General features: G+C 35.0%; 2 protein-coding genes and 5 non-coding genes across 8 annotated transcripts in view; 4 read left to right on the forward strand and 3 right to left on the reverse strand.

Moving 5' to 3' along the window:
* The first annotated feature begins 13,607 nt into the window (after window positions 1-13,607).
* tyr (tyrosinase) lies at window positions 13,608-39,075 on the forward strand. The gene is made up of 5 exons (XM_061925871.1): window positions 13,608-14,553; window positions 28,245-28,461; window positions 36,478-36,625; window positions 38,166-38,347; window positions 38,425-39,075. Exons 1-5 carry the CDS (start codon window positions 13,726-13,728, stop codon window positions 38,670-38,672), a joined length of 1,623 nt encoding a protein of 540 aa, XP_061781855.1. The 5' UTR covers window positions 13,608-13,725; the 3' UTR covers window positions 38,673-39,075.
* Window positions 39,076-49,154: 10,079 nt separating this feature from the next.
* Window positions 49,155-49,226, forward strand: trnad-guc (transfer RNA aspartic acid (anticodon GUC)). Its single transcript has one exon. It is a non-coding gene; the product is annotated as a tRNA-Asp (tRNA).
* A 6,627-nt stretch (window positions 49,227-55,853) lies between these two features.
* On the forward strand, window positions 55,854-55,924 carry trnag-gcc (transfer RNA glycine (anticodon GCC)). Its single transcript has one exon. It is a non-coding gene; the product is annotated as a tRNA-Gly (tRNA).
* A 489-nt stretch (window positions 55,925-56,413) lies between these two features.
* Window positions 56,414-56,485, forward strand: trnad-guc (transfer RNA aspartic acid (anticodon GUC)). The gene has a single exon. It is a non-coding gene; the product is annotated as a tRNA-Asp (tRNA).
* A 4,053-nt stretch (window positions 56,486-60,538) lies between these two features.
* On the reverse strand, window positions 60,539-60,609 carry trnag-gcc (transfer RNA glycine (anticodon GCC)). The gene has a single exon. It is a non-coding gene; the product is annotated as a tRNA-Gly (tRNA).
* Window positions 60,610-60,658: 49 nt separating this feature from the next.
* nox4 (NADPH oxidase 4) overlaps window positions 60,659-72,089 on the reverse strand; it is a 71,665-nt gene continuing 60,234 nt past the window's right edge. The window contains exons 14-18 of one of the 2 annotated variants that reach the window (XM_061925869.1): window positions 68,453-68,572; window positions 68,275-68,383; window positions 63,913-63,981; window positions 61,391-61,491; window positions 60,659-61,036 (exon numbers count right to left, since the gene is read on the reverse strand). In XM_061925869.1, coding sequence (XP_061781853.1) covers window positions 60,916-61,036; window positions 61,391-61,491; window positions 63,913-63,981; window positions 68,275-68,383; window positions 68,453-68,572 — 520 coding nt within the window. In that variant the 3' untranslated portion in view covers window positions 60,659-60,915. The remainder of the gene's footprint in view (window positions 61,037-61,390; window positions 61,492-63,912; window positions 63,982-68,274; window positions 68,384-68,452; window positions 68,573-72,089) is intronic. The other variant, XM_061925870.1, reaches the window with a different exon arrangement.
* Window positions 61,632-61,703, reverse strand: trnad-guc (transfer RNA aspartic acid (anticodon GUC)). The gene has a single exon. It is a non-coding gene; the product is annotated as a tRNA-Asp (tRNA).

A 72,089-nucleotide genomic window follows, 5' to 3' on the forward strand; every position in this document is an offset into this window, starting at 1 on the left:
CTCTTTAGGACCAGCCTTTCTAGATATATAAAGAAGTGTATTTACAACATTAATAATATATACATACTATGCAAATATAAAAGAGCTTGTTGTGAAAAATTAGTTGTAATTTCACAAGAAAAAGGTCACAATTTCACAAGAAAAACTTAGAATTTGGCAGTGTTATAATAAAAGTCATCATTTTACTCAATGCAAGTCAAAATGTTACAAGAAAAACTGAACATTTGTGCAATGTTATGATAAAAGTTGGAATTTTACTCATTAACAGTCGCCATTTTACAAGAAAAGCTTTAGCGCCTTGCATGGCAGCTCCCTCCATCAGTGTGTGAATGTGTGTGTGAATGGGTAAATGTGGAAGTAGTGTCAAAGCGCTTTGAGTACCTGGAAGGTAGAAAAGCGCTATACAAGTACAACCCATTTATCATTATTTATTAACATATTGGAATTTTATGAAAAGAGTCGTAATTTTACTCGACAAAGAAAACTTTACAATTTTGGCAATGTTATAATAATAATCGGAATTTTACTTGGCAAAATTATGACAAAAGTCATAATTTTACTCAAAAAATGACACTATTTTACAAGAACAACAAAAAATTGGCAATATTTAGATAAAAGTCAGAATTTTGTATGACAAATGTCACCATTTTGCATTAAAAAGTAATCATTTTACATTAAAAAAAAAAAAGTAATCATTTTACATTAAAAAGTAATAATTTTACGGGAAAATATTGCAATGTTACAGAAACAGAAAGAATATGAGAAATTGTTCCCAATTTTACAAGAAAATAGTCGACACATTGTGAGAAAAAGACTGCTTTTAGTTCTTTTCTTTTAATTTTTGTTTTGTAATTGGTTTTTAATCGTCATTATTTACGTCAAGTTATTACAGCATGTCTCTATATACATATTTATTTTATTTGTTTTTTTAATTTTGGCCAAAGGGGGCTCATTTCAATTTCTTACAGACAAGGGATGGATGAAGGGCACTTGTTATTTCATATGTTGACCAGAGGTTTTCCGCATCGGGACCATGATTTATGTACTAACTTCTTCACCGGTCCTCATATGGAAGATACTTTTCCCTGTTGATGTCTCAAGAAGGGTAGTATACAGGAACACACACACACACACACACACACACACACACACACACACACATTTTTTTTGTATTTGTTACCTTCTTGAGACCTGCGAAAAATGCCTCCCTCTTTAGGACCAGCCTTTCTAGATATATAAAGAAGTGTATTTACAACATTAATAATATATACATACTATGCAAATATAAAAGAGCTTGTTGTGAAAAATTAGTTGTAATTTCACAAGAAAAAGGTCACAATTTCACAAGAAAAACTTAGAATTTGGCAGTGTTATAATAAAAGTCGTCATTTTACTCAACGCAAGTCAAAATGTTACAAGAAAAACTGAACATTTGTGCAATATTATGATAAAGGTTGGAATTTTACTCATTAACAGTCGCCATTTCACAAGAAAAGCTTAACATATTGGAATTTTATGAAGAGTCGTAATTTTACTCGACAAAGAAAACTTTACAATTTTGGCAATGTTATAATAATCATCGGAATTTTACTTGGCAAAATTATGACAAAAGTCATAATTTTACTCAAAAAATTACCCTATTTTACAGGAACAACAAAAAATTGGCAATATTTAGATAAAAGTCAGAATTTTGTATGACAAATGTCACCATTTTGCGTTAAAAAGTAATCATTTTACATTAAAAAAAATGTAATAATTTTACATTAAAAAGTAATCATTTTACGGGAAAATATTGCAATGTTACAGAAACAGAAAGAATATGAGAAATTGTTCCCAATTTTACAATAAAAAAGTCGACACATTGTGAGAAAAAGACTACTTTTAGTTCTTTTTTTTTTGTTTTGTTTGTAATTGGTTTTTAATCTTCATTATTTACTTCAAGTTATTACAGTATGTCTCTTACAGTATGTTTTTTTTGTGCTGGTTGATTTTTCCGCCTGCACCATGACTAGGGAAGGTTGTTCGGATTGGGTTATATAAGTAATCGCTGTGCTTCCGGTCAAATTGCTTATTGTACTTGTTCCGTCTCGCGGGCCAATTTGGACAGCCCTGACGTAGACAATAACAGCATGAGGAAGCTCAAATGAAGAATGAAACAAAAGTAAAAAGTTATGGACGTCACCTTCCCTTTCATCTGAGAAGTGTGTGGATGAAACCGTGTGCATCATAATTCTGGCAGTATTGTAATAAAAGTCGTCATTTTACTCAACGCAAGTCAACATTTTACAAGAAAAAATTAACATTTGTGAAATATTATGATAAAAGTTTGAATTTTACTCAATAACAGTCGCAATTTTACAAGAAAATCTTAAAATGTTGGCAATTTTATGAAAAGAGTCGTAATTTTACTCGACAAAAGTCACAATTTTATAAGAAAACTTTACAATTTTGGCAATATTATAATAATAATCAGAATTTTACTTGGCAAAATTATGACAAAAATCATAATTTTGCTCCAAAAATGTCAAACATTGGCAATATTGTGATAAAAGTCAGAATTTTACATGACAAATGTCACCATTTTGCATTAAAAAGTAATCATTTTACATTAAAAAAAAGTAATAATTTTATGGGAAAATTTTGCAATGTTACAGAAACAGAAAGAATGTGAGGAATTGTTCCCAATTTTATAAGAAAACTTAAAAATGTTGGCAATATTATAATAATAATCGGAATTTTACTTGGCAAAATTATGACAAAAATCATAATTTTGCTCCAAAAATGTCAAACATTGGCAATATTGTGATAAAAGTCAGAATTTTATATGACAAATGTCACCATTTTGCATTAAAAGGTAATCATTTTACATTAAAAAAAAGTAATAATTTTACGGGAAAATTTTGCAATGTTACAGAAACAGCAATAATGTGAGGAATTGTTCCCAATTTTATAAGAAAACTTAAAAATGTTGGCAATATTATAATAGTAATCGGAATTTCACTTGGCAAAATTATGACAAAAATCATAATTTTGCTCCAAAAATGTCAAACATTGGCAATATTGTGATAAAAGTCAGAATTTTATATGACAAATGTCACCATTTTGCATTAAAAAGTAATCATTTTACATTAAAAAAGTAATAATTTTACGGGAACATTTTGCAATGTTACAGAAACATAAATAATATGAGGAATTGTTCCCAATTTTATAAGAAAACTTAAAAATGTTGGCAATATTATAATAATAATCGGAATTGTACTTGGCAAAATTATGACAAAAATCATAATTTTGCTCCAAAAATGTCAAACATTGGCAATATTGTGATAAAAGTCAGAATTTTATATGACAAATGTCACCATTTTGCATTAAAAAGTAATAATTTCACATAAAAAAAGTAATAATTTTATGGGAAAATTTTGCAATGTTACAGAAACAGAAAGAATATGAGAAATTGTTCCCAATTTTATAAGAAAACTTAAAAATGTTGGCAATATTATAATAATAATCGGAATTGTACTTGGCAAAATTATGACAAAAATCATAATTTTGCTCCAAAAATGTCAAACATTGGCAATATTGTGATAAAAGTCAGAATTTTATATGACAAATGTCACAATTTTGCATTAAAAAGTAATCATTTTACATAAAAAAGTAATAATTTTACAGGAAAATTTTGCAATATTACAGAAACCGAAAGAATATGAGAAATTGTTCCCAATTTTACAAGAAAACTTAAAAATGTTGGCAATATTATAATAATAATCGGAATTTCACTTGGCAAAATTATGACAAAAATCATAATTTTGCTCCAAAAATGTCAAACATTGGCAAAATTGTGATAAAAGTCAGAATTTTATATGACAAATGTCACCATTTTGCATTAAAAAATAATAATTTCACATAAAAAAGTAATAATTTTATGGGAACATTTTGCAATGTTACAGAAACAGAAATAATATGAGGAATTGTTCCCAATTTTTTAAGAAAAAAGTTGACTCATTGTGAGAAAAAGACTGCTTTTAATTCTTTTTTTTAATTTTTGTTTGTAATTTGTTTTTAATCGTCATTATTTACGTCAAGTTATTACAGCATGTCTCTATATACATATTTATTTTATTAGTTTTTTAAATTTTGGCCAAAGGGGGCTCATTTCAATTTCTTACAGACAAGGGATGGATGGAGGGCACTTGTTATTTCATATGTTGACCAGAGGTTTTCCGCATTGGGACCATGATTTATGTACTAACTTCTTCACCGGTCCTCATATGGAAGCTACTTTTCCCTGTTGATGTCTCAAGAAGGGTAGAATACAGGAACACACACACACACTCACACACACACACACACACACACACACACTCACGCACACACACACACACACATTTTTTTGTATTTGTTACCTTCTTGAGACCAGAGAAAAATGCCTCCCTCTTTAGGACCAGCCTTTCTACATATATAAAGAAGTGTATTTACAACATTAATAATATATACATACTATGCAAATATAAAAGAGCTTGTTGTGAAAAATTAGTTGTAATTTCACAAGAAAAAGGTCACAATTTCACAAGAAAAACTTAGAATTTGGCAGTGTTATAATAAAAGTCGTCATTTTACTCGACGCAAGTCAAAATGTTACAAGAAAAACTGAACATTTGTGCAATATTATGATAAAAGTTGGAATTTTACTCATTAACAGTCGCCATTTTACAAGAAAAGCTTAACATATTGGAATTTTATGAAAAGAGTCGTAATTTTACTCGACAAAGAAAACTTTACAATTTTGGCAATGTTATAATAATAATCGGAATTTTACTTGGCAAAATTATGACAAAAGTCATAATTTTACTCAAAAAATGACACTATTTTACAAGAACAACAAAAAATTGGCAATATTTAGATAAAAGTCAGAATTTTGTATGACAAATGTCACCATTTTGCATTAAAAAGTAATCATTTTACATTAAAAAAACGTAATCATTTTACATTAAAAAGTAATCATTTTACTGGAAAATATTGCAATGTTACAGAAACAGAAAGAATATGAGAAATTGTTCCCAATTTTACAAGAAAAAAGTCGACACATTGTGAGAAAAAGACTGCTTTTAGTTCTTTTTTTAAAATTTTTGTTTGTAATTGGTTTTTAATCGTCATTATTTACGTCAAGTTATTACAACATGTCTTTATATACATATTTATTAGGGCCCGCATGGCCCATTGCATAAGGACTCCCACAGGGAGTCCTTATGCAATGGGACATAAGGACCTATTGAATTTGTAAGGTTTTATTCTTTATTATTATTATTATTATTATTATTCCACAACTTTGCGCTGTAATTTGACCCCCTTAACATACTTCAAAACTCACCAAATTTTACACACACATCAGTAATATACGGCAAAAAACTTTATCAAAAAACAAAACCTCAAAACTCAAAATTGCGCTCTAGCGCCCCCTAGGGAAAAAAAAAACTAGACTGCCTGCAACTCCCACTAGGAAGGTTGGAGAGACATGAAACAAAAACCTCTATGTAGGTCTGACTTAGACCTAGTTTTATTTGTTTTATTAATTTTGGCCTAAGGGGGCTCATTTCAATTTCTTACAGACAAGGGACAAGCGGTAGAAAATGGATGGATGGAGGGCACTTGTTATTTCATATGTTGACCAGAGGTTTTCCGCATTGGGACCATGATTTATGTACTAACTCCTTCACCGGTCCTCATATGGAAGATACTTTTCCCTGTTGATGTCTCAAGAAGGGTAGAATACAGGAACACACACACACACACACACACACACATTTTTTTGTATTTGTTACCTTTTTGAGACCTGAGAAAAATGCCTCCCTCTTTAGGACCAGCCTTTCTAGATATATAAAGAAGTGTATTTACAACATTAATAATATATACATACGATGCAAATATAAAAGAGCTTCTTGTTAAAAATGAGTTGTAATTTCACAAGAAAAAGGTCACAATTTCACAAGAAAAACTTAGAATTTGGCAGTGTTATAATAAAAGTCGTCATTTTACTCAACGCAAGTCAAAATGTTACAAGAAAAACTCAACATTTGTGCAATATTATGATAAAGGTTGGAATTTTACTCATTAACAGTCGCCATTTCACAAGAAAAGCTTAACATATTGGAATTTTATGAAAAGAGTCGTAATTTTACTCGACAAAGAAAACTTTACAATTTTGGCAATGTTATAATAATAATTGGAATTTTACTTGGCAAAATTATGACAAAAGTCATAATTTCACTCAAAAAATGACACTATTTTACAAGAACAACAAAAAATTGGCAATATTTAGATAAAAGTCAGAATTTTGTATGACAAATGTCACCATTTTGCGTTAAAAAGTAATCATTTTACATTAAAAAAAAAAGTAATAATTTTACATTAAAAAGTAATCATTTTACGGGAAAATATTGCAATGTTACAGAAACGGAAAGAATATGAGAAATTGTTCCCAATTTTACAAGAAAAAAGTCGACACTTTGTGAGAAAAAGACTACTTTTAGTTCTTTTTTTTTTGTTTTGTTTGTAATTGGTTTTTAATCTTCATTATTTACTTCAAGTTATTACAGTATGTCTCTTACAGTATGTTTTTTTTGTGCTGGTTGATTTTTCCGCCTGCACCATGACTAGGGAAGGTTGTTTGGATTGGGTTATATAACTAATTGCTGTGCTTTCGGTCAAATTGCTTATTGTACTTGTTCCGTCTCACGGGCCAATTTGGACAGACCTATAACAGCATGAGGAAGCTCGAATGAAAAAAAAGTAAAAAGTTATGGACGTCACCTTCCCTTTCACCTGAGAAGTGTGTGGATGAAACCGTGTGCATCATAATTCTGGCAGTATTGTAATAAAAGTCGTCATTTTACTCAACGCAAGTCAACATTTTACAAGAAAAACTGAACATTTGTGCAATATTATGATAAAAGTTGGAATTTTACTCAATAACAGTCGCAATTTTACAAGAAAAACTTAAAATTTGGGCAATTTTATGAAAAGAGTTGTAATTTTACTCGACAAAAGTCCCAATTTTATAAGAAAACTTAAAAATGTTGGCAATATTATAATAATAATCGGAATTTTACTTGGCAAAATTATGACAAAAATCATAATTTTGCTCCAAAAATGTCAAACATTGGCAATATTGTGATAAAAGTCAGAATTTTATATGACAAATGTCACCATTTTGCATTAAAAGGTAATCATTTTACATTAAAAAAAAGTAATAATTTTACGGGAAAATTTTGCAATGTTACAGAAACAGCAATAATGTGAGGAATTGTTCCCAATTTTATAAGAAAACTTAAAAATGTTGGCAATATTATAATAGTAATCGGAATTTCACTTGGCAAAATTATGACAAAAATCATAATTTTGCTCCAAAAATGTCAAACATTGGCAATATTGTGATAAAAGTCAGAATTTTATATGACAAATATCACAATTTTGCATTAAAAAGTAATCATTTTACATAAAAAAGTAATAATTTTACAGGAAAATTTTGCAATGTTACAGAAACAGAAAGAATGTGAGGAATTGTTCCCAATTTTATAAGAAAACTTAAAAATGTTGGCAATATTATAATAATAATCGGAATTTCATTTGGCAAAATTATGACAAAAATCATAATTTTGCTCCAAAAATGTCAAACATTGGCGAAATTGTGATAAAAGTCAGAATTTTATATGACAAATGTCACCATTTTGCATTAAAAAGTAATCATTTTACATAAAAAAAGTAATCATTTTACGGGAAAATTTTGCAATGTTACAGAAACAGAAATAATATGAGAAATTGTTCCCAATTTTATAAGAAAACTTAAAAATGTTGGCAATATTATAATAATAATCGGAATTTCATTTGGCAAAATTATGACAAAAATCATAATTTTGCTCCAAAAATGTCAAACATTGGCGAAATTGTGATAAAAGTCAGAATTTTATATGACAAATGTCACCATTTTGCATTAAAAGGTAATCATTTTACATAAAAAAAGTAATAATTTTACGGGAAAATTTTGCAATGTTACAGAAACAGAAAGAATATGAGGAATTGTTCCCAATTTTATAAGAAAACTTAAAAATGTTGGCAATATTATAATAATAATCGGAATTTCACTTGGCAAAATTATGACAAAAATCATAATTTTGCTCCAAAAATGTCAAACATTGGCAATATTGTGATAAAAGTCAGAATTTTATATGACAAATGTCACCATTTTGCATTAAAAGGTAATCATTTTACATTAAAAAAAAAGTAATAATTTTACGGGAAAATTTTGCAATGTTACAGAAACAGAAATAATATGAGGAAATGTTCCCAATTTTATAAGAAAACTTAAAAATGTTGGCAATATTATAATAATAATCGGAATTTCACTTGGCAAAATTATGACAAAAATCATAATTTTGCTACAAAAATGTCAAACATTGGCAATATTGTGATAAAAGTCAGAATTTTATATGACAAATGTCACCATTTTGCATTAAATAGTAATCATTTTACATAAAAAAAGTAATAATTTTACGGGAAAATTTTGCAATGTTACAGAAACAGAAATAATATGAGAAATTGTTCCCAATTTTATAAGAAAACTTAAAAATGTTGGCAAAATTATAATAATAATCGGAATTTTACTTGGCAAAATTATGACAAAAATCATAATTTTGCTCCAAAAATGTCAAACATTGGCAATATTGTGATAAAAGTCAGAATTTTATATGACAAATGTCACCATTTTGCATTAAAAAGTAATCATTTTACATTAAAAAAGTAATAATTTTACGGGAACATTTTGCAATGTTACAGAAACAGAAAGAATATGAGAAATTGTTCCCAATTTTATAAGAAAACTTAAAAATGTTGGCAATATTATAATAATAATCGGAATTGTACTTTGCAAAATTATGACAAAAATCATAATTTTGCTCCAAACATGTCAAACATCGGCAATATTGTGATAAAAGTCAGAATTTTATATGACAAATGTCACCATTTTGCATTAAAAAGTAATAATTTCACATAAAAAAAGTAATAATTTTATGGGAAAATTTTGCAATGTTACAGAAACAGAAAGAATATGAGAAATTGTTCCCAATTTTATAAGAAAACTTAAAAATGTTGGCAATATTATAATAATAATCGGAATTGTACTTTTCAAAATTATGACAAAAATCATAATTTTCCTCCAAAAATGTCAAATATTGGCAATATTGTGATAAAAGTCAGAATTTTATATGACAAATGTCACCATTTTGCATTAAATAGTAATCATTTTACATAAAAAAAAGTAATAATTTTACGGGAAAATTTTGCAATGTTACAGAAACAGAAATAATATGAGAAATTGTTCCCAATTTTATAAGAAAACTTAAAAATGTTGGCAATATTATAATAATAATCGGAATTGTACTTGGCAAAATTATGACAAAAATCATAATTTTGCTCCAAAAATGTCAAACATTGGCAATATTGTGATAAAAGTCAGAATTTTATATGACAAATGTCACCATTTTGCATTAAAAAGTAATAATTTTACATAAAAAAAAGTAATAATTTTATGGGAAAATTTTGCAATGTTACAGAAACAGAAATAATATGAGGAATTGTTCCCAATTTTATAAGAAAACTTAAAAATGTTGGCAATATTATAATAATAATCGGAATTTCACTTGGCAAAACTATGACAAAAATCATAATTTTGCTCCAAAAATGTCAAACATTGGCAATATTGTGATAAAAGTCAGAATTTTATATGACAAATGTCACCATTTTGCATTAAAAAGTAATAATTTCACATAAAAAAAGTAATAATTTTATGGGAATATTTTGCAATGTTACAGAAACAGAAAGAATATGAGAAATTGTTCCCAATTTTACAAGAAAAAAGTCGACACATTGTGAGAAAAAGACTGCTTTTAGTTCTTTTTTTTTAATTTTTAGTTTGTAATTGGTTTTTAATCGTCATTATTTACGTCAAGTTATTACAGCATGTCTCTATATACATATTTATTAGGGCCCGCATGTCCCATTGCATAAGGACTCCCAAAGGGAGTCCTTATGCAATGGGACATAAGGACCTATTGAATTTGTAAGGTTTTATTATTATTCTTTATTCTTTATTCTTCCGCCGCCACATTAAACTGTAATTTGACCCACTTAACATGCTTCAAAACTCACCATATTTGACCCACACATCAGGACCTGCGAAAATTGCCTTTTTTTTTTCAAAACCGAACCACAAAACTCAAAATTGCTCTCTAGCGCCCCCTAGGAAAAAAAAACTAGACTGCCTGTAACTCCCACTAGGAAGGTCGGAGAGACATGAAACAAAAACCTCTATGTAGGTCTGACTCAGACCTAGATTTTATAATGTACATTCTCGGGCTAAAATCAACAGAAAGTTGGCAATTCCCCCTTCAAGACAAAAAAGTACTAAAAACAGTCACTTTTGCCTCTTTGAGCTGTAATTTGACCCCCTTAACATGCTTCAAAACTCACCAAACTGAACGCACACATCAGGACTGGCAAAACCTAACCCCAAATCTCAAAATTGCGCTCTACCGCAATTTTTGAATAAAACGCAGAAAAAACTGCTCCTCGGAAGAAAAAAATGACAAAACTGCCTGTAACTCCCACTGGGAAGGTCGGAGAGACATGAAACAAAAACCTCTATGTAGGTCTCACTTAGAACTGCGTTTCATAAATTGACAACCCCCAGCAAAAATCAACAGGAAGTTTGCTATTCCCCCTTCAAAACAACATTTTTGTAATAACCGGTCACCTTTCTTCAAACATTATCTCCTCTGAGCGCGTTTGTTGTTTCAGTTTCAAACTAACACAGGAGAGAGATTGAACCCTTCTGATTAAAAGTTGGCGAAAGAGTTTTGATACCTGCTCCGGTTTTGATTTTATGACCCTTCAAAGAACTGCTGCGCTGCTGTTTTTTTAAGATGGCTGCTTAAAAGCAGGATGCACCAGCGTGCCCACACAATGCAGACAAGGTAGGTACACTAGACAAAAGTATTTGGACACTTATGACTATCACTGGACAAAAGTATTGGGACACTTAAGCTGAAAACTGGACAAAAGTATTGGGACACTTGGGACTACAACTTGACAAAAGTATTGGGACACTTAGACTAAAAGTAGACAACAGTATTGGGAAACTTAGGACTACCACTGGACAAAAGTATTGGGACACTTACACTGGACAAAAGTATTGGGACACTTGGGACTAAAACTTGACAAAAGTATTGGGACACTTAGGACTAGCAGCTGCCAAATACGCGGGCCCGACCAATGCTGCTTGCAGCTTTAATTTTATTTGTTTTATTAATAAAGGGTGCTCAGTTCAATTTCTTACAGACAAGGGACAAGCGATAGAAAATGGATGGATGGAGGGCACTTGTTATTTCATATGTTGACCAGAGGTTTTCCGCATTGGGACCATGATTTATGTACTAACTTCTTCACCGGTCCTCATGTGGAAGATACTTTTCCCTGTTGATGTCTCAAGAAGGGTAGAATACAGGAACACACACACACACACACACACACACACACACACACACACACACACACACACACACACACATTTTTTTTGTATTTGTTACCTTCTTAAGACCAGAGAAAAATGCCTCCCTCTTTAGGACCAGCCTTTCTAGATATATAAAGAAGTGTATTTACAACATTAATAATATATACATACTATGCAAATATAAAAGAGCTTGTTGTGAAAAATTAGTTGTAATTTCACAAGAAAAAGGTCACAATTTCACAAGAAAAACTTAGAATTTGGCAGTGTTATAATAAAAGTCGTCATTTTACTCAACGCAAGTCAAAATGTTACAAGAAAAACTGAACATTTGTGCAATATTATGATAAAGGTTGGAATTTTACTCATTAACAGTCGCCATTTCACAAGAAAAGCTTAACATATTGGAATTTTATGAAAAGAGTCGTAATTTTACTCGACAAAGAAAACTTTACAATTTTGGCAATGCTATAATAATAATCGGAATTTTACTTGGCAAAATTATGACAAAAGTCATAATTTTACTCAAAAAATGACACTATTTTACAAGAACAACAAAAAATTGGCAATATTTAGATAAAAGTCAGAATTTTGTATGACAAATGTCACCATTTTGCATTAAAAAGTAATCATTTTACATTAAAAAAAACGTAATCATTTTACATTAAAAAGTAATCATTTTACAGGAAAATATTGTAATGTTACAGAAACAGAAAGAATATGAGAAATTGTTCCCAATTTTACAAGAAAAAAGTTGACACATTGTGAGAAAAAGACTGCTTTTAGTTATTTTTTTATTTTAATCTTCATTATTTACTTCAAGTTATTACAGTATGTCTCTTACAGTATGTTTTTTTTGTGCTGGTTGATTTTTCCGCCTGCACCATGACTAGGGAAGGTTGTTCGGATTGGGTTATATAAGTAATTGCTGTGCTTCCGGTCAAATTGCTTATTGTACTTGTTCCGTCTCGCGGGCCAATTTGAAGACGCTAGTTGGAATTTCACAAGAAAAAGGTCGCAATTTCATAAGAAAAACTTAGAATTTGGCAGTGTTATAATAAAAGTCGTCATTTTACTCAACGCAAGTCAAAATGTTACAAGAAAAACTGAACATTTGTGTGCAATATTATGATAAAAGTTGGAATTTTACTTATTAACAGTCGCCATTTTACAAGAAAAGCTTAAAATATTGGAATTTTATGAAAAGAGTCGTCATTTTACTCTCACAAAAGTCACAATTGTATAAGAAAATTTTACAATTTTGGCAATGTTATTATAATAATCGGAATTTTACTTGGCAAAATTATGACAAAAGTCATAATTTTACTCAAAAAATGACACTATTTTACAGGAACAACAAAAAATTGGCAATATTTAGATAAAAGTCAGAATTTTGTATGACAAATGTCACCATTTTGCATTAAAAAGTAATCATTTTACATTAAAAAAAAAAAAAGTAATAATTTTACATTAAAAAGTAATAATTTTACAGGAAAATTTTGCAATATTACAGAAACCGAAAGAATATGAGAAATTGTTCCCAATTTTACAAGAAAAAAGTCGACACATTGTGAGAAAAAGACTGCTTTTAGTTCTTTTTTTAAAATGTTTGTTTGTAAACGGTTTTTAATCGTCATTATTTACATCAAGTTATTACAGCATGTCTCTATATACATATTTATTTTATTTGTTTTTTTAATTTTGGCCAAAGGGGGCTCATTTCAATTTCTTACAGACAAGGGATGGATGGAGGGCACTTGTTATTTCATATGTTGACCAGAGGTTTTCCGCATTGGGACCATGATTTATGTACTAACTTCTTCACCGGTCCTCATATGGAAGATACTTTTCCCTGTTGATGTCTCAAGAAGGGTAGAATACAGGAACACACACACACACTCACACACACACACACACACACACACACACACACACACACACACACACACTTTGTGGGAGGACGGCCCCTAAACCCGCTCAGTGAGCGGCGGGCAGCAGGAGAGGTCGGTTGGATGCAAAGAGAGAGAGAGGAGTGGAAGGTTCATCCATCTATCCGTCTTGTTCCGTGCGACGGGTGCAGCAGCCCAAGCAGAGAAGCCCAGTCAAGTCAAGACACGGTGGTAAGAAATAAAGTTCCTGGTAAGATTCCGGGGTCTCCGCAGGTGACCACCATGAGGAGCGCGTTTGTCGCCGGGCTTCTTTGGCAGCTTCTCGCCGCCTCCTTCTGCCAGTTCCCGCGCCCGTGCGCCAACTCCGAGGGCCTGCGGACCAAAGAGTGCTGCCCGGCGTGGGCCGGGGACGGCTCGGCCTGCGGCGCCCTGTCGGGCCGCGGTTTCTGCGCCGACGTGGAGGTGTCGGAGGAGCCGCACGGGCCGCAGTACCCGCACAGCGGGGTGGACGACAGGGAGCGCTGGCCGCTGGCGTTCTACAACCGCACCTGCCGCTGCGCCGGGAACTACGGCGGCGCCGACTGCGGGGAGTGCCGCTTCGGCTACCGGGGGGCCAACTGCGCCGAGTACCGGGAGTCGGTGCGCAGGAACATCATGAGCCTGTCGGCGGGCGAGCAGCAGAAGTTCATCTCCTACCTGAACCTGGCCAAGAACACCATCAACCCGGACTACGTCATCGCCACGGCAACCAGGTGGGAGATGGGCGAGAACGGGGAGACCCCCATGTTCTCCGACATCAACTCCTACGACCTGTTCGTGTGGATGCACTACTACGTGTCGCGCGACGCCCTGCTGGGGGGGGCGGGCAACGTCTGGGCCGACATCGACTTCGCCCACGAGTCCGCCGCCTTCCTGCCGTGGCACCGCGTCTTCCTGCTGCACTGGGAGCATCAGATCAGGAAGATGACGGGGGACTTCAACTTCACCCTCCCCTACTGGGACTGGAGGGACGCCGGCTCGTGCCAGGTGTGCACCGACCGCTTGATGGGGGGGCGGAGCTCCGTCGACCCCAACCTCATCAGCCCCGCCTCCGTCTTCTCGTCGTGGAAGGCAAGAATGTTTCCTTCGCTTTTTATTCAATAATAACTAAAACAATATTTAAATAATTGATTCAACATTTTAATAAATAGTTTTACTTGAAATTAAATATATAATTTTTATTTCATGAAAAGTATATTCTTTTATAACATGGTTTAATTATTTATTTCAATATTTAATTATTATTATTATTATTATTGATTTCATAATTTGATTTGATTTTTATTTCACAATTAGTTCAATATTTAATTACTTATTTATCGCTTAATTACGTTTTCAATGTTTAATTAATCATTTAAGTGTGGATTTTATTTTTTTCATAATTTAATTAATAAATTCATTATCAATTTCATAATTTGATGATTTTTTTTTCACAATTAGGTCAATATTGAATTACTTATTTATCGTTTAATTACTTTTTCAATGTTTAATTAATCATTTAAGTGTGGATTTTATTTTGTTCATAATTTAATTAATACATTCATTATCAATTTCATAATTTGATGATTTTCTTTTCAGAATTAGGTCATTATTTAATTACTTATTTATCGCTTAATTACTTTTTCAATGTTTAATTAATCATTTAAGTGTGGATTTTATTTTTTTCATAATTTAATTAATAAATTCATTATCAATTTCATAATTTGATGGTTTTTTTCACAATTAGGTCAATATTGAATTACTTATTTATCGTTTAATTACTTTTTCGCTGTTTAATTAATCATTTAAGTGTGCATTTTATTTTTTTCATAATTTAATTAATTTAATTTATTATTTATTTAATTATTTAATTATTTCATGATCTAATTAATTATTTACTTGGTCAATATTTTATCAATAATTTAATTATGGATTGTATTATTTCAAGATTTAATTAATTATTTTATGATTTCATTGATAATTTAATCATTTAAGTGTGGATTTTATTTTTTTCATAATTTAATTAATAAATTCATTATCAATTTCATAATTTGATGATTTTTTTCACAATTAGATCAATATTGAATTACTTATTTATCGTTTAATTACTTTTTCGCTGTTTAATTAATCATTTAAGTGTGCATTTTATTTTTTTCATAATTTAATTAATTTAATGTATTATTGATTTCATTGTTTAATTATTTCATGATCTAATTAATTATTTACTTGTTCAATATTTTATCAATAATTTAATTATGGATTGTATTATTTCAAGATTTAATTAATTATTTTATGATTTCATTGATAATTTAATCATTTAAGTGTGGATTTTATTTTTTTCATAATTTAATTAATAAATTCATTATCAATTTCATAATTTGATGATTTTTTTCACAATTAGATCAATATTGAATTACTTATTTATCGTTTAATTACTTTTTCGCTGTTTAATTAATCATTTAAGTGTGCATTTTATTTTTTTCATAATTTAATTAATTTAATTTATTATTGATTTCATTGTTTAATTATTTCATGATCTAATTAATTATTTACTTGTTCAATATTTTATCAATAATTTAATTATGGATTGTATTATTTCAAGATTTAATTAATTATTTTATGATTTCATTGATAATTTAATCATTTAAGTGTGGATTTTATTTTTTTCATAATTTAATTAATAAATTCATTATCAATTTCATAATTTGATGATTTTCTTTTCACAATTAGTTCAATATTTAATTACTTATTTATCGCTTAATTAGTTTTTCAATGTTTAATTAATCATTTAAGTGTGGATTTTATTTTTTTCATAATTTAATTAATAAATTCATTATCAATTTCATAATTTGATGATTTTCTTTTCACAATTAGGTCAATATTGAATTACTTATTTATCGCTTAATTACTTTTTCAATGTTTAATTAATCATTTAAGTGTGGATTTTATTTTTTTCATAATTTAATTAATAAATTCATTATCAATTTCATAATTTGATGATTTTCTTTTCACAATTAGGTCAATATTGAATTACTTATTTATCGCTTAATTACTTTTTCAATGTTTAATTAATCATTTAAGTGTGGATTTTATTTTTTTCATAATTTAATTAATAAATTCATTATCAATTTCATAATTTGATGATTTTCTTTTCACAATTAGGTCAATATTGAATTACTTATTTATCGTTTAATTACTTTTTCGCTGTTTAATTAATCATTTAAGTGTGAATTTTATTTTTTTCATAATTTAATTAATAAATTCATTATCAATTTCATAATTTGATGATTTTCTTTTCATAATTAGGTCAATTTTGAATTACTTATTTATCGCTTAATTACTTTTTCAATGTTTAATTAATCATTTAAGTGTGGATTTTATTTTTTTCATAATTTAATTAATAAATTCATTATCAATTTCATAATTTGATGATTTTCTTTTCAGAATTAGGTCAATATTGAATTACTTATTTATCGCTTAATTAGTTTTTCAATGTTTAATTAATCATTTAAGTGTGGATTTTATTTTTTTCATAATTTAATTAATAAAGTCATTATCAATTTCATAATTTGATGATTTTTATTTCACAATTAGTTCAATATTTAATTACTTATTTATCGCTTAATTACGTTTTCAATGTTTAATTAATCATTTAAGTGTGGATTTTATTTTTTGCATAATTTAATTAATAAATTCATTATCAATTTCATAATTTGATGATTTTTTTTCACAATTAGGTCAATATTGAATTACTTATTTATCGTTTAATTACTTTTTTGCTGTTTAATTAATCATTTAAGTGTGCATTTTATTTTTTTCATAATTTAATTAATTTAATTTATTATTGATTTCATTATTTAATTATTTCATGATCTAATTAATTATTTACTTGTTCAATATTTTATCAATAATTTAATTATGGATTGTATTATTTCAAGATTTAATTAATTATTTTATGATTTCATTGATAATTTAATCATTTAAGTGTGGATTTAATTTTTTTCATAATTTAATTAATAAATTCATTATCAATTTCATAATTTGATGATTTTTTTCACAATTAGGTCAATATTGAATTACTTATTTATCGTTTAATTACTTTTTCGCTGTTTAATTAATCATTTAAGTGTGCATTTTATTTTTTTCATAATTTAATTAATTTAATTTATTATTGATGTCATTGTTTAATTATTTCATGATCTAATTAATTATTTACTTGTTCAATATTTTATCAATAATTTAATTATGGATTGTATTATTTCAAGATTTAATTAATTATTTTATGATTTCATTGATAATTTAATCATTTAAGTGTGGATTTTATTTTTTTCATAATTTAATTAATAAATTCATTATCAATTTCATGATTTGATGATTTTTTTTCACAATTAGGTCAATATTGAATTACTTATTTATCGTTTAATTACTTTTTCGCTGTTTAATTAATCATTTAAGTGTGCATTTTATTTTTTTCATAATTTAATTAATTTAATTTATTATTGATTTCATTATTTAATTATTTCATGATCTAATTAATTATTTACTTGTTCAATCTTTTATCAATAATTTAATTATGGATTGTATTATTTCAAGATTTAATTAATTATTTTATGATTTCATTGATAATTTAATCATTTAAGTGTGGATTTTATTTGTTTCATAATTTAATTAATAAATTCATCATCAATTTCATAATTTGATGATTTTTTTTCACAATTAGGTCAATATTGAATTACTTATTTATCGCTTAATTAATTTTTCAATGTTTAATTAATCATTTAAGTGTGGGTTTTATTTTTTTCATAATTTAATTAATAAATTCATTATCAATTTCATAATTTGATGATTTTCTTTTCACAATTAGGTCAATATTGAATTACTTATTTATCGTTTAATTACTTTTTCGCTGTTTAATTAATCATTTAAGTGTGGATTTTATTTTTTTCATAATTTAATTAATAAATTCATTATCAATTTCATATTTTGATGATTTTTTTTCACAATTAGGTCAATATTTAATTACTTATTTATCGCTTAATTACTTTTCAATGTTTAATTAATCATTTAAGTGTGGATTTTATTTTTTTCATAATTTAATTAATAAATTCATTATCAATTTCATAATTTGATGATTTCTTTTCACAATTAAGGTCAATATTTAATTACTTATTTATTGCTGAATTACTTTTTCAATGTTTAATTAATCATTTAAGTGTGGATTTTTTTTTTTTTTATAATTTAATTAATAAATTCATTATCAATTTCATAATTTGATGATTTTTTTTCACAATTAGGTCAATATTGAATTACTTATTGATCGCTTAATTACTTTTTCAATGTTTAATTAATCATTTAAGTGTGGATTTTTTTTTTTTCATAATTTAATTAATAAATTCATTATCAATTTCATAATTTGATGATTTTTTTTACAATTAGGTCAATATTGAATTACTTATTTATCGTTTAATTACTTTTTCGCTGTTTAATTAATCATTTAAGTGTGCATTTTATTTTTTTCATAATTTAATTAATAAATTCATTATCAATTTCATAATTTGATGATTTTCTTTTCACAATTAGGTCAATATTCAATTACTTATTTATCGCTTAATTACTTTTTCAATGTTTAATTAATCATTTAAGTGTGGATTTTCTTTTTTTCATAATTTAATTAATAAATTCATTATCAATTTCATAATTTGATGATTTTCTTTTCACAATTAGTTCAATATTTAATTACTTATTTATCGCTTAATTACTTTTTCAATGTTTAATTAATCATTTAAGTGTGGATTTTATTTTTTTCATAATTTAATTAATAAATTCATTATCAATTTCATAATTTGATGATTTTTTTCACAATTAGTTCAATATTTAATTACTTATTTATCGCTTAATTACTTTTTCAATGTTTAATTAATCATTTAAGTGTGGATTTTATTTTTTTTCATAATGTAATTAATAAATTCATTATCAATTTCATAATTTGCTGATTTTCTTTTCAGAATTAGGTCAATATTCAATTACTTATTTATCGCTTAATTACTTTTTCAATGTTTAATAAATCATTTAAGTGTGGATTTTATTTTTTTCATAATTTAATTAATAAATTCATTATCAATTTCATAATTTGATGATTTTCTTTTCACAATTAGGTCAATATTGAATTACTTATTTATCGTTTAATTACTTTTTCGCTGTTTAATTAGTCATTTAAGTGTGCATTTTATTTTTTCATAATTTAATTAATTTAATTTATTATTGATTTCATTATTTAATTATTTCATGATCTAATTAATTATTTACTTGTTCAATATTTTATCAATAATTTAATTATGGATTGTATTATTTCAAGATTTAATTAATTATTTTATGATTTCATTGATAATTTAATCATTTAAGTGTGGATTTTATTTTTTTCATAATTTAATTAATAAATTCATTATCAATTTCATAATTTGATGATTTTCTTTTCACAATTAGGTCAATATTGAATTACTTATTTATCGCTTAATTAGTTTTTCAATGTTTAATTAATCATTTAAGTGTGGATTTTATTTTTTTCATAATTTAATTAATAAATTCATTATCAATTTCATAATTTGATGATTTTCTTTTCACAATTAGGTCAATATTGAATTACTTATTTATCGCTTAATTAGTTTTTCAATGTTTAATTAATCATTTAAGTGTGGATTTTATTTTTTTCATAATTCAATTAATAAATTCATTATCAATTTCATAATTTGATGATTTTCTTTTCACAATTAGGTCAATATTGAATTACTTGTTTATCGCTTAATTAGTTTTTCAATGTTTAATTAATCATTTAAGTGTGGATTTTATTTTTTTCATAATTCAATTAATAAATTCATTATCAATTTCATAATTTGATGATTTTCTTTTCACAATTAGGTCAATATTGAATTACTTGTTTATCGCTTAATTACTTTTTCAATGTTTAATTAATCATTTAAGTGTGGATTTTATTTTTTTCATAATTTAATTAATAAATTCATTATCAATTTCATAATTTGATGATTTTCTTTTCACAATTAGGTCAATATTGAATTACTTATTTATCGCTTAATTACTTTTTCAATGTTTAATTAATCGTTTAAGTGTGGATTTTATTTTTTTCATAATTGAATTAATAAATTCATTATCAATTTCATAATTTGATGATTTTCTTTTCACAATTAGGTCAATATTGAATTACTTATTTATCGCTTAATTACTTTTTCAATGTTTAATTAATCATTTAAGTGTGGATTTTATTTTTTTCATAATTTAATTAATAAATTCATTATCAATTTCATAATTTGATGATTTTTTTTCACAATTAGGTCAATATTTAATTACTTATTTATCGCTTAATTAGTTTTTCAATGTTTAATTAATCATTTAAGTGTGGATTTTATTTTTTTCATAATTTAATTAATAAATTCATTATCAATTTCATAATTTGATGATTTTCTTTTCACAATTAGGTCAATATTGAATTACTTATTTATCGCTTGATTACTTTTTCAATGTTTAATTAATCATTTAAGTGTGGATTTTATTTTTTTCATAATTTAATTAATAAATTAATTATCAATTTCATAATTTGATGATTTTTTTTCACAATTAGGTCAATATTGAATTACTTATTTATCGTTTAATTACTTTTTCGCTGTTTAAGTGTGCATTTTATTTTTTTCACAATTTAATTAATTTAATTTATTGTTGATTTCATTATTTAATTATTTCATGATCTAATTAATTATTTACTTGTTCAATATTTTATCAATAATTTAATTATGGATTGTATTATTTCAAGATTTAATTAATTATTTTATGATTTCATTGATAATTTAATCATTTAAGTGTGGATTTTATTTTTTTCATAATTTAATTAATAAATTCATTATCAATTTCATAATTTGATGATTTTTTTTTCACAATTAGGTCAATATTGAATTACTTATTTATCGTTTAATTACTTTTTTGCTGTTTAATTAGTCATTTAAGTGTGCATTTTATTTTTTTCATAATTTAATTTAATTTTTTATTGATTTCATTATTTAATTATTTCATGATCGAATTAATTATTTACTTGTTCAATATTTTGTTAATAATTTAATTATGGATTTTATTATTTCAAGATTTAATTAATTATTTTATGATTTCATTGATAATTTAATTTATTATTATTGATTCCATTATTAATTTTCTCCCCACTGACAATGGACAATCAAACTACCATTTTTCAAGTAAAAAAAAAAATTCCAGGAATTTCCGATTTCCCAAAGCCCTATTTTCATCTCTTCCTGGAAAGTTTTCCCAGTCCATATTTTTGAACCATTTTTTTACTATTCCACTTTCAAAACATTCCTCTTAGTTTGGACAACAAATATTTGTTTTGGTTTCTTTTGTACAAATTCCCAATTTTCCTGAAATTCCAGGAACACCAAAATACCCATTCTCAATTCAAACTGTTACGACATCAACATTTTTCAACCGATTCCAAAAATGGCACGACCAACCCATTCACATATTTTTGAAAAATTTTGCTCGTATTTTTAATATTTTCAAAAAAATCCCAGTTTTCCCGAATTTCCAGGAAATTCCCATTCAAATGAATGGACATATTCATTTTGCGCCATTTTTAAACCCGATTCCAATCTTTCAACCATCCACCCGCACTACTATTTCGATTTATCAAACGCAAAACATCTTTTCCCTTTACCAAAATTTCCGGTTTTCCTGGAATTTCCCGGAATGTTCTCCCCATTGACAACGAATAAGCATTAATAAAATCTACTTCATATCCCACATTTCGGATTTGAAAGTGTTCCACCATCCACACACTCCACTCACCCTGGACAATCAAACTACCATTTTTCAAGTAAAAAAAAAAATTCCAGGAATTTCCGGTTTTCCAAAGCCCTATTTTCATCTCTTCCTGGAAAGTTTTCCCAGTCCATATTTTTGAACCATTTTGTACCATTCCACTTTCAAAACATTCCTCTTAACTTGGACAACAAATATTTTTTTTGGTTTCTTTTGTACAAATTCCCAATTTTCCCAAAATTCCAGGAACACCAAAATACCCATTCTCAATTCAAACTGTTACAACATCAACATTTTTCAACCGATTCCAAAAATGGCACCACCAACCCATTCACATATTTTAGGACAATTTTGCTCGTATTATTAATATTTTCAAAAAATCCTAGCTTTCCCGAAATCCCCAAATTTCCAGGAAATTCCCATTCAAATAAATGGACATATTCATTTTGCGCCATTTTTAAACCCGATTCCAACCTTTCAACCATCCACCCACACTACTCTTTCGATTTATCTAACGCAAAACATCTTTTCCCTTTACCCAAATTTCCGTTTTTTCTGGAATTTCCCGGAATGTTCTCCCCATTGACAACGAATAAGCAATAATAAAATCTACTTCATATCCCACATTTTGGATTTGAAACTGTTCCACCATCCACACACTCCACTCACTCTGGACAATCAAACTACCATTTTTCAAGTAAAAAAAAAAATTCCAGGAATTTCCGGTTTTCCAAAGCCCTATTTTCATCTCTTCCTGGAAAGTTTTCCCAGTCCATATTTTTGAACCATTTTTTACCATTCCACTTTCAAAACATTCCTCTTAGTTTGGACAACAAATATTTGTTTTGGTTTCTTTTGTACAAATTCCCAATTTTTCTGAAATTCCAGGAACACCAAAATACCCATTCTCAATTCAAACTGTTACTACGTCAACATTTTTCAACCGATTCCAAAAATGGCACCACCAACCCATTCACATATTTTAGAAAAATTGTGCTCGTATTATTAATATTTTCAAAAAAATCCCAGTTTTCCTGAATTTCCAGGAAATTCCCATTCAAATGAATGGACATATTCATTTTGCGCCGTTTTTAAACCTGATTCCAACCTTTCAACCATCCACCCACACTACTCTTTCGATTTATCTAACGCAAAACATATTTTCCCTTTACCAAAATTTCCGTTTTTTCTGGAATTTCCCGGAATGTTCTCCCCATTGACAACGTATAAGCATTAATAAAATCTACTTCATATCCCACATTTCGGATTTGAAACTGTTCCACCATCCACACACTCCACTCACCCTGGACAATCAAACTACCATTTTTCAAGTAAAAAAAAAATTCCAGGAATTTCCGGTTTTCCATCTCTTCCTGGAAAGTTTTCCCAGTCCATATTTTTGAACCATTTTTTACCATTCCACTTTCAAAACATTCCCCTTACTTTGGACAAAAAAAAATTTTTTTGTTTTCTTTTGTACAACTTCCCAATTTTCCCGAAATTCCAGGAACACCAAAATACCCATTCTTAATTCAAACTGTTACTACATCAACATTTTTCAACCGATTCCAAAAATGGCACGACCAACCCATTCACTTATTTTAGAAAAATTGTGCTCGTATTATTAATATTTTCAAAAAAATCCCAGTTTTCCCGAATTTCCAGGAAATTCCCATTCAAATGAATGGACATATTCATTTTGCGCCATTTTTAAACCCGATTCCAATCTTTCAACCATCCACCCACACTACTCTTTCGATTTATCAAACGCAAAACATCTTTTCCCTTTACCAAAATTTCCGGTTTTCCTGGAATTTCCCGGAATGTTCTCTCCATTGACAACGAATAAGCATTAATAAAATCTACTTCATATCCCACATTTCGGATTTGAAAGTGTTCCACCATCCACACACTCCACTCACCCTGAACAATCAAACTATCATTTTTCAAGTAAAAAAAAAAAAATTCCAGGAATTTCCGGTTTTCCAAAGCCCTATTTTCATCTCTTCCTGGAAAGTTTTCCCAGTCCATATTTTTGAACCATTTTTTACCATCCCACTTTCAAAACATTTCTCTTAGTTTGGACAACAAATATTTGTTTTGGTTTCTTTTGTACAAATTCCCAATTTTCCTGAAATTCCAGGAACACCAAAATACCCATTCTCAATTCAAACTGTTACTACATCAACATTTTTCAACCGATTCCAAAAATGGCACCACCAACCCATTCACATATTTTAGGACAATTTTGCTCGTATTATTATTAATATTTTCAAAATATCCCAGTTTTCCCGAAATCCCCAAATTTCCAGGAAATTCCCATTCAAATAAGTGGACATATTCATTTTGGCCCTTTTTTAAACCCGATTCCAACCTTTCAACCATCCACCCACACTACTCTTTCGATTCATCAAACGCAAAACATCTTTTCCCTTTACCAAAATTTCCGGTTTTCCTGGAATTTCCCAGAATGTTCTCCCCATTGACAACGAATAAGCATTAATAAAATCTACTTCATATCCCACATTTCGGATTTGAAACTGTTCCACCATCCACACACTCCACTCACCCTGGACAATCAAACTACCATTTTCCAAGTTCCAAAAATTCCAGGAATTCCAAGAATTCCCAGTTTTCCAAAACGCTATTTTCATCTCTTCCTGGAAAGTTTTCGCAGTCCACATTTTTCAACCGTTTTTGTCCATTCCACCTTCAAAGCATTACCTCTTAGTTGTGACAACAAATGCTCCTATTTTTTTTTTCTGTACAAATTCCCAGTTTTCCCGACATTCCAGGAATCATTCTCAATTAAAACTGTTACTATGTCAACATTTTTCAACTGATTCCAAAAATGCCAACACCAACCCATTCATACAATTTAGGACAATTGTGCTAGTATCAATATTTTCAAAAATTCCCGGTTTTGCCGAAATCCCCAAATTTCCAGGAAATTCCCATTCAAAAGAATGGACATATTCATTTTGCGACATTTTTAAACCCGATTCCGACCTTTCAACCATCCACCCACACTACTCTTCCGATATATCGAACGCAAAACATATTTTCCCTTTCCCAAAATTTCCAGTTTTCCCGTAATTTCCTGGCATTTTCTCCCCATTGACAATGAATAGGCATTATACAATCTACTGCATATCCCATATTTCTTATCCGATTTGGAACCGTTCCAACATCCACACACTCCACTATCCTGGACAATCAAACTACCAATTTTCAAGTAAAAATACAATTCCAGGAATTCCCACTTTTCCAAAGCCCTTTTTTCACCTCTTCCTGGAAAGTTTCCACAGTCTTTATTTTTCAACTGTTTTTGGCCATTCCACCTTCAAAACATTCCTCTTAGTTTGGACAACAAATGTTCCATTTTTTTTTGTACAAATTCCCGGTTTTTATACAAAAAATTCCAGGAATTCAAAAAAAACCATTCTCAATTCAAACTGTTGCTATGTCAGCATTTTTCAACCGATTCCAAAAATTCCAACACCACCCATTCATATCTTTTAGGAAAATTGTGCTAGTATCAATATTTTCAAAAATTCCCAGTTTTGCCGAAATCCCAAAATTTCCAGGAAATTCCCATTCAAATAAATGGACATATTCATTTTGCGCCATTTTTAAACCTGATTCCGACCTTTCAACCATCCACCCACACTACTAAGCATTTTTCAAGTTAAAAAAAATTCCAGGAATTCAGGATTTCCCAAAGCCCTATTTTCACCTCTTCCTGGAAAGATGTCACAATCTTCATTCGTTTTTGGCCATTCCACCTTCAAAACATTCCTCTTAGTTTGGACAACAAATGTTCCATTTTTTTTGTACAAATTCCCGGTTTTTATACAAAAAATTCCAGGAATTCAAAAATACCCATTCTCAATTCAAACTGTTGCTACGTCAGCATTTTTCAACCGATTCCAAAAATTCCAACACCAACCCATTCATATCTTTTAGGAAAATTGTGCTAGTATCAATATTTTCAAAAATTCCCGGTTTTGCCGAAATCCCCAAATTTCCAGGAAATTCCCATTCAAATAAATGGACATATTCATTTTGCGTCATTTTTAAACCTGATTCCGACCTTTCAACCATCCACCCACACTACTAAGCATTTTTCAAGTTAAAAAAAAATTCCAGGAATTCAGGATTTCCCAAAGCCCTATTTTCACCTCTTCCTGGAAAGATGTCACAATCTTCATTCGTTTTTTGGCCATTCCACCTTCAAAACATTCCTCTTAGTTTGGACAACAGATGCTTCATTTTTTTTGTACAAATTCCCAGTTTTTATACAAAAAAATTCCAGGAATTCAAAAATACCCATTCTCAATTCAAACTGTTGCTACCTCAACCGATTCCAAAAATGTCAACACCAACCCATTCATATCTTTTAGGACAATTGTGCTAAAATCAATATTTTTTTGAAATTACCGGTTTTCCCGAAATTTCCAAATTTTCAGTAAATTCCTATTCAAAAGAATAGGCGTATTAATTTTGCGCCATTTTTAAGCCCGATTCCGACCTTTCAACCATCCACCCACACTACTCTTCCGATTTATCGAACGCAAAACAAATTATCAATATTTTCAAAAATTCCCGGTTTTGCCTAAATCCCAAAATGTCCAGGAAATTCCCATTCAAATAAATGGACATATTCATTTTGCGCCATTTTTAAACCTGATTCCGACCTTTCATTTTTCCAGGAATTCAGGATTTCCCAAAGCCCTATTTTCAACTCTTCCTGGAAAGATGTCACAATCTTCATTCGTTTTTGGCCATTCCACCTTCAAAACATTCCTCTTAGTTTGGACAACAGATGCTTCATTTTTTTTGTACAAATTCCCAGTTTTTATACAAAAAAATTCCAGGAATTCAAAAAAATCCATTCTCAATTCAAACTGTTGCTACGTCAGCATTTTTCAACCGATTCCAAAAATGCCAACACCAACCCATTCATATCTTTTAGGAAAATTGGGGAGAAATTAATAATAATAATTAATGAATAATAATATATTATTATTTAATTAATTTATAATTTAATAATTTTATATTTTTATATATATATATATATATATATATATATATATATATATATATATATATATATATATATATAAAATTATTAAATTATAAATTAATTAAATAATTATATATTATTATACACCAGGGTGATGAATATGTATGAATAATAATATATTATTATTTAATTAATTTATAATTTAATAATTTTATATATATATATATATTTATATATATATATATATATATATATATATATTTAATAATTTTATATATATATATATATATATATATATATATATATATATATATATATATATATATATATATATATATATATATAATTATTAAATTATAAATTAATTAAATAATAATATATTATTATTCATACATATTCATCACCCTGGTGTATAATAATATATTATTGATTTCATTATTTAATTATTCCATGATCTAATTAATTATTTACTTGTTCAATATTTTGTTAATAATTTAATTATGGATTTATTATTTCAAGATTTAATTAATTATTTTATGATTTCATTGATAATTTAATTTATTATTATTGATTCCATGATTCATTTTCTCCCCACTGACAATGAATCAGAATGATACAATCCACATTGGATTTGAAATTAAATATATTATTATTTAATTAATTTATAATTTAATAATTTTATATATATATATATATATACAGATATATATATATATATATATATATATACAGATATATATATATATATATATATATATATATATATATATATATATATATATATATATATATATATATATATATATATATATATATATATATGTATATATATATAAAATTATTAAATTATAAATTAATTAAATAATAATATATTATTATTCATACATATTCATCACCCTGGTGTATTTTGGTGCACCCGTAGGTCATCTGCACTCAGCCGGAGGAATACAACAGGCGGGAGGTGTTGTGCAATGCCACCGGGGAGGGGCCGCTGTTGCGTAACCCTGGCAACCACGACACCAGCCGCGTGCAGCGACTCCCGACGTCCACCGACGTGGACTTCACCGTGGGCCTCCCCCAGTACGAGACCGGTACCATGGACCGATTCGCCAACATGAGCTTCAGGAACGTCCTTGAGGGTACAAAACGCTACACACACACACACATGTTGTTAAATGAGTTATTTACACAGAAATATTCTGTAAATGTTTATTTACATACCTTAATTGTCTCCAAACGGTGTCTGCAACAAGGCAGTAAAACGGCAGATCAAACAAAACAGAAGTCATGGTCATGGACCCACTAGCCGCGCTAGTTTTGGTGAATTTACTGAGGAAATTGTGAAAGTGAAACCATACAAAAAGAATGTTATTGTAAGTTAATAATACTAACACAGACACTTGTAAACGTGTTAGCATATTAGCTAATGCTAACGACGCTACCTTGATTACATTACGATAGCCTGTACAAATATGCATGAAAACACTCCTACAGACATCACACATGGGACGTTTTAGTAAGTAAGAATTGTTTTAGTTATATTGTAAAACTTAGAAACGTTGCTTGGAGTGATGAATGAAGAATCCACCCGAGTAGAAACGCTATGGACGTCTAAGAGACCAAACTTTGGCTCGAAAGCTCAGTCTTGACACTGCCGCACCTGCAGTGAGCCAACTCCTCCAAAAGATGGCGCCACAGCACAACAATAAAACACCTTTTTAGTGTCTTTGTTTTTTGTTTTTTTTTAACTATTTGCATTATGGCCCTCAGCAAATGAAAAATCCATAATTTATAAGCCGCAGAGTTCAAAGTGTAGGAAGAAAAATAGCGGCTTATAGTCCGGAATTTACAGTAACTGTTTGAATTTTGTGACCTGAATTTCTTTCTTTTTTTTAATTATTATCTTAACTATTATTTAGTTAAAAAAATAGCAAAATTAGTACCCCAAAAAGGGACAAGCGGTAGAAAATGGGTGGATTTTTTAAATTTATTTTTATTATTATCTTAACTGTTATTTTACTTGAAAAATTGAAAAATTGTTAGCAAAATTATTTCGTTTAAAAACTCACTTGTTAAAATCTAATGTTTTACATTTTAATGTGTAAAAAATTCTGTGTTATAAAATTAATTGCAGTAAAATGTGTTGCTTCAAAACTCAAATTAAGACTGAAGCAATTGATCATGTCTCAGAAGCAGCCAATGAGGTGTCCAGTTTGAAAACCTTCAAAACATTCCTCTTAGTTTGGACAACAAATGCTTCATTTTTTTTGTACAAATTCCCAGTTTTTATACAAAAAATTCCAGGAATTCAAAAATACCCATTCTCAATTCAAACTGTTGCTACGTCAACCGATTCCAAAAATGTCAACACCAACCCATTCATATATTTTAGCACAATTGTGCTAAAATCAATATTTTTTTTAAATTACCGGTTTTCCCGAAATTTCAAAATTTTCAGGAAATTCCTATTCAAAAGAATATGCGTATTAATTTTGCGCCATTTTTAAGCCAGATTCTGACCTTTCAACCATCCACCCACACTACTCTTCCGATTTATCGAACGCAAAACATGTTTTCCCTTTCCCAAAATTTCCGGTTTTCCCGGAATTTTCTCCCCATTGACAATGAATGAGGAGAAATCAATAATAATAATTAATGAATACTAAAATATTATTATTTAATTAATTTAATCATTTTATTTATATATATATATATATATATATATATATATATATATATATATATATATATATATATATATATATATATATATGTATATATATATATATATACATATATATACATATATATATATATATATATATATATATATATATATACGGCCTACGGATCACGATTGAAGCCAACAAGCAAACCGTCAACTTCCTTGACGTCACTTTCAACCTGAGAAATAACAGCTACCAACCATTCACGAAACCCAACACAACACTCCAATACGTGCACCATGACAGCAACCACCCACCCACCACCACGAAAAGAATACCTACCGGAATCAATAAAAAGCTATCGATGCTGTCATCTAGCAAAGCTGAATTTGACCAAGCAACCCCCCCGTACCAAAAAGCCCTTGATGAAAGCGGATACAATTTCACCCTCGCTTATGAACCCACGCCAGGAAACCAGCCAAAAAAGAACAGAAAACGAAACGACATCATCTGGTACAACCCCCCATACAGCAAAAACATCTCAACGAACATTGGACACAAATTCCTCAATCTGATTGACAAACACTTTCCCAAAGACAACACCCTAAGAAAAGTATTCAACAAGAACAACATTAAATTGAGCTACAGCTGCATGAACAATATACGACAAATCATCTCAAACCACAACAAAACAATTGCAAATGAGCCGTCGGCCCCCAGACAGAGCGACTCCAAAACCAACAAAGGATGTAACTGTCGAAAGAAACCTGATTGCCCTCTCAACGGGGGGTGCTTACAAACATCAGTTGTCTACCAATCTAAGGTAATACGCAAGGACATTAACACATCCGACACATATGTAGGATTAACCGAGGGAGAATTCAAAACCAGATGGAACAATCACAAGGCTTCTTTCAGGAACACAAACCTGCGAAATACCACAGAACTCAGCAAACACATTTGGGACCTCAAAGACAATAATGTTGAATATTCAATAACATGGCAAATTCTTGCATCCAGCACACCTTACAATAGTGGTAATAAAAGATGCAACCTTTGCTTGAAAGAAAAACTGTTTATTATTTACCGTCCAGACCTGTCATCCCTCAACAAGCGCAGCGAAATTGTAACAGCATGCCGCCATAGACGGAAACACCTCCTAGGTAACACATGAGCCAATCACCACGCCCCTATGCCAGCCTGTACCCACCCACTCTGTGCCCTATATAAACCATGGTATGCGAATGCTCCCATTAAAATCTCCTGATGATTGAGGGTACCCCCCCTCATGAAACAGGCCTGTAGAGATGAAATAGTCTTGTGATTTTTTTTCCCACACATACATATATATATATATATATATATATATATATATATATATATGTATATATATATATATGTGACTTGCACAACATTTGTTTTTACACTTAATTTTTATACTTTTTTTTTTTTTTTTACATGTAAGTTTCACACAGTGAATAATACCAAAGTGAGTTTTTAATCACACACATTTTGCTCACAAATTGTTATTCAAAGAAATTCTCGCCATCATTTTAGATCCAGTTCACAAAATTCAAAGGCATTAAATTCAGTGACATCAAATTCCATTTTCTTCCGCTTATCCGGAGTGTGGTCGCGGGGGCAGCAGCCTAAGCAGAACCCAAATTCAATGTCCAAAATAAAAAAAGCTGTCATAATAAAGACCAGGGTTGTATGGTACTAATGAATCAAAAACGGTACTATTTTACCTGTTTGACGTCATGACATTGCTGGTTTTACAAGCAGAGGAGCATGTTCAGCAGCGCACACACAGAGTACTTACAAGCAGACACAGTGTGTAGACAGAAAAGGGAGAACGGACGCATTTTGGTGTAAAAAGTAAAGATAAAGGTGAAGTTATAACACTAAAACACCCTCAGGAAGAGGTGCTAACATCCATCCGCAGTGTTTTAGCTACTTCTAAATCACGAATCCTTGTCTCCATGGCGACAAGTAAAGTAGCATTATCACTGGAGGACGAGGAATAGCTAAACATGCTTCACTACACACCGTAGGAGGATACAATAGCTCACCGGCGTCACAATGTAAACAAACGCCATGGGTGGATCTACACCTGACATCCACTGTAATGATACCAAGTACAATAGCGTATCTAGTCGATACTAATATGATTGCATCGATATCTTTTATCCTCATAAAAAATGTTTTCCTTTTTTTTAAATCCATATTATGTTTATAAAGTCAGTAAATACGTACCTGGACACGTGAGGACTTTGAATATGACCAATGTATGATCCTTGGTATCAAGCCTGGCCCTAACCAATCTGGCGCCCTAGGCAAGATTTTAGGTGGCGCCCCCCCCACATCGGCAGTGAAGTGTATATACTCACAAGAAACCGAATAGCTTTGTCTTTGACCTTTTTTTACTTACAACTATACCTAATATATAAAGGGGTGGAAAAGTGACTATTACCTGCAGGGCAAACATTAGCTAACCAGAAGGCAATAACAATGTAAACAAAAAACACCTGCTTAAAAGATCTAATACAAATGTCCCTGAGGAATGTAAGGTGGGAGTACTGTAATTACCTAACGTTACATTATTATTTTCCATAACAATTTAGCCCCCTCCACAATATTAACCTGACTTTAAAACAGAACTAGCTATTTATTGATTAGCAATTGCCGAATCATGTAACATTAGCTTAATGCTAAAAAGCCAGGTTACTATCACATTCTGTAACAGACAAATAATTTCATGTAGGCTAACGCATACTTGCCAACCTTGAGACCTCCGATTTCGGGAGGTGGGGGGTGGGGGGTGGGGCGCGTGGTCGGGGGTGGGGCGGGGGCGTGGTTGGGGGCGTGGTTAAGATATATATATATAAGAAATACTTGACTTTCAGTGAATTCTAGCTATATATGTATATATATATATATTTTTTTTTTTTAATTACATATACATATATATATATATATATATATATATATATATATATATATATATATATATATATATATATATATATATATATATATATACATATATACATATATAAATAAATAAAATAAATACTTTAATTTCAGTGTTCATTTATTTACACATTTACACACACATAACACTCATCTACTCATTGTTGAGTTAAGGGTTGAATTGTCCATCCTTGTTCTATTCTCTGTCACTATTTGAGGAATGTTGTAACAAAAAATATTTCTATCAAATAGGCTTTACTTTGCATTTTAATTAACGTGGGATTATTTTTTGTATTTAGAAATAATAGTACCAACTTTTTTTTTTTCTTTTTTTTTTCTCCAACATTTGTGGCACTGGCGTGGCGCCCCCTGATGGACGGCGCCCTTAGCATTTGCCTATACGGCCTATGCCACGGGCCGGCCCTGCTTGGTATCACATCCATACCTAAATGTGTGGTATCATCCAAAACTAATGTCAAGTATCAAAGAAGAGAAGAATAAGTGATTATTACATTTTAACAGAAGTGTAGATAGAACATGTTGAAACAGAAAATAAGCAGTAAATGAACAAGTGGATTAATAATCCATTTTTACAGTTTGTCCCTCATAATGTGTACAAAATAATAGGTGTATAAATGACACAATATGTTACCGCATACTAGTGATGGGTCCGGCAACACCGATGCATCGGCGCATGCGTCGAGCTCATAGAGCAAAACCCTGTGCCGGTGCGCGTACCGCTTTTAGAAAGTCACGTGACCGATCATGAGCTGTTTTGGTCACGTGACCGATACGCCAACTGTGTCGCCTCCTCTGTGCCCTGTGAGCGGCTCTTTTCTACAGCCGGAGAAATAATAACTAAGAAGAGAAATCGTCTAAAATGTAATACGTTGGACAAACTTTTTTTTTTTTTTTTTTTTTTAAATAAAAATGTGTAAAAAAATAAAATTAAAAAAATTCCCAGTCCACAATCATCCACAACACGTTCTCTTAGATTTCCATGTTATGATACATGTTCACATTATTTATTGACTGTATCTAAAAAAAGATAAAAATATATTTTTATTTAAATAAAGATATGAAATAATCCTAAATGAAATACAATGACTTGGTTTATATTATTGTATATACTAGGGCAGGGGTCACCAACGCGGTGCCCGCGGTCACCAGGTAGCCCGTAAGGACCAGATCAGTCGCCCGCTGGCCTGTTCTAAAACTAGCTCAAAGAGCAGCACTTACCAGTGAGCTGCCTCTATTTTTTAAATTTTATCTATTTACTAGCAAGCTGGTCTCGCTTTGCTCGACATTTTTAATTCTAAAAGAGACAAAACTCAAATAGAATTTGAAAATCCAAGAAAATATTTTAAAGACTTGGTCTTCACTTGGAATAAGCGGTAGAAAATGGATGGATGGATGGGTCTTCACTTGTTTAAATAAATTCATTTATTTTTTTACTTTGCTTCTTATTACTTTTAGAAATACAATTTTAGAGAAAAAACACAACCTTAAAAATGATTTTAGGATTTTTTTAACAAATATACCTTTTTACCTTTTAAATTTCTTCCTCTTCTTTCCTGACAATTTAAATCAATGTTCAAGTAAATTTATTTATTTTTATTATTGTAAAGAATAATAAATATTTTAGCTTCTGGTTTTTCGACGAAGAATATTTGTGAAATATTTCTTCAAACTTGCTATGATTAAAATTCAAAAAAATTATTCTGGCAAATCTAGAAAATCTGTAGAATCAAATTTAAATCTTGTTTCAAAGTATTTTGAATTTCTTTTAACATTTTTGTTCTGGAAAATCTAGAAGAAATACTGATTTGTCTTTGTTAGAAATATAGCTTGGTCCAATTTGTTAAATATTCTAACAAAGTGCAGATTGGATTTTAACCAATTTAAAACATGTCATCAAAATTCTAAAATTGATCTTAATCAGGAAAAATTACTAATGATGTTCCATAAATTCTTTTTTTATTTTTTTAAAAAAAGATTCAAATAAGCTAGTTTTTCTCTTCTTTTTGTCGGCTGAATTTTGAATTTTAAAGAGTCGAAATTGAAAATTTTATTTTAATTTTTTTCGTGTTTTCTCCTCTTTTAAACCGTTCAATTAAGTGTTTTTTTTTCAGCATTTATTTTTTTACTTTGCTTCTTATTACTTTTAGAAATACAATTTTAGAGAAAAAACACAACCTTAAAAATGATTTTTAGGATTTTTAAACAAATATACCTTTTTACCTTTTAAATTTCTTCCTCTTCTTTCCTGACAATTTAAATCAATGTTCAAGTAAATTTATTAATTTTTTTATTGTAAAGAATAATAAATATTTTAGCTTCTGGTTTTTCGACGAAGAATATTTGTGAAATATTTCTTCAAACTTACTATGATTAAAATTCAAAAAAATTATTCTGGCAAATCTAGAAAATCTGTAGAATCAAATTTAAATCTTGTTTCAAAGTATTTTGAATTTCTTTTAAAATTTTTGTTCTGGAAAATCTAGAAGAAATACTGATTTGTCTTTGTTAGAAATATAGCTTGGTCCAATTTGTTAAATATTCTAACAAAGTGCAGATTGGATTTTAACCAATTTAAAACATGTCATCAAAATTCTAAAATGTATCTTAATCAGGAAAAATTACTATTGATGTTCCATAAATTATTTTTCTAATTTTTTCAAAAAGATTCAAATTAGCTAGTTTTTCTCTTCTTTTTGTCGGTTAAATTTTGAATTTTAAAGAGTCGAAATTGAAGATAAATTATGTTTCAAATTTTTATTTTTATTTTTTTCGTGTTTTCTCCTCTTTTAAACCGTTCAATTAAGTGTTTTTTTTTCATCATTTATTCTTTACAAAAAACCTTCCGTAAAAGGAAAAAAAAAAATGTACGACGGAATGACAGACAGAAATACCCATTTTTTTATATATATAAATGTATTTATTTAGCTATTCTTGTTTAAATCACACTTACGTGTAACTTACAAATGACAATATATTTATTTATTTAAGTGTGTATCAAACTGGTAGCCCTTCGCATTAATCAGTACCCAAGAAGTAGTTTTTGGTTTCAAAAAGGTTGGTGACCCCTGTACTAGGGCATCAAATCAGTGTCAGTTGAGTCGGTCCATAGGTTGCCTGTAGGGATTTTTAATGTCCAGCAGATGTCAGTATTTAGTGACACAGTATCGACACAGTATCAATACAGTTTTGCAATGTGTCGAAACGCTTCATGACGCCTCATCAACCCATCACTACCGCATACGACTAATTAAGAGTCTTTGTTTGTTTACTTACTACTAAAAGACAAGTTGTCTCGTATGTTCACTATTTTATTTAAGGACTAACTTACAATAATAAACATATGTTTCATGTACCCTAAGATTTGTTGTTAAAATAAAGACAATAATGACATTTTTGTGGCCCCATTTTTTTAGAAAAGTATGGAAAAGTAGCAAAATCTTGGAATGGGGACAACCCTAGTACAGACACAAATTGACCTCCATGGCGCCCCTCCAGGTTTTGCCAGTCCTGAGAGCGGCATGGCGGTCCAGGGTCAGAGCACCATGCACAACGCCCTGCACGTCTTCATGAACGGCTCCATGTCGTTCGTGCAAGGGTCCGCCAACGACCCCATCTTCCTCCTGCACCACGCCTTCATAGACAGGTGAGCAACACCCGACAAAGCCCCTGGCTTGCCGTGACTGTCAGGTTCGAACGCCAAACTATCTATTAAACAAGACAAGAAGCAAGGAATCAAACAGAGACAGGATTAAATGTAGCTCATGAGGAGAGCGCGTCGACCTGCACCCTGGTACAGTGTCGCCCCGCCGCTCTGAGGAACAAGTTCCACGCCTCCTCATTTATTTTATTTATTTGGGCATACCCTGATTACATAGCTGCAGGTGCTTCTAAGAGGAGGGGGTCATAAACAGCTGCCGCACCGGGTCATAAACAGTTCCAAGAAAAGGCGCTTGGAGCGGTGTCAGGTTTGCCCCCTCTCTCCTCCGTAGATTCCGGGTCCTGCTAAGGTCCTTCCTGTGGCTGTTGTTGCGTCGACCAGCTCTTCCTCCCAGGGAATTTAAGTCACTAGTCAATCCCAAGTTCTTTCGATGACATATATGCTGAGTAAGAAGGACCATCAAGACAGAATAGGAATATTATCACGTTTTACTGAAGCTTTAGGAGAACAGCCTAGACCAATACATTCATACCGGCTTCTCAAGTTGTTCTAGCATTCAAACGGAAAAAACTACTCTTTGACAAGGAAAGCAGCCCAGAAAGGAATGCCTCTCCCTTTCCCAGGAAGGAAGGAGGGGGATGTATTTTCTTCACATTCCAATGTCTAAAACACCAAACAGACCTATGTAGACAAAGAGAAACTGGTATACAGAATATACAATGGAAAAGTACTAGATACTCTAAACATGGCTATGAATAAAGAAATAACTCTTAAACATATATGCAATCTCCACACTGTCCAAGATCTGAGAAACCGACACCTCTACGGCGCATTCCATCGCACACAGTGGAGGTTGTTGCGTCGACCAGCTCTTCCTCCCAGGGAATTTAAGTCACTAGTCAATCCCAAGTTCTTTCGATGACATATATGCTGAGTAAGAAGGACCATCAAGACAGAATAGGAATATTATCACGTTTTACTGAAGCTTTAGGAGAACAGCCCTAGACCAATACATTCATACCGGCTTCTCAAGTTGTTCTAACATTCAAACGGAAAAAACTACTCTTTGACAAGGAAAGCAGCCCGTCCCCCACCCTCCCCCAGAAAGGAATGCCTCTCCCTTTCCCAGGAAGGAAGGAGGGGGATGTATTTTCTTCACATTCCAATGTCTAAAACACCAAACAGACCTATGTAGACAAAGAGAAACTGGTATACAGAATATACAATGGAAAAGTACTAGATACTCTAAACATGGCTATGAATAAAGAAATAACTCTTAAACATATATGCAATCTCCACACTGTCCAAGATCTGAGAAACCGACACCTCTACGGCGCATTCCATCACACACAGTGGAGGTTTAAAAGCTGTCCGCCTTTTGCTTGCTAAGATCAAAGACGGCTTTGTAAGCACGGGTGGATCGTAACCCTAACCCTGCAGGGGCAACCTGAACTCAAAGCCAACAAGTTGCGTGATAACTTATGTACAATTATTCTGACGGTGACCTCGGTCTTGTCTCGTCCAGCATCTTCGAGCGCTGGCTCAGGACCCACCAGCCCACACGGACCGCCTACCCGCTGGCCAACGCCCCCATCGGCCACAACGACGGCTACTACATGGTGCCCTTCATGCCTCTGTACCGAAACGGAGACTACTTCCTGTCCAACAAGGCCATGGGATACGAGTACGCCTACCTGCTGGACCCGGGTCAGGGCACACACACACACGCGAGCGTGGTTTTGCTAGTCGCTCGCCGGCGGTGACTTCATCCTGTCTGTCCACAGGTCAGAGGTTTGTGCAGGAGGTCCTGAACCCTTACCTGGAGCAGGCCCGGCAGATCTGGCAGTGGCTCCTGGGAGCCGGCATCCTGGGGGCGCTGGTCAGCGCCGCGCTGGCGGTCCTGGCCGTCGTCGCCAGGAGACGGTGGAGGCGGAACCGGAGGCGGAAGAGGGGGTCCATTTTTGGGGAGCAGCAGCCGCTCCTACAGAGCAGCTCTGAGGAAGGCTCGGCGTCTTATCACACCACTCTGTGACACACACACACACACACACACACACACACACACACACTAGGCACTGAAGAACTGTGGGACATTTTCCTGGATGGAATGCTTACAATGCTAACTGGACGCACAATGCTAACAACACGGCCCATGGTCACAGCTGCGACTGTCTCTAAGACCTGCCTCGTCAATAACACCCCGCTACATTGGTGAGCCTTCGGTGTGAGCGGTGTCACAAGACGAGACGTTGTCGTACCGATGCGCCACTTAATGCTAACAATGCTAACTGGACGCGCAATGCTAACAACACGGCCCTAAGTCGTAGCCGTGACTGTCAAGTTTTACATCTTCGACCCCTGCCTGGTCAATAACACACCCCCACAGAGGACTCTTAAAGTTAAAGTACCAATGATAGTCACAAACATATACATATGTCCATCCATCCATCCATCTTCTTCCGCTTATCCGAGGTCGGGTCGCGGGGGAAGCAGCTTAAGCAGGGAAGCCCAGACTTCCCTCTCCCCAGCCACTTCGTCCAGCTCCTCCCGGGGGATCCCGAGGCGTTCCCAGGCCAGCCGGGAGAGATAGTCTTCCCAGCGTGTCCTGGGTCTTCCCCGTGGCCTCCTACCGGTCGGACGTGCCCGAAACACCTTCCTAGGGAGGCGTTCGGGTGGCATCCTGACCAGATGCCCGAACCACCTCATCTGGCTCCTCTCCATGTGGAGGAGCAGCGGCTTTACTTTGAGCTCCCCACGAATGACAGAGCTTCTCACCCTATCTCTAAGGGAGAGCCCCGCCACTCGGCGGAGGAAACTCATTTGGGCCGCTTGTACCCGTGATCTTGTCCTTTCCGTCATGACCCAAAGCTCATGACCATAGGTGAGGATGGGAACGTAGATCGACCGGTAAATCGAGAGCTTTGCCTTCCGGCTCAGCTCCTTCTTCACCGCAACGGATCGATACAGCGTCCGCATTACTGAAGATGCCGCACCGATCCGCCTGTCGATCTCGCGATCCACTCTTCCCCCACTCGTGAACAAGACTCCGAGGTACTTGAACTCCTCCACTTGGGGAAAGATCTCCTCCCCAACCCGGAGATGGCACTCCACCCTTTTCCGGGAGAGAACCATGGACTCGGACTTGGAGGTGCTGATTCCCATCCCAGTCGCTTCACACTCGGCTGCGAACCGATCCAGCGAGAGCTGAAGATCTTGGCCAGAGGAAGCCATCAGGACCACATCATCTGCAAATAGCAGAGACCTAATCCTGCAGCCACCAAACCAGATCCCCTCAACGCCCTGACTGCGTCTAGAAATTCTGTCCATAAAGGTTATGAACAGAATCGGTGACAAAGGGCAGCCTTGGCGGAGTCCAACCCTCACTGGAAACGTGTCCGACTTACTGCCGGCAATGCGGACCAAGCTCTGGCACTGATCATACAGGGAGCGAACTGCCACAATAAGACAGTCCGATACCCCAATCTCTCTGAGCACTCCCTACAGGACTTCCCGAGGGACACGGTCGAATGCCTTCTCCAAGTCCACAAAGCACATGTAGACTGGTTGGGCAAACTCCCATGCACCCTCAAGGACCCTGCCAAGAGTATAGAGCTGGTCCACAGTTCCACGACCAGGACGAAAACCACACTGTTCCTCCTGAATCCGAGGTTCGACTATCCGGCGTAGCCTCCTCTCCAGTACACCTGAATAGACCTTACCGGGAAGGCTGAGGAGTGTGATCCCACCATAGTTAGAACACACCCTCCGGTTCCCCTTCTTAAAGAGAGGAACCACCACCCCGGTCTGCCAATCCAGTGGTACCGCCCCCGATGTCCACGCGATGCTGCAGAGTCTTGTCAACCAAGACAGCCCCACAGCATCCAGAGCCTTAAGGAACTCCGGGTGGATCTCATCTACCCCCGGGGCCTTGCCACCGAGGAGCTTTTTAGCTACCTCAGCAACCTCAGCCCCAGAAATAGGAGAGCCCACCACAGACTCCCCAGGCACTGCTTCCTCATAGGAAGAGGTGTTGGTGGGATTGAGGATGAAATTTGTCCTCTGCATTTGACCCATCCGCTTGTTCCACCCCCCTGGGAGGTGAGGGGAGCAGTGAGCAGCAGCGGTGGCTGCGCCCAGGAATCATTTTTGGCGATTTAACCCCCAATTCCAACCCTTGATGCTGAGTGCCAAGCAGGGAGGTAATGGCTCCCATTTTTATAGTCTTTGGTATGACTCGGGCCGGGGTTTGAACTCACAACCTACCCATCTCAGGGCGGACACTCTAACCACCAGGCCACTGAGTAGGACTCTAATTATGTTTAAAAACTCGTGTGGAATGTTGTAAACAGCCTTCTTGTATGCCCTTGCTATGAAAATGTTTGATTTATTAATAATCATCCTAATTGGTGGGAATTCAATTACCACGGTCAGGCCTGGAACCAGATAAAAAATAACAATAATAATAATAATTTCATTTTACCTAACTTAACTTAATACAAAAGCAGATTGCTTTTGATGGTTTTATTTAAACTCTTAATCCTTAAATATCTATATTAGGCCATGTGAAGTGGTCTGAGATGGTCTCAACCCGCCTCGTTACAGTGCGTCGGGAGAGTGACACATTCTCAAATGCGCCCCCTCTTCTCCGAGCATATCAGCGCAACAGAGTCCGATAAGCACTCCTTAATAAACGCTCTGTCAGAAAACGCCTTACTTTTTTTGGTGATTTTGTGAGAAATGACGAAACTTGTCCTGATGGCTGCATCTCTGGGGGTGTGAAATTTGGCAAAGAGTCCTTGTTTTACCATCAACGCATCAGCCTCCCTTGCGCGCTCTTCATCAGACAGATTCCGGTATTTTAAGCACACGGCTTTACCTTTAATTTCTGTAAAGAAATACTTGTCAGTCCATGTCTTGTTGAAAACACACCATTCCTCATCAACTTTTCTCTTTTTAGCGTGAGCTGACATCTCGGGTTGTAACATCACTTTCTAGAAACGACAACTCACTCAAGGGCCCGTTCAGGAAAATGTCCCTCGTGTTTTGAACCCTCGGCAGGAAAGGGTCCGAACACGTCGTGCCGAATGACTTCAATTCCCAGGGAATTTAAGTCACTAGTCAACCCCAAGTTCTTTCGATGACATATATGCTGAGTAAGAAGGACCATCAAGACAGAATAGGAATATTATCACGTTTTACTGAAGCTTTAGGAGAACAGCCTAGACCAATACATTCATACCGGCTTCTCAAGTTGTTCTAACATTCAAACGGAAAAAACTACTCTTTGACAAGGAAAGCAGCCCCCGTCCCCCAGAAAGGAATGCCTCTCCCTTTCCCAGGAAGGAAGGAGGGGGATGTATTTTCTTCACATTCCAATGTCTAAAACACTAAACAAACCTATGTAGACAAAGAGAAACTGGTATACAGAATATACAATGGAAAAGTACTAGTTGTTCTAAAAACACGGCTATGAATAAAGAAATAACTCTTAAACATATATGCAATCTCCACACTGTCCAAGGTCTGAGAAACCGACACCTCTACGGCGCATTCCATCGCACACAGTGGAGGTTGTTGCGTCGACCAGCTCTTCCTCCCAGGGAATTTAAGTCACTAGTCAATCCCAAGTTCTTTCGATGACATATATGCTGAGTAAGAAGGACCATCAAGACAGAATAGGAATATTATCATGTTTTACTGAAGCTTTAGGAGAACAGCCTAGACCAATACAGTCATACCGGCTTCTCAAGTTGTTCTAACATTCAAACGGAAAAAACTACTCTTTGACAAGGAAAGCAGCCCCCGTCCCCCAGAAAGGAATGCCTCTCCCTTTCCCAGGAAGGAAGGAGGGGGATGTATTTTCTTCACATTCCAATGTCTAAAACACTAAACAAACCTATGTAGACAAAGAGAAACTGGTATACAGAATATACAATGGAAAAGTACTAGATACTCTAAACATGGCTATGAAGGAAGTTCTAGAAATGAGACCGCTGACCTCGGATGACACGTACTCTCTCATAATGATCACACCACAAATGTGTATTTTAACGGAATTTTAGCGTAAAACAAAAATAACAGTGGCAGGCACAAGACATTGATACAACGTTGATTATACGTACACTTCCGTTAAAACTGGCATTGAAACAACGTTGCAAAATAGTTGTAAATTGAGACAATGTTGATGTGTAACGTTGGATCCACGTTGTTGGTTGGGAAATTACCAAATTTCAATGGTCGGAACCCAACATTGATTAGACGTTGATTTGATCAATAGAAACCTGACACTGATTAAACGTTGTCAATAAAGGATGTTGTTTCAACGTTGTATTTGTGTTATTGAATATCGGTCAGGCAACGACCAAAATTCAATGGTCAGATCAATGTCTATTCAGGTGTACTGGAGAGGAGGCTACGGATAGTCGAACTTCGGATTCAGGAGGAACAGTGTGGTTTTCGTCCTGGTCGTGGAACTGTGGACCAGCTCTATACTCTGGGCAGGGTCCTTGAGGGTCCATGGGAGTTTGCCCAACCAGTCTACATGTGCTTTGTGGACTTGGAGAAGGCATTCGACCGTGTCCCTCGGGAAGTCCTGTGGGGAGTGCTCAGAGAGTATGGGGTAACGGACTGTGTTATTGTGGCAGTTCGCTCCCTGTATGATCAGTGTCAGAGCTTGGTCCGCATTGCCGGTAGTAAGTCGGACACGTTTCCAGTGAGGGTTGGACTCCGCCAAGGCTGCCCTTTGTCACCCATTCTGTTCTGAACTTTTATGGACAGAATTTCTAGGCGCAGTCAAGGCGTTGAGGGGATTCGGTTTGGTGGCTGCAGGATTAGGTCTCTGCTTTTTCAACATGATGTGGTCCTGATGGCTTCATCTGGCCAGGATCTTCAGCTCTCACTGGATCGGTTCGCAGCCGAGTGTGAAGCGACTGGGATGAGAATCAGCACCTCCAAGTCCGAGTCCATGGTTCTCGCCCGGAAAAGGGTGGAGTGCCATCTCCGGGTTGGGGAGGAGATCTTGCCCCAAGTGGAGGAGTTCAAGTACCACGGAGTCTTGTTCAAGAGTGAGGGAAGAGTGGATCGTGAGATCGACAGTGCGGCGTCTTCAGTAATGCGGACGCTGTATCGATCCGTTGTGGTGAAGAAGGAGCTGAGCCGGAAGGCAAAGCTCTCAATTTACCGGTCCATCTACGTTCCCATCCTCACCTATGGTCATGAGCTTTGGGTTATGACCGAAAGGACAAGATAACGGGTACAAGCGGCCGAAATGAGTTTCCTCCGCCGGGTGGCGGGGCTCTCCCTTAGAGATAGGGTGAGAAGCTCTGCCTTCCGGGGGGAGCTCAAAGTAAAGCCGCTGCTCCTCCACATGGAGAGGAGCCAGATGAGGTGGTTCGGGCATCTGGTCAGGATGCCACCCGAGCGCCTCCCTAGGAAGGTGTTTCGGGCACGTCCGACCGGTAGGAGGCCACGGGGAAGACCCAGGACACGCTGGGAAGACTATCTCTCCCGGCTGGCCTGGGAACGCCTCGGGATCCCCCGGGAGGAGCTGGACGAAGTGGCTGGGGAGAGGGAAGTCTGGGCTTCCCTGCTTAGGCTGCTGCCCCCGCAACCCGACCTCGGATAAGCGGAAGAAGATGGATGGATGGATGGAGAACCTGACATTGATTAAACGTCATCAAAAAGTATGTTGTTTCAACGTTGTATTTAAGTTGCTCCACTTCAGGACCTAATTCAACAAGTTCTCAACGTTGTTTCAATCTCTTGTGCCTGCTTTAGTACCGCGTCTCAATGTGTGAAAACTACTGTAGATTGTGTGGTTTTTTAAATTATTTTTAACAGTCTATATAATTTACTGTGTAGACCAAAAGTCCAACACTGGTGCTAAAGGATCCGAACAATACTTGCAAACTTTCTCTAACTCTTGAGCGTGAGTTGCTGCATTAAAATCTGTTCCGATGCAAATTCAGTTTCCTGTGATCTGTTTCTACACCCATTGTGTATCATCGCTGCCTTCAAGGTAGCCACAACCACAGTACACGTATTTGAAGTATTATCCAACATGCGAGGGACTCAAACTGTGGTGCGTTTACTACTGGTGGTACGCCAAAGAATTCAAGTAAAATTGCTCTACACTCTTAGAAATAAGGGTTCTAAAAGGGTTCTTCTACAAGGGCTGAGGTTCTAACTGGAACCATTTGCTTATGAAAAAACCCTTTCCCGAAGAAAGGGTTTTTCAAGGGTTCTTGGTAACGCTAATGGTTCCAGTAAGAACCATTTTGATCCAGAGAACCCTTTAAAACCCCTTTTCTGAATAATTGGTTTTAAAAGGGTTCTCACTAACACTAAGGGTTCCAGTAAGAACTATTTTGATCCAGAGAACCGTTTTTGGAAGGAAGAGTTCTTCAGGGATTGTTGAAAGCATGGGTAAGATCCTGTGTCACCAGGGACATACTTCCTGATAACATTTGCCAATAATGGTGCCTATCTTTAAATAAATGTTTTTCTCATTCAAATGTTTTGAATGTTTGTTCAATGTCAACATGATAAATGACCACAATATAATATGAACTAAACTGATCTGTAGAATACAATATGGTTCTTTATAGAACCCTCAGAAGACAAGACGGTTATCGGTGAAAACCTTTGAAAAGGGATGTTTTTAGAACCCCCTGTGTCAGGTCTAGATGAAACCCTTGAAACATGAAAGAGTTCTTTGTGGAACTCCCTGCGTGGGTTCTAGATGAAAGTCTTGAAATACGAAAGGGTTCTTAGTGGAACTCCCTGTATGGGTTCTAGATGAAACCCTTGAAACATGAAAGGGTTCTTAGTGGAACTCCCTGCGTGGGTTCTAGATGAAACCCTTGAAACCTGAAAGGGTTCTTAGTGGAACTCCCTGCATGGGTTCTAGATGAAACCCTTGACAAACGAAAGGGTTCTTAGTGTGACTCCCTGTGTGGGTTCTAGATGAAACCCTTGAAACATGAAAGGGTTCTTAGTGGAACTCCCTGCGTGGGTTCTAGATGAAACCCTTGAAACCTGAAAGGGTTCTTAGTGGAACTCCCTGCATGGGTTCTAGATGAAACCCTTGACAAACGAAAGGGTTCTTAGTGGAACTCCCTGTGTGGGTTCTAGATGAAACCCTTGAAATACGAAAGGGTTCTTAGTGGAACTCCCTGCGTGGGTTCTAGATGAAAGTCTTGAAATACAAAAGGGTTCTTAGTGGAACTCCCTGTGTGGGTTCTAGATTAAACCCTTGAAATACGAAAGGGTTCTTAGTGGAACTCCCTGTGTGGGTTCTAGATGAAACCCTTGAAACATGAAAGGGTTCTTAGTGGAACTCCCTGCATGGGTTCTAGATGAAACCCTTGACAAACGAAAGGGTTCTTAGTGGAACTCCCTGTGTGGGTTCTAGATGAAACCCTTGAAATACGAAAGGGTTCTTAGTGGAACTCCCTGTGTGGGTTCTAGATGAAACCCTTGAAACATGAAAGGGTTCTTAGTGGAACTCCCTGCATGGGTTCTAGATGAAACCCTTGACAAACGAAAGGGTTCTTAGTGGAACTCCCTGTGTGGGTTCTAGATGAAACCCTTGAAATACGAAAGAGTTCTTAGTGGAACTCCCTGCGTGGGTTCTAGATGAAAGTCTTGAAATACAAAAGGGTTCTTAGTGGAACTCCCTGTGTGGGTTCTAGATGAAACCCTTGAAATACGAAAGGGTTCTTAGTGGAACTCCCTGTGTGGGTTCTAGATGAAACCCTTGAAACAAGAAAGGGTTCTTAGTGGAACTCCCTGCGTGGGTTCTTTGTAGAACCTCTCATGGGGGGTTCTGGGTGGAACCTTACACACACAGTTCTAGGTAGAACCCTCCGAAAGGGTTCCAGGTGGAACCTTTATAAAAAGGTTCTACCTGGAGCCAAAAAGGGTTCTCCTATGAGGACGAGCCGAAGAACCTTATATGGTTCTACTTAGCACTTTTATTTCTAAGAGTGTACATTCAAACACAGTGTTACTGTTCAAACAGTGTGTAGTGTTACAATGGCCAAAAATATGAAATATACCTATGCCTTGTTTTCATGAATACTTAGGCCTACTTCTCTACTGTCTTTCAAAGTTGGTCCTCATGGTGGTACTCGGAGAGCCAAGTGTTTTCTGATGAAAAAAGATCAGAAGGTCCCTTGTCGAATTCACAAGGGAGCAGAGTCCGTGTAGAGTTCTGGAAAGGTCTTTATTTTTTATTTTTTTGAATGATTACACACAGCCTAACCAATCTGGCGCCCTAGGCAAGATTTTAGGTGGCGCCCCCCCACATCGGCAGTGAAGTGTATATACTCACAAGAAACCGAATAGCTTTGTCTTTGACCTTTTTTTTTACTTAAAGAAAGCAAATTAACAATCAGAATAGTTAACAAGATTTTAAAAAAAATATGAATAAATAAATGAATACAAAAAATAAAAAATGAATATATGAAATACAATATTTTTTACATACATAAACACAAAATAAAACGTGTCAACAAGTTGCATAAAATAAATTAAAAATACAATATAAATAAGGCACTGCACAAAACAAGATATCAAACCAGTATGACTTTAACAACTATATTACAAAAAAAGGGGATCCTACAGAGTTCTCTATTTGTGCTTTTTAATAGAGATTTTCAGAGCAACCCACATGTTGGGGTACATTTCTGCCAGCTTCTTCTCATGCAGGAAGGTCAAGAGTTCCATGTTTGTCATGTTCTTTGATGGCAATGGTGGGAAATTCTGCATTTCCATTGCAAGTTCTGTGCCATTAATGTCCAGCTGGCTGTCATGGGTCAGAGTAGTACTCGGGGCTGTAGCAGCTCTTCTTTTTGTAAGTTGTGGAAATTGAGGAGTACTCCAAACTTGTCATTCACCTCTCCAAGGCTCTGAAATCTCTCATCAAGTGAAGAGATGGCTGTAGGTTTTGCTGCTGCAAAACTGCTGGGTTGTGCTGCTGAAGTGGAGGTAGATGTGGTAGATGGCCCAGGGGTGGGATTTAGAAACTTCAACAGTGCATCTGAAGAGAGGAGTATGTGACACCATTGAGTATTACAGGTTAATAATAAAAACATATGATTCCAGGAATAAAATGAAATGATATAATATAGATGAAAAACCAAAGAGATATATGTATGAAGTTAACTGATATGCAAATTAGATTAGATTCAATTTATTGTCATCATTACAGTGAAATGCTGAATAGCAGAATGCAAAGTAACAGTATCATATATTATAAGAGAATGTTATGTTATGATTATCTTTAACCGAATCACAGCAGTGCTTAAATTAAAAAACAGCATTCCCTCTCATGTGATATTGCTTAATTAACATTATTGATGTGCACTTTAACAACTAGGCTTACAACTATACCTAATATATAAAGGGGTGGAAAAGTGACTATTACCTGCAGGGCAAACATTAGCTAACCAGAAGGCAATAACAATGTAAACAAAAAACAGCTGCTTAAAAGATCTAATACAAATGTCCCTGAGGAATGTAAGGTGGGAGTACTGTAATTACCTAACGTTACATTATTATTTTCCATACCAATTTAGCCCCCTCCACAATATTAACCCGACGTTAAAACAGAACTAGCTATTTATTGATTAGCAATTGCCGAATCATGTAACATTAGCTTAATGCTAAAAAGCCAGGTTACTATCACATTCTGTAACAGACAAATAATTTCATGTAGGCTAACGTTACCTACCTGCTACCTCTGTCTTTTTCTCGTTTCTCCTCCTCTTCTTTTCTCTTTTTTCTTCCCTGGGCACCTGACAGTTTTGGCCGTTTTGACATCTTGTGTTGATTTTTTGATGTGGTGACGTCCAAAAAGAGTCATGATACGGGAAGGGAGGGGGCGAACCGTGCGGGGGGAAGGGGGGGGGGGGGGGGGGGGGGTGTAATGTTGTAACAAATAATATTTCTATTGAATAGGCTTTACTTTACATTTTAATTATTTTTTGTATTTAGAAATAATAGTACCAACTTTTGGTTCTGACCTGCTTTTTGCTCCGAATGAAACGTTGCCGATGTAGTACAGCACACTGGCCACCGGGTGTCAGTGTCGTCACGTATATGGATATTGAGCCGCCACAGGAAGCTGAGAAACATATAACAACTCGGAACTCGACGGTAATATGACTCTAACAAGATTAATAAAGAAATGTGTTGAATTAATACGTATTTTTATTGAAGAAAACAAAAACCTTTGTATCGGCCGATTTGTATCATATTTACGCGGCTACTCGATCCGTTTGCGCATGCGTGAGAAATCCACACTTCTTGAGGCTTTTTTTTTTTCCACAAAAATTGTTGTTTTTTTAACTACAGATATTCTCAGCAGAGTCGTCGGAGCACGCAACAATTCGGGCAGTTCGCCACGAGATTGAAGATTTACATCAGTCACGCAGACAACATTCACGTAAGTATAACACGCTCACTACTTGTATTAGAATATAGCCTTTAACTAAGGCGGATGATATCGGCCTCCTCGTTAGTATAGTGGTGAGTATCCCCGCCTGTCACGCGGGAGACCGGGGTTCAATTCCCCGACGGGGAGTTACTTTTCGGTAATAAATCATTTTACAGATAATTCCACAGAAATAAAATGTCAATCATTTGCCTCTGAATATGTTTTTCTTTGTTGTTCTCAAGCCGATGCGACTTCATTGCCACACACTTTTTTTTTTTCTTTCCAAAGTTGTGTCATGTTTCTCCTCCACCCATACTTGCCAACCTTGAGACCTCCGATTTCGGGAGGTGGGGGTTGGGGGGCGTGGTCGGGGGGTGGGGCGGGGGGGGCGTGGTCGGGGGTGGGGCAGGGGCGTGGTTGGGGGCGTGGTTAAGATATATATATATAAGAAATACTTGAATTTCAGTTAATTCTAGCTATTTTTTTTTTTTTTTTATTACATATATATATATATATATATAAATAAATAAAATAAATACTTGAATTTCAGTTAATTCTAGCTATATATATATATTTTATTACATATATATATATATATATATATATATATATATATATATATATATATATATATATATAAATAAATAAAAGAAATACTTGAATTTCAGTGATCATTTATTTACACATATACACACACATAACACTCGTCTACTCATTGTTGAGTTAAGGGTTGAATTGTCCATCCTTGTTCTATTCTCTGTCACTATTTCAGAACACACCATACTTGCCAACCTTGAGACCTCCGATTTAGGGAGGTGGGGGGTGGGGGGGCGTGGTCGGGGGCGTGGTTAAGAGGGGAGGAGTATATTAACAGCTAGAATTCACCAAGTCAAGTATTTCATACATATATATATATATATATATATATATATATATATATATATATATATATATATATATATATATATATATATATACATATATATATATATATATATATATATATATATATATATATATATATATATATATATATACATATATATATATATATGTATATATATATATATATATATATATACATATATATATATATATATATATATATATATATGTATACATCCTGAAAATATGCAAACAAAACTGTGTTTAGATAATTGATACTTCAAACTTGCATAAATATAACATGAATATAACATAACTTGGCTTCTGAGAGCTTCAAAATGTAATGAATAAAATGCTAAAGTTGTTGATAAACAAGCAATTATTTTAATAATTAAATATGGTCATTTTAAATGAATTATTATGATAATTTAAAATGTATTATTTCAAATATGTTTATTTTAATGTATAATTCTATGGCTGGATGTAATAAGGAGTCAGAAAAAATAAAAAGAAAAATACAATTAATTTTGATGTTTTTAGCAAAATATAGTGAAAATGTATTTAGTTTTTTTTTGTTTTTTATTTAATAAAAATATTTATTTTTAGGTAAGATAAACATAATAATACAATGTATCTCTAGTCTGGATGATTTAGTTATTGTCACCCTGTTGTCCTCCCGTTGTGAAAAAAAGGCTGTCCTGACTCAAAATCGGGAGATTTTCGGGAGAATATTTGTCCCGGGAGGTTTTCGGGTGAGGCGCTGAATTTCGGGAGTCTCCCGGAAAATTCGGGAGGGTTGGCAAGTATGGAACACACACATTATACAAATATACATTATAAAATCAATAAGAAAACGGGAGCTCTAATTTGGGAGTCTGAATTAGGATCAGAAATTCCTATATAAACATTGCGCACTCACGTCGCCATTTTTGTATTGATTACTGCAGCTGTGCACTGGATTCATTCACAAATACAAACTACAACTCACAAACACTTTAGAGTTAGGCTCCACCATCAGAATGTGTACTTAAACTTATAAAGATCACATGTATATTATTCAGTGAGTTGATTCACCAAAACTAACCTGTTATACAGGAGGAAAAAGCACACAGGACGTTTCAATTGTTCACAGACTGGTCGCTCTCATCAGAATGACAAGACACTTCCGGTCTGCAGGTGATAGCATTCAATTGGGAAGAAACACCTTACTGCCCCCTACTGACCAATGTGAATACTGATAAATGTGTAATGACAGCTCCAAAAACGAATTCAAACCACAAAATAAAATAAATAAATCAACACAAAAATGTGACACATTATGGGTGGGTCACATATGCATGTACAGTAGATGGCAGTATTGTCCTGTTTAAAAGTGTCACAACATTGCTGTTTACGGCAGACGAACTGCTTTACGGTAGACGAAAACTTGACTGCTGTTGTTGTGTGTCGTTGCCGCGCTGGGAGGACGTTAATGAAACTGCCTAACAATAAACCCACATAAGAAACCAAGAACTCGCCCTCGATCATTAGCTGTTTATATTGTGGGAAAGCGGACGTGTGAACAGGCTGTCAACACGTCACTCAGGTCCGCATGGAGCTGGAGGGGGCGTGGCCTCCAGCTCCGCCTGAATTTCGGGAGACTTTCGGGAGAAAATTTGTCCCGGGAGGTTTTCGGGAGAGGCGCTGAATTTCGGGAGTCTCCCGGAAAATCCCCGGGAGGGTTGGCAAGTATGCCTCCACCGGTGTTCAATTCCCCGACGGGGAGTTTGTTTTTTGTAGACATTTCAACGTCGAAATGTCACATATTGAACACTTGATCATTTCAGTTACGATTCACATTATGAGATAAATAAGATTATATCACTTGTCAATAACTTTTTCAAATGATTTATTCTTCACTTGGTAAACACTCTAAGGTTCAAACGTTTCTTAAACTGCATCATATTCCAAAAAAAAATGTTATACTTGTAGTGTCAGGTTCAAAACACCGAACTATCTATTAAATGAGACAAGAAGCAAGGAATCAGGCAGAGACAGAGATCAATTTTGCTCATGAGGAGAAACGTATTGGGCTGCACACTCAGTTACAGTCTCCCACTACGCTCTGAGGGGCAGTCCAGGGCCGGCCCGTGGCATAGGCCGTATAGGCAAATGCTAAGGGCGCCGTCCATCAGGGGGCGCCACGCCAGTGCCACAAATGTTGGAGAAAAAAAAAAAAAAAGTTGGTACTATTATTTCTAAATACAAAAAATAATCCCACGTTAATTAAAATGCAAAGTAAAGCCTATTTAATAGAAATATTATTTGTTACAACATTACGCCCCCACCCCCCTCCCCCTCCTCCCCCCGCACGGTGCGCCCCCTCCCTTCCCGTATCATGACTCTTTTTGGACGTCACCACATCAAAAAATCAACACAAGATGTCAAAACGGCCAAAACTGTCAGGTGCCCAGGGAAGAAAAAAGAGAAAAGAAGAGGAGGAGAAACGAGAAAAAGACAGAGGTAGCAGGTAGGTAACGTTAGCCTACATGAAATTATTTGTCTGTTACAGAATGTGATAGTAACCTGGCTTTTTAGCATTAAGCTAATGTTACATGACTCGGCAATTGCTAATCAATAAATAGCTAGTTCTGTTTTAACGTCGGGTTAATATTGTGGAGGGGGCTAAATTGTTATGGAAAATAATAATGTAACGTTAGGTAATTACAGTACTCCCACCTTACATTCCTCAGGGACATTTCTTTCTTTCTTTAGTTTATTTGGAACATGAACACACTTACATGATAATACATCACACAATTTCATATCATTTCATTTTACATCATGCCCGAAAAGGAGTAGGAAGAAGCAAAGCTTATTTAATCCTACCCCTTTCCCACTTCAAAGCGTTTACAAATATATAGAATCATTTACTGACCTTTTTATATAATAAAATAACATCTATGAATTAGTATACAACAGTTTTGTAATATGCAATTAATTAATTAATTCAGTCATTATTAACATACTGAGATGAAGAATATCTTATTTTCAATAAGGTTGAAAGTATTTATCATAATTCTTCTTCTTTGTACTCTGTAAGCACTATTATTTTGAACAACCTCTTAAACTGGATCATATCAGTACAATTTTTCACTTCTTTACTTCATCCATTCCATCATTTAATTCCACATACTGATAGGCTAAAAGTTCTAAGTGTTGTACGTGCATATAAATGTTTGTATTAGATCTTTTAAGCAGGTGTTTTTTGTTTACATTGTTATTGCCTTCTGGTTAGCTAATGTTTGCCCTGCAGGTAATCGTCACTTTTCCACCCCTTAATATATTAGGTATAGTTGTAAGTAAAAAAAAAAGGTCAAAGACAAAGCTATTCGGGTTCTTGTGAGTATATACACTTCACTGACGATGTGGGGGGGCGCCACCTAAAATCTTGCCTAGGGCGCCAGATTGGTTAGGGCCGGGCCTGGGGGAGGGGACACATATTACGCAAGCAGACCCAGTGTCACAATACGTGATTATTCAGATGTGCCTGAGCTCGAGATTTCGCCCTGGCTCTGCTTTTGTCTGCGTGTTGTCGTCTTATCTTCGTTGAGGTACTTGAAGTCCGTAGCGGGCTGGGAAGACGGAAACTGCTGCTGCGAGACAACTTGCAGTGGAAGATAACAAGTTGTGTGCCTTTGCACACATAGAACATTACAACTTGAGCACAATAGATAATAACTACAGCAACGGCCTTTAAGCATAAGAGTTGTGTGATAACTTATACATAATTATTCTAATAATAGCGCTTTTCTACCTTCAAGGTACTCAAAGTGCTTTGACACTATTTCCACATTCACACATTCACACACTGATGGCGGGAGCTGCCATGCAAGGCCCTAACCACCACCCATCAAAAATTAAAATTAAAAAAATTCCCAGTCCACAATCATCCACAACACGTTCTCTTAGATTTCCATGTTATGATACATGTTCACATTATTTATTGACTGTATCTAAAAAAGATATATTTTTATTTAAATGAAGATATGAAATAATCCTAAATGAAATACAATGACTTGGTTTATATTATTGTATATACTAGGGCAGGGGTCACCAACGCGGTGCCCGCGGTCACCAGGTAGCCCGTAAGGACCAGATCAGTCGCCCGCTGGCCTGTTCTAAAAATAGCTCAAAGAGCAGCACTTACCAGTGAGCTGCCTCTATTTTTTAAATTTGATTTATTTACTAGCAAGCTGGTCTCGCTTTGCTTGACATTTTTAATTCTAAAAGAGACAAAACTCAAATAGAATTTGAAAATCCAAGAAAATATTTTAAAGACTTTGTCTTCACTTGGAATAAGCGGTAGAAAATGGATGGATGGATGGGTCTTCACTTGTTTAAATAAATTCATTTATTTTTTACTTTGCTTCTTATTACTTTTAGAAATACAATTTTAGAGAAAAAATACAACCTTAAAAATGATTTTAGGATTTTTAAACAAATATACCTTTTTACCTTTTAAATTTCTTCCTCTTCTTTCCTGACAATTTAAATCAATGTTCAAGTAATTTTATTTATTTTTTTATTGTAAAGAATAATAAATATTTTAGCTTCTGTTTTTTCGACGAAGAATATTTGTGAAATATTTCTTCAAACTTACTATGATTAAAATTCCAAAAAATTATTCTGGCAAATCTAGAAAATCTGTAGAATCAAATTTAAATCTTATTTCAAAGTATTTTGAATTTCTTTTAAAATTGTTGTTCTGGAAAATGTAGAAGAAATACTGATTTGTCTTTGTTAGAAATATAGCTTGGTCCAATTTGTTAAATATTCTAACAAAGTGCAGATTGGATTTGAACCAATTTAAAACATGTCATCAAAATTCTAAAATGTATCTTAATCAGGAAAAATTACTAATGATGTTCCATAAATTCTTTTTTTTTAATTTTTTCAAAAAGATTCAAATAAGCTAATTTTTCTCTTCTTTTTGTCGGTTGAATTTTGAATTATAAAGAGTCGAAATTGAAGATAAACTGTTTCAAAATTGTATTTAAATTTTTTTCGTGTTTTCTCCTCTTTTAAACCGTTCAATTAAGTGTTTTTTTCATCATTTATTCCCTACAAAAAACCTTCCGTAAAAGGAAAAAAAAATGTACGACGGAATGACAGACAGAAATACCCATTTTTTTATATATATACATTTATTTATTCAGCTATTCTTGTTTAAATCACACTTACGTGTAACTTACAAATGACAATATATTTATTTATTTAAGTGTGTATCAAACTGGTAGCCCTTCGCATTAATCAGTACCCAAGAAGTAGTTTTTGGTTTCAAAAAGGTTGGTGACCCCTGTACTAGGGCATCAAATCAGTGTCAGTTGAGTCGGTCCATAGGTTGCCTGTAGGGATTTTTAATGTCCAGCAGATGTCAGTATTTAGTGACACAGTATCGACACAGTATCAATACAGTTTTGCAATGTGTCGAAACGCTTCATGACGCCTCATCAACCCATCACTAGCAAATACTAATAAGTTAAAATGTTTCAAGTGTCATAGACATGTTGTTTATGTCTGTTGTTGGAAAGAATGGCATGACATTCGTGGTTATAGTTTGCTTCGTACATAATTGTTTGCAAATGCACCAAATAATTTCAATATTTTGGATTGAATGAATAAAATTCTCCATATCCAACATTAGGTGTTATCTTATCTTCATGAATAAATAGTAGTTATTTCCACATAACTCAGACATGTTATGATGTGTCAGTCAACTTGCATGAATGAACGTCACACATGCTCACATTTGCGCACTTCAATTGTTGTGAAAAGGAGCAGGAAGAAGCACATCTTACGGTTTATCCTACCGGTTAAGTTTTGGAAAGGGTTGGGTTACAAAAACAGGCATTGGTGGTTCAGTGGTAGAATTCTCGCCTGCCACGCGGGAGGCCCGGGTTCGATTCCCGGCCAATGCAACATCCTTTTTTTTTTTTTTTTTTTTGGTCTAACTTGGGGAAAAAGCCCGCAAGAACTTCATGAAACCAAACAGCAGTCAGTTTTAATGCATTATCATTTTAACACGATTATGTCGACATCAGGGTCTCAAGTTACCACAGTTATTGAAACCTGGTCGTCTCAGGTCACACTCAAGGACAACAAATTGTGGATTAGTTAAAATGCACCGAAACGTAAATTATTGTTCTCTGCTTATTATGTAATTTCCTACTGTTAGGTTAACTTTAATTTTGTTGTTAATGTTATTTAATCAACACCGCCATCTAGTGGCTATTTGTAAGCATGTCAACATAAGTATGTGCTCTCATCCTATCCATAGTAGATATATCACTATACTTTATCTATATACTGTACTTTCAGTATTAATACTAATGTTTAGTATTTATGTATTTCTTGTGAAATGTATCTCTACTATATATATTCTTCAACTACGCCTGGCGATATCGGCCTCCTCGTTAGTATAGTGGTGAGTATCCCCGCCTGTCACGCGGGAGACCGGGGTTCAATTCCCCGACGGGGAGTACATTTTTTGCAAAAATGTCAATAATTATTTAGATCACTTTAAACTTTATTGAGGTTTAATATTAAACTAGCACGTGTTCTACATAATAATGCTATTCAAGTATTGTGCATCATTAGTGACTATACAGCAGGGGGTCTACCATTGTCTTGTTTAACCAGTAATTGGACTTTAAAAAAATTGTCTAAGCACCATACTCAAATAAAATGACACCCATTTAAAACACTCCGATGCATGATGGGTAATATGCAGAATCTCTCCACACTGTGCCATGTTTGAACTGTTTGATATTCCTGATTGATTACACACATACTTGCCAACCTTGAGACCTCCGATTTCGGGAGGTGGGAGGTGGGGGGTGGTTGGGGGCGCGGTTAAGATATATATATAAGAAATACTTGACTTTCAGTGAATTGTAGCTATATATATATATTTTATAACATATATATATATAAATTAAATAAACACTTGAATTTCAGTGTTCATTTATTTACACATATACACACACATAACACTCATCTACTCATTGTTGAGTTAAGGGTTGAATTGTCCATCCTTGTTCTATTCCCTGTCACTATTTCAGAACACACACATTACACAAATATACATTATAAAATCAATAAGAAAACGGGAGCTCTAATTTGGGAGTCTGAATTAGGATCAGAAGTTCCTATATAAACATTGCGCACTCACGTCGCCTTTTTGTATTGATTACTGCAGCTGTGCGCTGGATTCATTCACAAATACAAACTACAACTCACAAACACTTTAGAGTTAGGCTCCACCATCAAAATGTGTACTTAAACTTATAAAGATCACATGGATCTTATTCAGTGAGTTGATTCACCAAAACTAACCTGTTATACAGGAGGAAAAAGCACACAGAGGACGTTTCAATTGTTCACAGACTGGTCGCGCTCATCAGAATGACAAGACACTTCCGGTCTGCAGGTGATAGCATTCAATTGGGAAGAAACGCCCTACTGCCCCCTACTGACCAATGTGAATACTGATAAATGTGTAATGACAGCTCCAAAAACGAATTCAAACCACAAAATAAAATAAATAAATCAACACAAAAATGTGACACATTATGGGTGGGTCACATATGCATGTACAGTAGATGGCAGTATTGTCCTGTTTAAAAGTCTCACAACATTGTTGTTTACGGCAGACGAACTGCTTTACGGGGCATGAAAACTTGACTGCTGTTGTTGTGTGTTGTTACCGCGCTGGGAGGACGTTAATGAAACTGCCTAACAATAAACCCACATAAGAAACCAAGAACTCGCCCTCCATCATTAGCTGTTTATATTGTGGGAAAGCGGACGTGTGAACAGGCTGTCAACACGTCACTCAGGTCCGCATGGAGCTGGAGGGGGCGTGGCCTCCAGATCCGCCTGAATTTCGGGAGATTTTCGGGAGAAAATTTGTCCCGGGAGGTTTTCGGGAGAGCCACTGAATTTGGGGAGTCTCCCGGAAAATCCGGGATTGTTGGCAAGTATGGCTATTGCTATGAGGTTTTTTTCCTCCTTGGCCTCAGTCTGGACCCCCTGTCCAGGGGCCCCCTCCCCAGCGTTGACCTCTTTTCTCACCTTTTTTGTAAGCGATCCTGTTCTGTCTCCCTGTAATGTTTGTCTGCTCTTGTTATGTTATGTTATGTTATGTTATGTTATTTTCATTTATTATGCGCCCCCCCCCCAATAACTAAATCATCCAGACTAGAGATACATTGTATTATTATGTTTATCTTACCTAAAAATAAATATTTTTATTAATTAAAAAAAAAATAATAATAAATACATTTTTACTATATTTTGCTAAAAACATCAAAATTAATTGTATTTTTATTTTTATTTTTTTCTGACTCCTAATTACATCCAGCCATAGAATTATACCGGTACATTAAAATAAACATATTTGAAATAATACATTTTTAAATTATCATAATAATTCATTTAAAATGACCATATTTAATTATTAAAATAATTGCTTGTTTATCAACAACTTTAGCATTTTATTCAATACATTTTGAAGCTCTCAGAAGCCAAGTTTTGTTATATTCATGTTATATTTATGCAAGTTTGAAGTATCAATTATCTAAACACAGTTTTGTTTGCATATTTTCAGGATGTATATATATATATATATACAGGTAAAAGCCAGTAAATTAGAATATTTTGAAAAACTTGATTTATTTCAGTAATTGCATTCAAAAGGTGTAACTTGTACATTATATTTATTCATTGCACACAGACTGATGCATTCAAATGTTTATTTCATTTAATTTTGATGATTTGAAGTGGCAACAAATGAAAATCCAAAATTCCGTGTGTCACAAAATTAGAATATTGTGTAAGGGTTAAATTTTGAAGACACCTGGTGCCACAAACTAATCAGCTGATTAACTCAAAACACCTGCAAAGGGCTTTAAATGGTCTCAGTCCAGTTCTGAAGCTTACACAAACATGGGGAAGACTTCAGATTTGACAGCTGTCCAAAAGGCAACCATCGACACATTGCACAAGGAGGGAAAGACACAAAAGGTTATTGCTGAAGAGGCTGGCTGTTCTCAGAGCTCTGTGTCCAAACACATTAATGGAGAGGCAAAGGGAAGGAAAAACTGTGGTCAGAAAAAGTGTACAAGCGATAGGGATCACCGCGCCCTGGTCAAGATTGTGAAAAAAAAAACATTCAAAAATGTGGGGGAGATTCAGAAGGAGTGGACAGCTGCTGGAGTCAGTGCTTCAAGATCCACCACCAAGAGACGCTTGAAAGACATGGGTTTCAACTGCCGCATACCTCGTGTCAAGCCACTGTTGACCAAGAAACAGCGCGAAAAGCGTCTCACCTGGGCTAAGGAAAAAAAGAGCTGGACTGCTGCTGAGTGGTCCAAAGTCATGTTTTCTGACGAAAGCAAATTTTGCATTTCCTTTGGAAATCGAGGTCCCAGAGTCTGGAGGAAGACAGGAGAGGCACAAGATCCACGTTGCCTGAAGTCTAGTGTAAAGTTCCCACCATCAGTGATGGTTTGGGGTGCCATGTCATCTGCTGGTGTCGGTCCACTCTGTTTCCTGAGATCCAGGGTCAACGCAGCCGTCTACCAGCAAGTTTTAGAGCACTTCATGCTTCCTGCTGCTGACCTGCTCTATGGAGATGGAGATTTCAAGTTCCAACAGGACTTGGCGCCTGCACACAGCGCAAAATCTACCCGTGCCTGGTTTACGGACCATGGTATTTCTGTTCTAAATTGGCCCGCCAACTCCCCTGACCTTAGCCCCATAGAAAATCTGTGGGGTATTGTGAAAAGGAAGATGCAGAATGCCAGACCCAAAAACGCAGAAGAGTTGAAGGCCACTATCAGAGCAACCTGGGCTCTCATAACACCTGAGCAGTGCCAGAAACTCATCGACTCCATGCCACGCCGCATTAACGCAGTAATTGAGGCAAAAGGAGCTCCAACCAAGTATTGAGTATTGTACATGCTCATATTTTTCATTTTCATACTTTTCAGTTGGACAACATTTCTAAAAAATCCCTTTTTTGTATTAGCCTTAAGTAATATTCTAATTTTGTGACACACGGAATTTTGGATTTTCATTTGTTGCCACTTCAAATCATCAAAATTAAATGAAATAAACATTTGAATGCATCAGTCTGTGTGCAATGAATAAATATAATGTACAAGTTACACCTTTTGAATGCAATTACTGAAATAAATCAAGTTTTTCAAAATATTCAAATTTACTGGCTTTTACCTGTATGTATATATATATATATATATATATATATATATATATATATATATATATGTATGAAATACTTGACTTGGTGAATTCTAGCTGTTAATATACTCCTCCCCTCTTAACCACGCCCCTGACCACGCCTCCCCCACCCCCCACCTCCCGAAATCGGAGGTCTCAAGGTTGGCAAGTATGGTCGACATAATGGTGTTAAAATGATAATGCATTAAAACTGACTGCTGTTTGGTTTCATGAAGTTCTTGCGGGCTTTTTCACCAAGTTAGACCAAAAAAAAAAAAAAAAAAGGATGTTGCATTGGCCGGGAATCGAACCCGGGCCTCCCGCGTGGCAGGCGAGAATTCTACCACTGAACCACCAATGCCTGTGAGACATCACTCGGTTTTAATAATGTAAATATTAATCTAAAAAGATGAATTTGATAAGCATTTTTATTTTTCCTGTAAAAAAGTCAACATTATTCCAGTGAGAGATGAGAAATGTTACAAAGTTTGATGCCGTCATTTTCTCATTTCTGATGCCTTTCCAGAGCATGTGTGCTGTGACGTCACCTCAGCAGGACTACGGGCAGTCTGTAAAAGAGTCGTCACCAGTGGCTTCATATTTCATCCGGCCGCGGCCTCGGTCGATAGTCCAACACGCCTGATAAATCCACGCCTGTCAAAAAAATTTAGCTGAAAGATTCCTTGTTGAATTCAAAAGAGGTTCCAGGGAAGTGGGCGGAGTTACAGAGTCTGTGCAGCGTCCTGGAGATGCCTTTAGGTCCACAGCAGAACACGCCCACTCGCGCGCTGGAAAAGTCCCACATGGATGGATGGTTTGAGCAAAATAATCATTATTACTAACAATAACACATCCCACTCACTGCTTAATCATTATTAATAACAATAACACATCCCACTCACTGCTTAATCATTATTAATAACAATAACACATCCCACTCACTGCTTAATCATTATTAATAACAATAACACATCCCACTCACTGCTTGATCATTATTAATAACAATAACACATCCCACTCACTACTTAATCATTATTAATAACAATAACACATCCCACTCACTACTTAATCATTATTAATAACAATAACACATCCCACTCACTGCTTAATCATTATTAATAACAATAACACATCCCACTCACTGCTTATTGCTCCTGCCGATGTCGTCCAACAGCAACTTCCACCTGGGTCGACCCACCAGCAGCCTTGACGCGAGTGGGCGGTACTTCTCCTCAGATATACACTTGAAGGAGAAACATGACACAACTTTGGGAAAAAAAACAACCAAAAAAAACATATTCAGTGGCAAATGTTTGATATTTTATTTTTGTGGAATTATCTGTAAAATGATTTATTACCGAAAAGTTTGCACAAAAAAACAAACTCCCCGTCGGGGAATTGAACCCCGGTCTCCCGCGTGACAGGCGGGGATACTCACCACTATACTAACGAGGAGGCCGATATCAACCGTCGTACTTAAAGAATATATTCTCATACATGTAGTGAATGTGTAATGGCAGGGCCGGCCCGTGGCATAGGCCGTATAGGCAAATGCTAAGGGCGCCGTCCATCAGGGGGCGCCACGCCAGTGCCACAAATGTTGGAGAAAAAAAAAAAAAAAAAATGTTGGTACTATTATTTCTAAATACAAAAAATAATCCCACGTTAATTAAAATGCAAAGTAAAGCCTATTTAATAGAAATATTATTTGTTACAACATTACGCCCCCCCCCTCCTCCCCCCCGCACGGTGCGCCCCCTCTCTTCCCGTATCGTGACTCTTTTTGGACGTCACCACATCAAAAAATCAACACAAGATGTCAAAACGGCCAAAACTGTCAGGTGCCCAGGGAAGAAAAAAGAGAAAAGAAGAGGAGGAGAAATGAGAAAAGACAGAGGTAGCAGGTAGGTAACGTTAGCCTACATGAAATTATTTGTCTGTTACAGAATGTGATAGTAACCTGGCTTTTTAGCATTAAGCTAATGTTACATGATTCGGCAATTGCTAATCAATAAATAGCTAGTTCTGTTTTAACGTCGGGTTAATATTGTGGAGGGGGCTAAATTGTTATGGAAAATAATAATGTAACGTTAGGTAATTACAGTACTCCCACCTTACATTCCTCAGGGACATTTCTTTCTTTATTTAGTTTATTTGGAACATGAACACACTTACATCATAATACATCACACAATTTCATATCATTTCATTTTACATCATGCCCGAAAAGGAGTAGGAAGAAGCAAAGCTTATTTAATCCTACCCCTTTCCCACTTCAGAGCATTTACAAATATATAGAATCATTTACTGACCTTTTTATATAATAAAATAACATCTATGAATTAGTATACAACAGTTTTGTAATATGTAATTAATTAATTCAGTCATTATTAACATACTGAGATGAAGAATATCTTATTTTCAATAAGGTTGAAAGTATTTCTCATAATTCTTCTTCTTTGTACTCTGTAAGCACTATTATTTTGAACAACCTCTTAACTGGATCATATCAGTACAATTTTTAACTTCTTTACTTAATCCATTCCATCATTTAATTCCACATACTGATATGCTAAAAGTTCTAAGTGTTGTACGTGCATATAAATGTTTGTATTAGATCTTTTAAGCAGGTGTTTTTTGTTTACATTGTTATTGCCTTCTGGTTAGCTAATGTTTGCCCTGCAGGTAATCGTCACTTTTCCACCCCTTTATATATTAGGTATAGTTGTAAGTAAAAAAAAAAGGTCAAAGACAAAGCTATTCGGGTTCTTGTGAGTATATACACTTCACTGCCGATGTGGGGGGTCGCCACCTAAAATCTTGCCTAGGGCGCCAGATTGGTTAGGGCCGGGCCTGTGTAATGGTATTACATTTTATTGATTGAGACTTTATTAGTAGATTGCACAGTACAGTACATATTCCGTACAATTGACCACTAAATGGTAACACCCGAATAAGTTTTTCAAGTCTGCAAATTATGTTCCGCAGCCTCCGTAGCAGAACCTCCAGGTTCTGTAACAGCTTCTTCCCTCAGACTCTTGAACGCATCTTAATAATCCCCTCAATCCCCCCCCCCCCCCCCCCCCCCAAAATGGATTAACTGATTTGATTTTTTTTTATAGCATATAAAATAAATACGCAAATGGAATTAAAAGTAATTTTAAAAAAATCACGGAAAAAATCGTGCTCGTTTTTTATACTGTAAAAATCTACGGTTGTTGTGTTTTTATAGTGTATTATTACTTTATGTTGAATAACGGTACGAAAGTGGATTTTACTGTAAAAAAAATGTTACTGTAAAATTTTTGCATGAACAATTTGTTGGATTGAAATCATAAGTCAAGCAGATATTGAAGTATTTATCTTTATTTGAACCAAATTTTGAAACGTACGATGATATAATATTTTGTTTTATTATTAGAGATGATCCAAGTGTAATTATATGTAATTGCACAGAAAACAATTATTTGTGTAGTACATTTATTAGGAAAAGATTAGGTACTTTATTAACACATATTATTTCCAAACTTTTGGGGGCCACACAAATTGATGTGGCGGGCCAGACGTGGCCCCCTCGGCCTTGAGTTTGACACCTGTGCTCTATATTGTTACAGTGTGTGTGTGTGTGTGTGTGTGTGTGTGTGTGTGTGTGTGTTATACTTACGTGCAGGTCGTCTGCTTGACTCACGTAAAGCTTCAAGTTAAAGTAGTCAGGTCTGTTCTCATGCCATAACTAAATGAAAAACAAATCATATACAATCAATCATACTTGCCAACCCTCCCGGATTTTTCGGGAGACTCCCGAAATTCAGCACCTCTCCCGAAAACCTCCCGGGACAAATTTTCTCCCGAAAATCTCCCGAAATGCAGGCGGGAGCTGGAGGCCACGCCCCCTCCAGCTCCATGCGGACCTGAGTGACGTGTTGACAGCCTGTTCTCACGTCCGCTTTCCCACAATATAAACAGCTAATGATTGAGGGCGAGTTCTTGGTTTCTTATGTGGGTTTATTGTTAGGCAGTTTCATTAACGTCCTCCCAGCGCGGTAACAACACACAACAACAGCAGTCAAGTTTTCGTCCCCCGTAAAGCAGTTCGTCTGCAATGTTGTGACACTTTTAAACAGGACAATACTGCCATCTGCTGTACATGCATATGTGACCCACCCATAATGTGTCACATTTTTGTGTTGATTTATTTATTTTATTTTGTGGTTTGAATTCGTTTTTGGAGCTGTCATTACACATTTATCAGTATTCACATTGGTCAGTAGGGGGCAGTAGGGCGTTTCTTCCCAATTGAATGCTATCACCTGCAGACCGGAAGTGTCTTGTCATTCTGATGAGCGCGACCAGTCTGTGAACAATTGAAACGTCCTGTGTGCTTTTTCCTCCTGTATAACAGGTTAGTTTTGGTGAATCAACTCACTGAATAATATCCATGTGATCTTTATAAGTTTAAGTACACATTCTGATGGTGGAGCCTAACTCTAAAGTGTTTGTGAGTTGTAGTTTGTATTTGTGAATGAATCCAGTGCACAGCTGCAGTAATCAATACAAAAATGGCGACGTGAGTGCGCAATGTTTATATAGGAACTTCTGATCCTAATTCAGACTCCCAAATTAGAGCTCCCGTTTTCTTATTGATTTTATAATGTATATTTGTATAATGTGTGTTGTTCTGAAATAGTGACAGAGAATAGAGCAAGGATGGACAATTCAACCCTTAACTCAACAATGAGTAGATGAGTGTTATGTGTGTGTATATGTGTAAATAAATGAACACTGAAATTCAAGTATTTCTTTAATTTATTTATATATATATATATATATATATATATATATATATATATATATATATATATATATATATATATATATATATATATATATATATGTGTATACATATACATATACATATATATATGTATACATATACATATATATATATATATATATATATATATATATATATATATATATATATATATATATATATATATATATATGTGTGTGTAATAAAAAATATATATATACATATATAGCTAGAATTCACTGAAAGTCAAGTATTTCTTAAATGTATATATATATATATATATATTAGAGATGCGCGGTTTGCGGGCACAACCGCAGAGTCCGCGGATTATCCGCGGATCGGGCGGATGAAATTAAAAATAATTAGATTTTATCCGCGGGTCGGGTCGGGCGGCTGAAATAAAAAAAAATTAGATTTTAAATAGATTCAGGCGGGTGGCAGTTAAACCAATTGGTAAATATATATACATAGTTAAATGTTGTTACCCACATACGAAAAAACGAGCAGGCACCTGCAGCATATGCCACAACAGAAGAAGAAAAAAAAAAAGAGATGGACACTTTTACGGAGCGGAGAAGGGACGCCTCGCCGGGGTCCGGGACCGAGGCCCCTTCCCCCGAGAGGGCCCCACCGGGAGCCGTAGCTGAGGCGATCCGCGAGAAGGGCCCGACGCACGTCCAGGGTCACCACCGCGCCCACCGCACCGACACCCCGCCTCGTCCGCCTTCGCCGCGGCCGGCGTCACGCGCAGCAGGTAAGCAGCTTACCTGCCCGCCACCCCCGTGGCCGGGGGCTCGTAACAGGGGTCACTCCCGCGCGCTCCGCCCGCGCAGCTTACCTGCCCGCCACCCCTGTTGCCGGGGGCGCGTAACAGGGGTCACTCCGCGCGCAGTGCGCTCACGAAAGGGGTGGGGCTCACCCTGGTTGATATAGACAGCAGGACGGTGGCCATGGAAGTCGGAACCCGCTAAGGAGTGTGTAACAACCCACCTGCCGAATCAACTAGCCCTGAAAATGGATGGTGCTGGAGCGTCGGGCTCATACGCGGCCGTCGCCGGCAGCGACACGCGCTTGGAGGTGCGCTCAGCGCGGCTCCCATATGATTGCGCACTGGTGTGCGTCTGGGTCGTGACAGCGTGGCACGCGAATGTCTGTACTGCATTGGATCAGTCTCCTTTCTTTAACAGGCAAAAGCTTTATAACCTCACCATACCTGCCAACTTTTGAAATCAGAAAAACCTAGTAGCCAGGGTCCAAGGGCCGCAGGCCCCGGTAGGTCCAGGACAAAGTCCTGGTGGAGGGTTCAGGGCTTCGCCCCCCGACGCAAAATGATTATTAGCATTCAGACAGGTTAAAATGTTGCTAAAACCATCACTTTTCTATCAGTCACAGTGACTTTTCAAAACAAAAATATTACAGCAAAAATCATATGGGTTGATTGACATGTTTATTCTGTAAGATAACTTCAATAGTTTGAGATTATTTTGACAGTTAATGCCAGTTATCCTGTCAACCTTTCACAAGACTTCAATTTGTTAATTGAAAGTATAAACAGTATAAACACTTTTTACAGTAAACAAATGGTAAAACAGTACTAAACAATTCCATTAAAAAAAAATTGGTGTCATTATTAACTTTCTGTCCAAGCTTGTATAATCTACTGCCTTGTTCAATTGTAAAAAATATTCTGTGCCTAAAATTCACATTTCTATCACAATTATCATACTGTAAACATGGTAAGCTAACTTCATTAAAATTAATAGTCCTGTCAATAGCATGGAATTACAATTCAAATGTAGTTTTTTTGTAAGCCTTTCAAAAGAATTCAAAATATGAAAAATTAATGAAACTTAATTGAAGCCATCAGACACTTGAAAAGTGGCACATCACATCTCTAATGTAATCATTTGAACTTTTCAACAGAAATAGCACTGCAAAAATATTAAGGACATACTTCTGTATTTTGGTAGTTATGCTGTCAACATTTAACAAGATTTCTTCAACTTGGACTTGAAAGCATAAATAGTATAAACACTTTTAACAGTATGTCGTGCTGTGAAATACAGCCGACAGGATTGCGCACCAAACACGAAGCAAGGCCAAAGTGCATGCATGGTGCAGGAGAACAAAGGACTTCTTTCATTTAAGGTTTGTGATAAACCATCAAACTCATTCGTTAAAAGGACTCTATAGTAATATAAAGCGAATTTTTCTGGACATTATCATGCAAGAAAAGTTTATTTTTGGGACCGCGATCACCGCGTAATGATTTTTAAAGGTTGCATTACATTATTAACTGTCCCATGTGATCAGCCAGTGCGATTGGAAATCCATGTTCAATTATTGCCTCCGTAAATAAAACTTCGGCATTTATCACATCCGAAGAATCTGTTTGGGCGACGAAAAACGTTGAAAGTTTTCCACTTGTATCGCTAGCAACGGCATTAGACTTGTGTTTTTTTGTCCCAACGTGGTCTTTTACATCGCTAATTCCTCCGTGTCCGATCGAAAAATCTTGTCTGCACAAGGTGCAATTCGCGTAGTTTTCACCCTTTTTTTTTTTTTAATTAATGAAAAACCGTATTTTTTATCACTGCAACCGTAACCCGGAATAGGTTGATGAAAACCGTACGAATTACGGGAAAACCCGAGTAGTTGGCAGGTATGCCTCACTAATGCCTTGCATCGTTTATATTAGAAATATAACAATGGGCGGGTGCGGGCGGATGGCGGGCGGGTGCAGTTCTGATCAAACGTTACATCGGGTGGATGGCGGATGGTTGACGACTTTCTGACGCGGTTGTGGATTAAATAAATTGCCTATCCGCGCATCTCTAATATATATACATATATAGCTAGAATTCACTGAAAGTCAAGTATTTCTTATATATATATATATATATATATCTTAACCACGCCCCCAACCACACCCCCCCGCCCCACCCCCCACCTCCCGAAATCGGAGGTCTCAAGGTCGGCAAGTATGTATACAATTGAGCCAAATCATGCGTATTAAAAGTTCCACTTCATACTTGCACAGCTACCACCAACCGCAAGGTGGCGCTATGACCATGTCTAATAGTCACACTACTGCTGTCATGTTTACAGATTTATGCCAAAAAAATGGACACCTGATTCTCATCAAATACTTTTGGCAATGTAGTGTACTTCAAGTGTTGTTCCAGAAGTGAAACAGAAAGAAAAGTGACTGACCTTGTGATGAAGGGCGCACAGGCGCTCAGCAAACCAGTAGAAGGATCTCAGCTCCCTGCACACCCACACGAAGTACAACCTCTTCAACCTCAACCCCGTCCTGCCGTCGCTGGGAGAGAGGAGAGATATTTTATTCCCGGGTTCAGGTGAGCATGAGTGAGAGAGAGAGAGGACTCACAGCAGAGCTTGCAGCACGCAAGCGAACGGCGTGACTCCGATTCCAGCCGCCACACAAACACTGACGTCGTAGTTGAAGACTTCCTGTGACGGACTTCCGAATGGACCGTCCACGTAGAGCCTGGACGTGCAAGTGCAGTACACTTAGTTAGTGCAGTACACTTAGTTAGTGCACTTCCTGTTGTGCCTTTAATACACACCATTGTCACTTCTATACACTTGTGTGTACTGTATACATCTACTGTATATGTGTGCAATAATACTGGAATAATGTGCAATAACCTGTCCCCTTACACCTCTGTCACTTTATATATATGTATATATATATATATATATATATATATATATGTATATGTATGTGTGGGGGAAAAAAATCACAAGACTATTTCATCTCTACAGGCCTGTTTCATGAGGGGGGGTACCCTCAATCGTCAGGAGATTTTAATGGGAGCATTCGCGTACCATGGTTTATATAGGGCACAGAGTGGGTGGGTACAGGCTGGCCTAGGGGCGTGGTGATTGGTTCATGTGTTACCTAGGAGGTGTTTCCGTCTATGGCGGCATGTTGTTACAATTTCGCTGCGCTTGTTGAGGGATGACAGGTCTGGACGGTAGATAATAAACAGCTTCTCTTTCAAGCATAGGTTGCATCTTTTATTACCACTATTGTAAGGTGTGCTGGATGCAAGAATTTGCCATGTTATTGAATATTCAACATTATTGTCTTTGAGGTCCCAAATGTGTTTGCTGAGTTCTGTGGTATTTCGCAGGTTTTTGTTCCTGAAAGAAGCCTTGTGGTTGTTCCATCTGGTTTTGAATTCACCCTCGGTTAATCCTACATATGTGTCGGATGTGTTAATGTCCTTGCGTATTACCTTAGATTGGTAGACAACTGATGTTTGTAAGCATCCCCCGTTGAGGGGGCAATCAGGTTTCTTTCGACAGTTACATGCTTTGTTGGTTTTGGAGTCGTTCTGACTGGGGGTCGACGGCTCATTTGCAATTGTTTTGTTGTGGTTTGAGATGATTTGTCGTATATTGTTCATGCAGCTGTAGCTCAATTTGATGTTGTTCTTGTTGAATACTTTTCTTAGGTTGTTGTCTTTGGGAAAGTGTTTGTCAATCAGGTTGAGGAATTTGTGTCCAATGTTCGTTGAGACGTTTTTGCTGTATGGGGGGTTGTACCAGATGATGCCGTTTCGTTTTCTGTTCTTTTTTGGCTGGTTTCCTGGCGTGGGTTCATAGGTGAGGGTGAAATTGTATCCGCTTTCATCAAGGGCTTTTTGGTACGGGGGGGTTGCTTGGTCAAATTCAGCTTTGCTAGATGACAGCATCGATAGCCTTTTATTGATTCCGGTAGGTATTCTTTTCGTGGTGGTGGGTGGATGGTTGCTGTCATGGTGCACGTATTGGAGTGTTGTGTTGGGTTTCGTGAATGGTTGGTAGCTGTTATTTCTCAGGTTGAAAGTGACGTCAAGGAAGTTGACGGTTTGCTTGTTGGCTTCAATCGTGATCCGTAGGCCGTTCTCTTTGAAAATTTGGCATATGCGCTTCTTGGTATTCTCGCTGCTCCTTGGCGAGGCGCGACACACTGCCAGTCCGTCATCATGTATGTATGTGTATATATGTGTGTATATGTATGTGTATATATATGTGTATGTGTATATATATATATATATATATATATATACAGTATGTATGTGTATATATATGTATATGTATATATGTATAGATGTGTATATATGTATGTGTATATGTATGTGTATGTATATGTGTGTATGTATGTATGTATATATGTATATGTGTATGTATGTATATATGTATATATATATGTGTATATATGTGTAATAATGTGCGTATACATATATGTGTATGTATATGTATGTATGTGTATATATCAGAATCAGAATCAGAATCAGAATAGTTTTTATTGCCATTGTTTGAGAACGGGTTCACAAACTAGGAATTTTTATGTATATGTATGTGTATATATCAGTGACGTGCGGTCACTAGAGGCAGGTGAGGCGGGGCCTCACCTGCCATCATGGAAAGAAAAAAAATGTAAAAAGAAAAAAAAAATTTTTAATTGTTATATGTATCCAGTGATTATACTATAAAGTTATTTTCCATTTAACTTCACCAGTTTTAGATTATTTTTTATTCAAAATCGCTGAATTTTCACATTTGCCGTTCAAATACTGAGAAGAGACGGTGCGGTGAACAGCAGCCAGTTGAGGCACGTCACTCAGTGCCTCAACATGGATTGCGGACTCGGCTAACTGCTGGCCTGCTGTGCAGTGAGACCGTATTGCTATATGAATTATTATATTATACATTTCCATAGTTTAGTTAGCTGAGGTATATAATGTACAGTGTATTTTGTCAACAACTGTATGTGTGTAAAGTATTTCTTGTGCTGAGCGATCATAAAACTGCTGCGAAGACGCACTGGCTGAGGCTCGCGTAACCCCGCCTCCTGGTGCTGGTTAAGGCACCTTCGCCGCAGACTGCACCCCCCGACGAGAGCGCCACACCAACCAAAGCCCACACCCAAACCCTCCACGTGCAAGACCGAATCCACCCAAAAAAAGTCACTTAACAAGAAGCCAAAAAGTGCAAAAACAACATTGCTCGCGCCGGAGGAGCCGTGAACGACTGCAGGGACACAACATTAGGTACACCTGCAGACTGCAGCACGGATTTCATATTTCATTCATTCACAACTCCTCCAACACCAACACCACTGTTCCCGCACTTATAAGTAAAGGTAAGACCATAATAACGTTTTTTTTTATTAGATGTGCTTTTTTGTGTGCTACAGTTTGTATGTGTAAAGTTAAAGTTAAGTTAAAGCAGGGGCGTCACTAGCTTTTAAGGACAGGGGGGGGCTTTGCCCCCAGGAGATGCACAGGATGCGAGCGAATGTTACGCACGAGCACAAAACTTCATAAACGGCTAACAAAGACTTAGAAATTATTCATTGTTATTATTATTATTTTAAAAAAATGCACGGGACGATGCCTTTTAACCATATATTTTCTTTTTCTTTTTATGTATTTATTCATTTTACATTTTATATTAAATGTCTTGGTTTTTCCTCCCTCTGAAAATCCTATTAAATGTTTAACAAGCCATCTTATAATAACAAAACAGCTATTAATGTAACAATACAATAAAACAAATATATTTAATGATGTTTTTTTCATTATTTTAACAATAGGCTTATGTATATTACGTTATATAGATTCTACAAGAAACACAAAACTTAAAAAATAAATGATTTACAATTGCACACACAAGGTTTTGTGCAGCTTCACTCATTGTAAAGGAAGATAATGTGCTTCGTACACCTGCAGGACCGCAAGCAAGGTCGCAGAGAAAATGCGGACTGGAATTTGAGGGATGTGGGCATTTTCTATATGAACAAGTGGAATGGATTGGATACCGACGCACGAAAGGGGCTCTCTACCTTACGCTACGAAGTGAGGGGAAACTGAGTGAATAATAACAGGTTATATGATTATTTATTTCAACTCATAATTGGGCCACTTTATAATGAATATGTCGGCATTTATTTGTAAAAACAAAACAAAAAAACACCAAATTATTTAGGGGGGCTTAAGAATATTTTAGGGGGG

This window comes from Nerophis lumbriciformis, linkage group LG30 (assembly GCF_033978685.3).
Source record: "Nerophis lumbriciformis linkage group LG30, RoL_Nlum_v2.1, whole genome shotgun sequence".
Classification (NCBI taxonomy): domain Eukaryota; kingdom Metazoa; phylum Chordata; class Actinopteri; order Syngnathiformes; family Syngnathidae; genus Nerophis; species Nerophis lumbriciformis.

Excerpts from the sequence above, each read along its gene's own strand:
- tyr (XM_061925871.1), top strand. The coding sequence starts at position 13,726 with ATGAGGAGCGCGTTTGTCGCCGGGCTTCTTTGGCAGCTTCTCGCCGCC. Across the intron at positions 14,554-28,244 it reads CCGTCTTCTCGTCGTGGAAG|GTCATCTGCACTCAGCCGGA; the intron begins GCAAGAATGTTT and ends GTGCACCCGTAG. Across the intron at positions 28,462-36,477 it reads CTTCAGGAACGTCCTTGAGG|GTTTTGCCAGTCCTGAGAGC; the intron begins GTACAAAACGCT and ends GCGCCCCTCCAG.